Consider the following 72,089-nt stretch of genomic DNA (forward strand, 5'->3'; position numbering starts at 1 on the left):
GCTCATTAGGAGATGGGGTAGACGAGACAGCCAGAGAGACTCTGCCCATGGTCAAAGTTTGCTGCAGTCTCTTGTGGGCAGGTGCTTCACTTACCTCCATGCAGTCACTGGCAATTCTAGCTATCTACACCCTATGTATGTGTGGGGCTGGTGCAGTATCGTGGGGTGGGGAAAGATCCCACATTCTCTCATTTGCTCCTAGCAGTCTCTGGCAGCTTCCCCGAGGGATTACTGTTGTTCGATTCTTCCTTGGGGAGGATCCCTGGGGGAAGAGTCCCACATGGCCTCACCTGCCTCCAGTAGTCACTGAGAGCTCCTCTTTTCTTCTCTCCCTCCCACTACATGGGGTGGGTTGGACCTGGAATGTCTGCCTTGTGTGGATATGCGCTGTACTGTATACATGTGCATTTACATAAGTGAAACACACATGCACACATCTGTTATAAAGAAACGCCGTCTATGCAAACAATGAACTCATTCTCCTTTAGATATTTCTGATTGCTACTTGTCCAGCTAAGTTTGACTTGGCAGGAATAAAGATTTCAGCAGGGATGTAATCAGAGTACAAAGTCACAAATGGTAAATGCTATTGTTCATCAGCCAAGTACCTTAGCTAATTTTAATCTTTTGTAAGTACACATTACTTCACAACTCCTTATCTACCCAGATAGTTTTGCTATATCAGCCCTTCTTAAGAACATACACATCGCTATTTTAAAATATTGGGTTGCTCCTTTATCGCTTACCTCCCCTATTATAAAAACATTTACTAATGACCTGTAGGACAGGGTTTCCTTATGCAAAGAGCCTTCATGAAAATGTTATTTAGTAACTAGCTGCCAAACGTACCAATACATCTCCGTAGAGTGCCCCAGCACTACAGCTGTCTGGACCAGGGACTTCCAAACGGTCCATGGATTTCAGTGGCATGAAGATGGATGACAACAGGTGTGGCGAAAGCAGCACAAGCATTACACTGTACTTTGGGAGACTAGAGTGAAGGCAGCCTAAACTTGCATCAACATCTTTCCCCTTTTATTTCACATCTTATTGTCTCATAGCTCTAATGTACCTTTTATAGCAACTCCACCACCGCAGGTGCTCTAGGAAGCATTATGGAGAAACCTTCCACTGTAAGAAAGCACAGCTACTGGACCCCTGCCCTTTAAGAAAGTGCAGTGTAGCCTCCCTTCCATGACTGGTCAGCTCTGTTAGTTGATGCCATTGGGGCTATCTTACTCCCCCATTCCCTTTGAGAGTTGCTAGCACTGCTAACCTCCCGCAGTTATTTACTGAGCCAGAAAATGTGTCCAATGTCCAGCCCCCGTTTGGTGGGGAGATTCTTTGGGTGGCCCTCCCCTTTATGCTTCTGCATAAGGGGGTGGGCATGATTTGGCCCTGAATTTAGTGAAGATTTGTAAGCCATAGCAATCTGTATTTTATTTGTAGATGTAGGGAAGTCAATTATTCTACGCAAATCTCTTATGCTATTCTAGTCTATTCTTTAATCTTCAGGTTCTTATGCTGAGCCCATCTTTGTGGTATCTGAGCATGCTGGGGTACCAGCTAAAAGAGAAGTGGTTTGTCACATGACACTGATTTGTCACGTCCCTTGGACATGACAAGTAGAACAGGAAAAATTTACTCTCCTCTTTCACTGATTCATAGTGTGCTTAATATTGGACAACACCCCATTCTATTAAATGAGTCTTTTACAATTATATTATCTTTAAAAAAATTGGCATAATGTTTGCTGTAACAGCTCAATTACTGGGCGCAAGATTAAACACTAACAAATATTGAGTTAAGATACTCTATAAAATTTCATTTCTGAAATCTGCTTTGGCAAACCACTGACACCTGCAGCTGTATATAAGACAAATCTATATCTGACATCTGAGAAAACTTTGCAGCTATGTGAATACAAAATGCTTGTAATCCAATTTCTTGGTTATATGGCTTGGACCAATATTTGTAATTATGTCAGGGTTTGGAACTCCTTTGGATAAGCAAACCTCAATGTGAAATTAAAACCTAATTGTTTAAAGCCTTTTTGACTTGACCTCCTCCAGCCTATCATCAACAAGACTATAGCATAGTTATCAACCGTGCTTCATCTGCAGGGGTTTCACTTCCAACTTGTACAGTACTCAGTGAAAAATACTATATTGGAAGGTCTTTCACTCCTGATTTTAATATTAAATTACATATACGATTTCTCTGCTATTGTCATTAAAAAGTAGGCATTTTCCAATTACCATCTGAATTAAGGTTACCATTGTTTACCTATAAGAGGTCTCTATATAGTAACTGTCACTAATGGCCAGTTTTAAATGGGTGCTACTATACAGCACATATATATATATATATATATCTAGTAATGGCATCCAGTGCATTTCTCTCTGTTGACCTCCAAAGGGGCTGCTTTTCTTATTTCATTAGAATATCACATTAACAATTAAACATACTCCCAACTGAACACACTGAGAACATGGGCTACAGGAGATCTTGGTTCAAAACAACCATGGCAATTCCAGCTCTTTCAGGTGCCAGCATTGTCTTCAGCAGAAGGGCTGATTAGATTTGAATCATTCATAGCTCCTGTAAGCCTGCTAAGAGAGCAAAGGAATAGAGTAGGGAGTATACTTGGACAATATGGCAGCATCCCCTTCCCTCAAAATTTTACCAAATCTCCTAAGTCGTGGTCTGAGAAAGGGGACGGTCTCTTTGGAATGCTTTATTTTTCAGCATGGTGGGAAAAGGAGAACTCAGACTCAAATATCTGGGACAAAAACTAAATTAAGTGTAAGCCCTCTTACTACTTACAGAGAGTCATTCTCAACAATATCAGGTTTCATTACACAGTAATGGGTTTTTTAACTAATTTTAACAAATGTTCATTGTTCAGTAAAATAGATTTTCCATTTCAAAATGGTGCTATAATATAAATTATAATTTGTTTTATCCATAGTGTTGTTTTTTAATTACATTAATTTTAAGAGAGACATAGGATTGCCAAATGTAAGATTTATTATAGCGTTTTTATTAACAAACTTTCATTGGAAAGTTCTGGATGCGTTAACAGAGCAGGCACATTGGCTTCAATGTTTGGCATTTGACCGTCAACAGAATTGCACTTCACTGTTATAGTTCTGTTACAATATTGTGTATTTTCAGGGCAAGACTCATACCCAGCCTCTCTCACTGTATTGTTCAGTATGTGTTTCTGATCATTTTGGTCAGCCTTCAAAAGTTGTTCAGTTTGCGATGGATTCAGATCTATCTTGATTTCAGTTATCTTCTTCTGCTTTGATACTGAAGTTCTCTTGTCTTCATTCCCACTTACTTCTGTACCCCTTAAATCACACTTGTCTCTGATTTTACAGAGTCCCTTTTGGTTACTTGATACATTATTCTCAGCTTCAGAACAAGGTTTTATAAGAAAACCAGCACTTCTGCAGATAAATGGTGAGGAGCTTGTTACCTTTGGAAGAGTTCTTATGCTCTCCTCTGTATTCTGAAGACTAGGTGTATCTCTCCTGTTTATTCTTTCATGTGTTTGAAACTGCTGTACTGAATGCAGAAAAAAATTTCTAGGCAGAGAGTTCTGCATCATGGGTCTTTTCAGTCTCCCCTGAAGACAACTGCAATGGAGCACATGTTGGACTGGGGGAACATAGCTTTCAACAGCTTGCTGTAAAACATTTACAGGAGGCACAGAGTTTTGGATCTGCACAACATTACCAGATGACGGGGCACATTGGTAGCACAAAGTGTCACTTAACTGCCTATATGCATCTGGACAGCTGCACTGCCTGTTCTGAGAGGAGAGTGGGCACACGGTATGCTGGTCGACACATGGCTGTACCATGGTTGAGCCAGCTTCATTTCTGATGCTTTTATTCAATTCACTGTTATATGCTGAATGCACAGACATGCATGCATTTGGGGGTCTGCCATTGAAAAGTTCTGAGCAGATGTGGGTTTCTTCATAACTTACTTTCTCTGATGAATTACAATTACTGGTATGTGATGCCAGAGGCTCTAACTCATAATGCTCCTGCTCCATTTCTGGTTTTTGCCCTCCGGAATCCAACTGAAATGTGTTGACAGGATGTGCTTTGTTTTGTCCCCGGTCTCCTTGGCTTCCTGACAAAGCTTGGGAGAAGACATTGCATTGCAATTTTTTTGGCAGAGGAATCTGGCCACAAGTGCCTTGAGGTCCAAGGCAACGGCACATGCATTGGAAAAAGAAGGTTGCAAAAGCCCAACTAATGCACATTATAAGCATCATGAAAGTGCCAAGTTGGGTGTATGCTAAGACCGTGGAAGGCATCATCATTGCTCCAGCCACAAATGTGGTCAACGCAGCCATTGCAATTGCAGAGCCCATGCGGCTTAGAGAGAAGATGACTTTTCCTTCTCGGTCTGGATCAGGAGCTAAGCGATAAGCAACTCCGTAGTGAACAGCGAAGTCCACAGATAAGCCAACAGCTACAGAAATAGTGACAGACTCTAACACATTTAGCTCCCATCCAAGAAGAACCAGAGAGCCAACAGTGACAAATATAGTTCCAGCTATAGAAACTATTGCATAAAGGCTTATAATTATATTCCAAGTTGTAAGCAGCATTACGCTAAATGCAACAGCAACTGAAAGACCCATGGCAATCAGAGTACCATCAGAAAGACTGTCCTGCAGGTCATAGAACTCTAAATTACTCACAAACCATCCATTGCCAAGACCCTCAGGAGCAGAACTAAGCTCATTTGAAATCCATGAATCCACCTCTCTGTAAAACTGATGCATTTTCTCATAAGCCAGTGTGAAGAGATAGGTGCTTTGGAACTCCAGTACCACAGCCCTGATGGTATCGTTTATGTCAAAGCGAGGCCCTGGGGTTTTGCTGTACAAATGGTACCCAGTACTTCTTTCTAACTCCATGATGGCCCTCTTGATGCACAACTCAAAAACTTCTTGTTTGTATGGAAATCTCCAATGGCTGCAGCAGGGATAAAGAGCTGGCTCATCACAGTCCTGATTTTCCATCCACTGCTTAAATGTCTCAATAAAACAGCTTGCAAAGTCTTGTTCTTCAGTTTGGTAATAAAAAGTTTGATTTCTTAACTTCTGGCAAAAATGTAAAATCCAGACCTGTGAAGCTGGGCTTGCAATATTAAAACTGCTGTCTAGTTTCAGCTTTCCTTTACTTTTAGGATTTAGAGGATCTCCATTATCTTCAGGAGAGACGCCCCAGATTACTGTAATTGGCATGTGGAGCTCCTCTCCATGGTGGACACGTTCAAACATAAAAAGCTTTTTGTACTCTGCATCATAGCGTTCAAAAGGGTGAGAAGACCTAAACACCTGAAACTCAGAGAGCTCCAGTGATGGTAATTTCATTTTTGGATTAACACATACAATATATGCTCCACCTACAGTTAAAGCAAGGAACCAGAACAGCCAAATATATCGAAACTTGATAACGATGCATGGCAAGACTTTTTCAAAAAATATCCTGGATGCTTCTGAGACTGCAAAAATAATCTTGTGGCACACTTGGCACAATACTGTGCAGCAGCCTTTGTTGCTATATACCCTCTGCTGAGGTTTTTTGAAGCAAGTGAATATATTGAGAAGATACCGTTCATGTAACACAACTACTGCTGGTAACCATGTTACCATTAAAACATAATTCACCAATATGGCAGTGCCAGCGTAAACACCAAAGCATCGAATTGCTGTAATATTGCTGACATAATTAGCATAGAAGGCAGCCGCGGTGGTAAAACTGGTTACAAACATGGAAAGAGCAGCATGTTGCAAGGTGATGCTGACTGTCTCAGAAGTATCAGCGTGAGATTTATCAAATTTTGTGTAGTTCCAAACATCACACAGGACAAAAGCATCATCTGCGCCAATTCCAACAAGAATAATTAATGCAGTGAGGTTCATAAAAGGGAAAAACTCAAAATTAAATACTACCCGATAAAGAAAGTAAGATACAATCAAGGAACTAATTATTGCAAACATGGTCATCAGCGTGATAAACATGGACTTCGTGTACACACACATGACTAAGAGAACAATGACAATGGCTATGGCAGGATACACAGTATCCATTAATAGGTAATCTTGAAACAAACTATGTTTTATTCCGAACTCAATCCCTGTGATGGTCGTTATACCATCAGAAGAGTTCCAGTTCTCAAAATTATCCAGGTAAATGTTCATCATGCTTTCTCCTTTTTCTGTTGGAGAGAAGAGCATGCTGTACTTTAAAGCTGGCAAGACATAGTCAGCAGTCTTTGGGCTTAGAAAATCTTTGTCCACTAGATAGTGCAGAATCTGGTAAACAGCATTGTACTTTGTACATTTACGAGGCACATTTGTACATTTGAGCTGGTCCTTCCTTTTGGCTGCCACATCCCAGCAATCTGGCCCCAGGGTTCCGTTGTTGTAGTATTTGGCACATGTACGAAGCAGCTTTAGGGTGTGAGAAACATCTCGTTCTACAATTTTTTGACATGACGATCTGTTGTTTAGAATGGCAATATAGTTGCCCAGCGTCCAGCTGGGACAGCATGAAGCAGCAGTGGTCCTCTGGCAGAGATCATCAAATTGGGAATGAGATCTTATCTGTGTAGAGACAGACACAGAGTTATAACATTAGGGCAAGAGCCATTTAAACGGGGCGCTTTGCATTTAATTTTTAAATTTCAAATAATTCACAGACAGGTTCATCGAGGAGAGATGAAAGTGACACTCATGGAATTCAGTGCCAATACTTGTAATTCTTAAGCACACATACACACAGGCCCTGATCCTTCTCTCACATACATCAAGGTAAATCAGGAGACCCTCCACAGAAGTTCACAGAGTCCTAACCATGTAAAAACTAGTGTAAGTGATAGGACAATCAGGCCCATATGCTCAGAAATTTTAAGAATATTGTACATTAGCAACTACAGTCTAGTACATAAGAACACGGGACTGGAAGGAACCTTCTGGTTATTGAGTCCAGTCTCCTGCTATCACAGGCAACCCTGTCATATAATCCCATTCATAAATTCATCAAGCTCCATCTTAAAACCAATTAGGTTGCCGCCACTATTCCTATTGGAAGGCTGTTCCAGAACCTCACTCCTCTCATGATTAGAAGCCGCCTTCTACTTCTGCTTGAAGATGCAGCAACTGAGGTGCACTCTTTCCCTCTAATGCTCCCCAATGTTTATTTTTCTAATCAGTTGCCCAGAGGGTTGGTTGCGATTTGTTCCTCACCCCTCCTGAGACCACATAAAGATGATCCTAGAAGCTCTAGGGACTTCTCCTGGCAGCTCTAGCACAAGCGGATGGGATAGCTCCAGGACAAGGAGCTATGTAACCTAAGCTCCCTTCTACAGCCCACTTTGTACATGAGACATTTTTGTCTTTTTGCATCTGGCTGACTTTCCTCTGAATGACTCTAAAGCCTTGTCTACATATGAAAATTATACCCATTTAACTACTTAGATTGAGAAACTGATTTAGTAAAATCAGTTAAATTAGCTCCATCAGTGTAGAAACTCTTATTTCAGCATAAAAAGTGCCTAATACTGATTTAACTTAAACGGGTAAGGAACTGACTTAAGCTAAATCAATATGAAGCATTCTTCAACCAAAGTAAGAGTGTCCAAAAAGAGGGTTGTACTGATTTAACTACACCAGTTTCTTACCTAATATAGTTACATCAGTAAAATTTTCTCAAGTAGACAAAGCCTAAAGGCTAAATAAGGGCTCGAAGAATTTAAGACCCCCAGATTCCATGCACACACTGCGAGTCCAAACTCCTGGCTTGGAAAGAACAATGAATTGGAACCAATCTTGCAAACACTCCAGCATGGGCATAACTTCACTCACTTGAATGGTCCCAGTGAGTGAAGTTACACATGTGCCTAAGTGTTTACAGGAGTGAGCTCTGAAACCTTTATCCATGCAGATTTCAGATCAGCTAAATAAGTGACATATTCTTCTTATTTATACTGAAATTACACTGGGTTATCATCAGTGATCACTTGTAGCACAGACAAAACCCACAATTTGGACATTGTCATGATGGTTATAAAAGTTGTAATATGGACTTAATTTTGTCAAACAATTCCTGAACAAGAATGACCTGACATTCCATAAAAACAGGATAATTCACATTTGATTGTTTCCAGATAAATACACTCTCACATGCAAACTCAGGAAAAAATGAACAACCTAATAAATAAAAGGAAGCACTGGAATAGCATATCTGTATTTTTCATGGCACATCTCCAGATTTATCCTATGAGGATATAATATGCAAGCTCTGGGTCAGCCAAGCAAACTGGGAGGAAAGGATTGCATTGTCCTCTCTACACAGTCAAGTTCAAGATAGGACAATGAGGCTTATATGTTATTCTTCAATACTCGCAGCAAGCTATAAACATTTGCTGGTAAAGTAACTGTTGCCAAAGATCAAGTAACACAAGCGGGCAGCTGAAACTTGGAAAGAAAAAACAAAATTTAGTCTGGAATAACTTTTTAAAGCATTATGTAAAAACATTATTTACAAAACATTAGCATTGCAGGATTAGGCCCTACTTTGTTGACTGATCAAAAGATATTGCCAAGGTTAGTTGGTACTTGCCAGGTCAGCTGTGTCACTGGCAACATCTCCATTTGTTACTGGGATATCTAAAGAAGTGAAGGTGTGCATTCTGCATGTATGCTACCTACAAGGGCACGTCAGCTTGGCAAATGGATCTGCCTGGTGATGTAGGTTTGTGCTCCTATATTTGGAATCTTTGAAGTTTATGAAAAATAGAAGCATATGGCTAGTAAGGGAAGCTTCCTGTAATTGATGTGGGAAGGAAAGGACTTCTCTAATTCTAGGAATTTAAAAATTAGGGGCCTGATCCTGTAGCCAGTCTGCATGTGGAATTTCCATTGAAGATTATGGGAATGCCATGTGCTGAGCAGTTGCAGGACGGCGCCCTAAGAATTAGTAAACCAGATGGTTAAAGTTGTTATAATATACCCAAGATAGTTTCTGTGTTTAAATGCTAAGCAGCTGGAAATAAGATTTTAGAAATTCCTTCTTCTATTGATGTGCAGGAGATTTATACAGATAGCTCATATTATTGCAAATAATAGTTTGGCACAGAAATCCTACATATCAAGAGTAAAATATATGAAACCTTAAGTGTGCACTTCAACTTAACTTGCAAAATTCCAGAAAATGTACTGCCTAGTTTTGCTACCATTGAATTTAATGAAAGTTTTGCCACGGATTTCAGTGAAAGCAGAACTGGGGCCATTAATCAGGCATGAATTTAAGAAGTGAACTGTAGCCAACAGAAGAGAGAGTCTAACAAAGACTAAAGGTCAAAAAACACACCAATTTCTTGAGACTAGTTAGAGTGGACACTGACTTGTGCTGTAAGAGGTCAAATACCAGCAAAAGAACATAGTTGAAAGCAGGGCACATCTAAGCACCTCATGAGATCCAGGAGGTGCTTGAAAAGGAATTACATTTCTATATGGCTAAAGCAATAGCACGAGACATTTAGAAGCAATATTTTTTATGAAAACAAGTTTTCGTCCAGATTGTCTAAGCAACTGGCATCTAGTTTAACTAATTTTTAATTAAAAGTACTGTGCATATAGACAGGTAATAATTACGACATCCATTCTTATCAAGTTATAAATCCAACTAACTAGCTAGCCACACCACCACCTTGCTACATGCAATTGTGCTCTCCAAATTGTGCTTAACTACAAATCGAGGTTACAAGAAAAAGATCTCTTGTCCAAAATGTTTGGTCTGCTACAAATATCCTATATAAAATATCTACAGACACTGCTAAAGCTTCCATGATCCTAGTACTTAAGTGGTAGTTTGTTTGTTTTTTAAGGGAGAGACGTTTTCATGGCTTACTATATGGTGCTTTTTCTTCAAAGTAGCTTCCTCTTATTCTCCCTTGCAAAGGGTTCACTACTTTTTGGCAATCAGGACTTTTAAATAAGTTGTATTTGAGATAATAAATTCTGAAAGTTCAAGGTATATTTAGGATAAAAGGGTAAATTGTTCAGTAAAAATACAAGCTCCACAAAATTATCCTTCAGATGTAGCAAGCTGTCTTCATTTAGTTATCCAAAAATACGTTTCCTTTTTATTTATGACCCAAATATGCTGTGCCCTGGACTGATCAATGATGAGTGGCATTTATCTGAAACAGCTGTCTGCATGGACATTCACAGACTAACACTTCTTAGATAGCATTTAGACTTAGTCCTTTATATTTAAGTGTCACATACAAATAAAATATAACTTCAAAGTCACTGCCATGACTCCAGAAATCCTACAAAAATTGGGAGTGACTATAGGAAACCACTGTCGTCTTGTTTTGTTAAACTAAATTTCAGCAAGATTCATTTCTTGGCACCACTGGCTGTAACATATTTCACTGCTTATATTAGGAAACTCAGAATCCTAGGCAAGCAAATATCAGCTAAAAAAAGGGGGAGGAAATTGGCTGTGTTAAGGTGACTGCCTGACAACACTGAAATCAATTCTTGATCAAATATCACAATCTAAAAAAACATGTCTGGTTAAATGCCTATGTTTTGATTGTTAGGTTAATTGGTGATGGGAATTTTGTTTGGTGAGGGGGAAAGATAATGGGCCTCTACCCAGGAAATCAATTGATCATTACTAAGGCCATATATTTTTCATTTTATCTAAGTTGTTTTCTACACCAGGTCTCTGAGTTTAAAAAAAATTACAGTTGCATTGCAATTTAAAGCATTGTGTTTTCAGCGAGTGAGAAGCTTATACTTTTCAGATGTATTATTCAAATACATTATGCCTTTTAGTTCAGAATGGACTTGTAACTGTCAGTTAACGTCCATTATTAGTTGAAACCAGACATCAATCTCAACTATGTGCACAGTTAACTTCTAACACATGCAAGACCAACTATTAAATTCCCTAAGGCTAGCTGTTGCCTTTATCATTTTGACTCTTTACGGGATGAGAGCAAGGCCCTATCGATACCGACCATGGAAAAAATATCTACTAGTCCGGGTTGACAGGGACAAAGTGTCTTCTTTCATTCTCTCATGTTCTAAGGTAGAAGTAAATGTTTATTTCAGAACTATGCAATCTGGACTGGATTACTTTTGCTGTTTGCCTAGAAACTGTATTTATGTCCCTTTGATGTCTCTGATGCCAAGCTATTCTCTTTTGAGTTCATAGGGCTAAGTGACCCACTGACAGCAAGAGATGTATACAGAACAGAACAAAGATGCTGACAGACTGTCTTAAGGGAAATAAAAGTAAGGGGCAAAAATGAAATCCTTGCCTTCTTTGGGAAACAAAAAGGTTGGTGTATTATTATGAAAGGAAATACACTGCAAAAGAATAAAATGTACCCTTCAGTACAGAAAGTGTTGGAGTACGGAAATAGGCTTTATCTTGAGTGAAGATCACTTGAGGTGCAAAACCAGAAATTCTGAACTGTAATCTGGCAAAATTGTTTTTCAACTAGTGCCTGCCCGTGGATTGCTTACTCTGCAGCAAGAAAACAACTTGAAATGCTTTCATCTAGTGGTTAGATATAACGGACAAGGAGTTTCAAATATACATTTTCATCTGGATTAAGCAGAATAAAGATTTTCTTTACTTACCCTCAAATTATCTACATTGCACATTGATTTAATTGCATGCAAATTCCACAAGTTCTCTCCTTCTGTGGAAGTAAACACCACTCGTGAGTATCGATCACCTGGAAATATAGTAAGAGGGTTTATGAATTTCTCAGGTATGTCTGATATCAGAGACTAAAACAGACTCCCATCATTCAAAAAGTAGATAATTATTTTAACTGTACGTCTTCAGAACATCTGTCTGAAGGTGGGAAACTACCTTTTTCCAAGAGAGGAGATGGTCTCTTTATCTGAAAGACTTGAGTCCTATAAGAGCTTCAATCTCCCTCAACATCTTAAAGCTGAAAGAATTCTCTAAACTTCAGTCTCCTATCTTTTTCAGTTTTATACAGTTCAGAAATCCTAATAAATTTCTAGCCACGCTTATTGTCTGTCCTCTGAAATCTGACAAGAAAGAAGGAAAGGTCTCAGCCGCAAACTATTATAGGCCTATCTTAATTCACAGCATATTGGTAGTGGATACATGATATAATCAGAGGCTGCCTTAGTGAAACAATACACTTGGGGATATCATTAATAATTACAAGGACATTTATAAAATGATTTCTTTGCTTTAGGGGCTGGTGACTTCAGTTGAAGTTTCTGGGAAGTCCTTGGGGCCTTTTTTAAAACAATAAATAAATCTGTATTCTGGAAGTTATATAGGTCTAATGCACACAAATTCCACTGTAAAAGCAGCTTAATTTATCAGTTAAAAATATTAAGTTACTTTTATTTGAAACAGCTTTCAGTAACAGGGAGTAATGTCTTAGTGGCTACCAGAACTTTATACTTAGCTAACCAGGAATGCATATTACACACACACAAACCTTAAGTACCTTGGAGTACAATATGGTACTTTGGGCTTCATATTGCCTGATTTTGTGTAATTTAGGGACAGACATAGAAGAGGTCGAATAATTCACATATCTTGGAAGCACTGTAAGTACAACAGGTAGAACAGATGAAGATACTAAAGCCAGAACAGCGAAAGCCAGACATGCCTTTGTAACTCTAAAGCAGATCTCAAGAAACAAAAATCTTGTCTTCCAAACTAAAATTTGAATATTTAACATCTTTGTAAAGTCAGTCTTATTATATGGCGCTGAAACTTGTAGACTTAGTAAGGTCTTAATAACTAACCTCCAAGTTTTTCATAAACAAAATCCTCAGTATCAGATGGCAAAAAAAACAAAAAAACAAAAAAAACACCACATCACAAATGAACTCTGGAGGAGGATGCAACAGAAACCTACAGGACTGGAAATTATAGAACGAAAATGGAGATGACTAGAACATACATGGAGGAAAGACTCAAATAACACACCAAAGCTGGTATTTGACTGGAACTCCCACGGCAGGAGGCAATGAGGTAGGCCAAGGATAACATGGCAATGCACAACAGAAGCAGAACTGAAAGCTATCTAAATGACATGGGAAGAAGTTAAGAGCAAGAGATCATCAAAGATGGGAGGCAGTGGTGAAGGCCCTATGTTCCGCATAGTTTTGTAGTAGAACTTTAAAACATGCACTAATATGAAAAATTATTTCAATAGTCATCAGATTAAAAATCTTATTTTAACAAAAGAAAATAGCCAGATCTTCCCCTGCTGCCAATGAGTAGAGGAGGCAAAAAAAAACAGCATGAGGTGCACCATACAGAATTGTCACAGAAGATGGGACAGGCTTTTCTAAGGCCTGGTCTACACATGGGTAGTACTGTGTACACCAGGGGTAGGCAACCTATGGCATGTGTGCCAAAGGCGGCACGCGAGCTGATTTTCAGTGGCACTCATACTGCCTGGGTCCTGGCCACTGGTCGGGGGGGGCTCTGCATTTTAATTTAGTTTTAAATGAAGCTTCTTAAACATTTTAAAAACCTTATTTACTTTACATACAACTATAGAAAGTGCTTACTATCACAAAGATGAAATATGTGGTTGGTTAAATATGAAGAGGAATGTTTATTTGCTTTAAATAGCCTTCCTCCTGGATATTTTAAATTTCATGGAAATGTTTCCATTGGTCTTAGGTTTTATAAAGGCTTGATTTTATAAAACCTAAATTTTGGGCCAGATTTGACCTCACAGATGTCCTTTAAAAATAGTGTTGCAAGAAGAATATATAAGGAAAAGTGAATTTCTGTTTTTAGATTTAAGCTGAAGTACAGATAATGCATTACTAATGTCTTAATGTATATTAAGTGCTACTTCTGTACTAATGTATTTTAAGGTACTAACATTTAGGATTGTCAACAACTAAAACCAAAACCTTTTCAAGAAATGCTCAATAAGAAAAGATGAGGTGTAGTGCTCAGTGGGAACTGCTGATTGAGTTTAAAATGTGATTTAGTCTAAATTTCTCAGAGCCTTATGCAAAGAGGAAGAAGGTGCATATCATAAATATAGGGAGCAAGACCTCTTTTTTCTAATAGTGAGACATTTCCTGTGAATATTCAATATTCCCACAGTATTCAGATTTACTATTAACACCATTCCACTCACTTGGAATATCACAGAAAAAGCTGTCTTTGTGGAAATTCCAATCTGCTTGCCTTTTCTCTCTCTCATAGTGATCATCTGACCATCTGTCATCCTGATGACTAAAATGGAGGAAACATTTTTATCTTATTTGAACACAGAATATAAGATTCTTAAAAGGAGTTTCCTAACAACTTACACATTTTACTAACTTTGGCCAGAGAAAATAGATAAAGTGGTCATATGACTTCAACATTCAATAACTCAAATATTCATGGCACTTTTATCCCATTAAGGACCTTAAAGCATATTATCTTTATCTTAACACCGAACAATTCTTGTAGTTCAAAGTGAAAAACACAAGACATTTTAAATTGTTACACTATGTCATAGGGTAAGTTTTATCAAACCCTCTCTTCAGTCTAGTTCCATACACGAGGCCTAAGGAATATCTGGGGGGAGGACGGGGGTTTGTCTGATCCAATGTCCCTTCAAGTCCATGGGAGTGTACTCATTGACTTCAAGGGTGTTGGAGCAGGCTCTATTTCAGCAAGCTGAGTCAATAACATGATTTAAAAATTCTTACTTTTTAGCCTGTTCATCTGCATATTTAAAAGGATAATTTGCCAATGTTGCTTTGTACCCTGTGTTTTTCACCATATTATTCCACGTGACCAATCTCTGGCCTATTGCAGTCCCTCTTGGCTCGAAACCCTAAGGCAGAACATCACAGAATTTTATTAGTACATTTCATTCTGTTGCTTTAAAAGAAGAATGGAAAACATGATCATCAAAGTGACGGACAACTATAATTAGAAAGTTCAGTTACTCCAGACATCTAGTTTAGAGGTGGATTGCTTTATAACAGGATGTTTTGACACAATAATGACCAATTGCATACGTCTTACAGGTTATAAATTGGTTATAAATTCTGATTTATGTTACACACCTTCAGTCAGAAATAGTGATTGTCTATACTGCCTAGCCAATCAGTAAACTGGCTCTTGATATTTTCAGCAGATAAACGGTTTGAGCTAACTTATCTTAATTACAGAATATTTTGTAGCTTGAGTAATTATCTCTGTTGGTTATCTCTGCACGTCTCTGGTCTCTTCTCCATTCCCAGAAGAATAACTCAAAGCCTTAGAACCATTTAAAAGGAAAAAAAAATTCTTGACTAATGCAATTTAAAGGACTGCTAACTGTTTCTAGAAATACTAGTTTACTGAATTCCATTTTTTCTGTACAGTGGAATGGTATTATAGTATCAATTTAACAGTAACTTTGTAGTACTTTAGAGTAGTCAAGTAAAACTCTTTCCATGACAGTTCTAAATACATGATTGAGCTGGTTCACAACAAATAAGAACTGACCACAGTCTTTATCAGAATCAGATAAAGATTCCTTTCAGACCTTCAATATGGATAGGACTCCATTACTCAAAAGTTCTTAGGTTTCCTCTTCCTTTAATAGATCCTGGCACCCCACTCCGAAACCTAATTTAGAATGTATGATCTCCAGGACAGAGAACCTGTCTTCTGTGACTATGTTCTAATGCATGGAGTAAATTCACAACAATATTAAATGCATAGAAATTCGTTTGTGGAACATGTATAAGCTTTGGATAGTTGTCTGCTGGGTACTGGAATTCAAATCTAGTGCAAAACAGACTGATGTGCAACCACCTCTTTGTATCCCTCTTAACTCTTTTGGTTTCTTGATCTACTAGGACATTTGCATTAGAAGAAATACCAGGAACTCTACTATCTACTACTCTCTTCCATAGGATTTATTAGATAAGTCTCACTACATCTGTTAGCCTTGCTAATACAAGAACTTCTCTCTTAAATTATACTCAGAACAACCCAAATAGATTTATGTTGACAGAAAACTGTCATTTTTACCAACAAAATCTGAAAAATTCAGCAGCTCCTCAGCCCTTGTGAAAATATAGCTGGGTCTGGACTGCAAAGTTCATACCCAAATGTCCTAAAAGCTCAGGTGTGCTCAGATTTGGGGTTTTGGTTTGGGCACATCTGTATTGGAAAGCAATGTAACAAGTTCTCTAAACTCTACTTACATTACCTGTTTACCATTATTGTTGGGGGAAATAGTACAGCAGAGAAAATTATCTGACAATAAAGGAAACAGTTGCTAACTTACCAGCAAAGGATCAGAGAAGTCTGGAAGATCTGGAACTAATATGCCAACCAACGCACACACCACTATTAACACAGTACACATGCCTAGAACCACCACAGGCCAGTCAGCTATCAGGGCTGCATAACTATAAGGAAAGAAAAAAGAATATTTTAGCAAGGAAAGAGGAATTTGAAAACAAAAGAAGACAAGAACAGAATTATTTCACACCTCTCTCCTTACTGAATAAGACCCATCTAAAGCATGGTACTATTTTTTTATTACACCTAAATGGAGGCTTCAGACCTTTGCCAGGTATCTATGTGAGATCCAGTTTAATCTCATTTCCTTTTTTTTTTAAATTGAAGTGAGAAACAGACCAAAAAAAGATGATGTTAATCTCCAGCAAATCCCTCTCCTCTTGAAACTTCATTTGGGTTCTGGTTAAAAAAAAGTCCCTCTCACCAGTCCATTGGTATTTCTTTAAGATTGTTATAAAAATATAGATTTCAGTTTAGCATTTTTTGTGTGTGCTGCTGCTGCCTCTAAGATGATTATTTCTGACTTATTCAAAAATAGATTTCTTTGATTCACAGGTCAGGTAATGATAATTGCTACTTTTACTCAATCTATTCTGGCAACTATGGATAAAGCACAATTAACATCATTTTAAGTCAAATTGCATCATAAGACCAAGTATGCATTATTGATTTTTATACTACTTCCTCAACTTTATAGTTCTGGTTTGGTCAGAATGTTTTCCCTGATCCGTACTACACAAGAAAATAAGTGATTTGCATAAGCCAGAAGAACCATTTGCTTTGTAACTTAAATCTACAATTTAAAAAAAGTTATTCCGAGCCTATTATGATAGTCCACAGAATTTGCTGCAAGTTCAAGGATGAAAATAAACTGCAATACCCACCCACATACTCAGATTTCAGTATATATCATATCTTGCTAATAAATTCTTGGAGCAAAGAAGCTTTCACATACATAATTAAATATTTATCTCAATAAGAGGTTGTTGTTACATTGACAAAAAGTGTGCAATAAAAAAGAGCAAGAAAATGAAACCCAGAAGTACGAAGTTCACTATAATTAGTCTTACATCAGTCACTTGAAATCAAGGTCCTGGAGTTCCAAGGACAGCTTTACAGAAAGGTTATGCTGTCTAATCTTCAGAACAGAGGGGACAAAGTCCGGTGAGGTTTGTGATGCATTTTGAAAAAACATTTGAGTATGAATCATAGCATATTGATAGTAGTTGTACACATGTAAATATTAAATCAGGACAATTTATATTCTACTTCCTCCTCAATCTCCATGCAGACTAAAATAAAGGTTAGTTTATATTACAGCTCTCTCTACACCTACTTTCACTACCCCGAGAGACTGTTCTTTTGAAAAATCAGATCAGCACAACATCTGTATGTTCTTACCTGGACCCAGTTACCCTCTGTCCAGAGATTTTCTGTCCTATTGCTAAAACAAGATCTAATTCCCCTTTTTATCCCAAGGCAACAGGACAGCCACTCTGGCAGCAGTTTACCATTTCTCTATAATAAAACCAACAATGCTGTTACTGACTGCCCTGGGAGTCCTCTGCAGTGTGCCTCAACCTGAAAAATCTTCACTTCAGCAATGAGAAAGGGGTATGTTCTACAGGGTTCAGCACAGACTTGGGAAGATTCAAGTGCTAATGTGGCTTTGCTTCAGTTTCTCCATAGATAAATGTGGAATAATTTTTACCAATCTCACACAGGGATTCTCAAGCTTAATTAGTGAAAGTTTCTAAATCTGTTTGAAGTGCAATTTATTATTAAATAAACATAAATGGACAATTGCCCAAGTGTCCAACTGCGCAAAGTTTAAGGGAGAGGGAGTAGATGACTTAATAACATTTTTCTATTTACAGGATTCAATATTTCTATATACACGAGGTTCTACATTGACTAGTTAAATGTTTGTCGAGAGCTCTGAAGACTTGAAAGTTATTTTTCACCAGTGTGTTGCTACTGCAAGAATGATTCCTTTACCCTGTTGTGTGTATGATTCCATTCTCTGCTGAGCAGGTTGCTCTCATCTCAGTTGAGCAGAACTCTTCAATCAATAACTAACACTAAAGAAAGTTGTGGCCTACATGACCTGTTTAAAGACTTTAATAAACCTTATATAGGAAACATTACCAGGTCTTTACTCTTGTAAATTGTCCTATTTTTTTGTGTCACTGTAGTGGGAAGATCTGATGACCAGCAAGCCTAGTGGATAGCTCTTGGCCTTATGGTTTCTGCTGGCCTAGTCATCCCAGAGGGGGCCTCAGTTGTGGTCTCAATCACCCCCTTGTGCTCTGATTGGTCCCCCAGAGTCCAGTCAATACAGAGGAGCAGGAGAAAGGGTGCTAAGTAGGGGACCCGGACCCACCTACTTCACCGGGTCCCGAACCAGGGCCCTAGAGGTTATCCAAGTATCCAGCCCAGTTACTGAACTACCCCAAATTATGTGTTCTCTGAGGTCACTTCCTAACATCTGGAGTTCCTTAGTTTGGGGCATGATCATAGGCTAGGCAGACTTTCCTCAGTCTCTTAGTGTCCTGTTCAGTTTGTTAATCTCTCAGAGCTTTCAACTCCCAAAGAAAGGGGTGAATTCAAGTCCCTGATGCTAGAGCAGCCTTCACAGAGCTGTTGCTACTCTTGACACAGCTCTCAGCATCAGCCTGGCTTCCTGGTGTCACATGCACTCGTTTCTCCCTTCTCCTAGCAGTAATGTCCTTTTAAAACTGCTCCTGGACTGAGAACATGCTATGCAAGTTCAACTTGTTAAGGGGCGGGGCCTCCCTAGCCCAGCATTGCTCCAGTGTCGGTCCCATCACAGTCATACACTGGATATTTGTATCAGCAACGATCACTGCAGCCAGAATAGCAAAAGCATCCATTTGAACTATGTGACAACAACATTTGTTTCTACATAATTTGCAGTCCTTGTTGGTTTTCAACACTCTGTTGCACTTTGTTAATTAGCCTATGTGCTTTTTAGTACCTTGAGCATGCAAACAATTTCACAGCTCACTGAAAATGCAAAAAAAAAAAAAAATGGCATGAGTATGTGTATCAAGTAGATTCACAATAATTTTAAGTAGCCTCTGACAAATCTGGAAATATCTTTCCCTTTCCAGCCAGCGCACATTTTTGAGATACAGTAATGAATTCTCTTTTCTCAACTTCAAATTTTCAGATTTTGTCTGTCTGAGCTTCATTTGGCACCACTAATGACACTGGTGTAAAGCAAGAAATCTCGTCAAGTGATTTGTCCACAAACAACTGAGATCCTAAGTTGTTATTCAAAAGGAAAAGCTGGTCTCTCCACTTCTACTTATGTCGTAGCCATTGTGTGGGAGGTGGGAGTTTTAAAATTAAATTGTAGTTCTTCCCCTAAAAGGCAAGCTGTGGATTTGACCTGAATTTAAAAAATGTGGGTGCATTGACCTGAAGATGAAAGTGACTGGCCTCAGACCTCTGCCCCCAATTCAGAAAAGCAATTAAGCATCTGTTTAAATCCACCCCTATTCAAGAAAGAACTCAAATTTAAAAACGGCACGCTTTAAGTTAAATATGTGTTTAAGAGCTTTCCTGAATCAAGGCCTCAGTTTCCTGCCTTATACCAGCTGACTAAACCCACCAATACATTGGTGCAACTGGCTGAGAAGAGTCAGGGGACTGGGCCAGACTGGTAAGCATGTCATTTCTTCAGCCATTCAGTAGTCCGAATCAAGTGGAAGTTCCCACTAGCCACAAAATTCATAGCTGCCTGAAATTTATTTTATGCCAAAACATCTGCTGCATTCAGTCTAGTCTGTAGTACGTTAACATTTCCTACACTGCTTTGTGGTATGGTGCTACATTTTCCTAATCTACCCAATCCATATATTTGTGATTCTTTACTTGCCTCGCTGCACTTCTAATGAGCTGGGAAATCATGTTTGCATACTAAGCAATAAAATAATGCTTAGGAGTTCTCCTTTGTGAATCTGTATCTCTGTGTATAAGAAGAAAAACCTGGTTCATCACAATCTGGTTGTACACAAAAAGATGTATACAACTTTTCAAAATGTCTAGTTGGTGTATATTTAAGAGGTTTTCATTGTTTCATGTACAGTGGAAATGTATTTGATTGGATTTATATGCAGTATATTCACTGAACAGATCTATTATTTACTGAGGGCAATTCCTGCATGTGGATTATTCCTTTAACATGTGTTCATTTGAAATGGTATCTAATATTTCAGGTGCATGCACAATTTTGGGTAGGCCATTCTAACTTTCTTCCATTAAATGTACAGAGCCTGTAACCATGCTGAATTTTTGTTTAAGGGTAGGAAAGATTATTGCAATGCCCTCTCCTGAGCTTTTAAAATCAAGCTGTTTTATAATTATTGGTGTTGGATCAGAGAGTTTCTGGTGGTACACTCAGGAGCAGGACTGTGGTCAGCTGTGCGCACACACACACACACACACACAATTTGTAAAGAAAATAAAATTAAAAAAGAATCAGAAGACAACACGGGATATTTGTCCAAAATATCTGCTTTTAGAAGGAAACCTAGTCATATGCACAACAGCTAATTTTACAATACACTAACACCTGTGTATGAGACATGGTTTTCTTAACACATGAAAGAACATGCACAAGATTTGTAAGTGCTTATACGGTACCTTACCTTTTTGGTAATTTGAATGGTCTGGCTGGTCTGGGGAAAAAAAAAAAAAAAAAAAAGAATTATCAAACATAAACAAAATGCACTAATACTTATGCACTAATATTTTTTTCCTGTGCAGTTCCTGGGAAGAAAATATTTTAAATTGGCATATTCTATCCTGGCATTATCCAGAAAACTGGAACCCAAAAAGGTACCCAAATAAAACCTGTTTCAACTGCTAATGTTGTTGTTGCTTCTTTACTAGAAATCTAGCTCTACCAAAGTTATTCTGAATAGCAAGAGAGAACAGGCACAAATGTATTGGTTGCTAATACTTGCTCTTCTTCAAATGGATCTTAGTTCATGGAGTAATAATCTTCAGTATACACTTCATATTTTAAAAAATTGTAATTAAGATGACCAAAAAGCAGTCTCTGGGGGAAAACCATAAATCCACTTAAAGATTCAATATCTATGGATATGACAAACAGATGTTCCGAAGATGCAACTAAAACCACAGTTTCAGGTAAAGCATGAACTTGGTTTACTTTCAATAGTCATCTTTAATACTGTTTCTATATTCCGTAGATAGAAGACACTAACTAAGAGACCATTTTTCACAAAAAAAAAGTCACTTTATAGTACTAAATTCTCAGTTCTCTAAAAGAGTACAGATTTGCTAATTCCCACACCACTGCATTAATGGCTCAAAATTTATGAGGGCTTCTGAGATTGTTCCAGAAGCAACTAAAAAAAATCAATTTGTCTAAAAATAAGATACATTGTCCCTGCAAAAGATACTGAGTGAAATCCTGGCTCTGGGGAATTAACTGTACCATTATAAGCATCTTTTTACAGGTATAGCTGTGTCCACACTAGGGTGTTGTACTGCTTTAACTACATATGTTACTAAACCAATATAGTTATGGTGACAAAAACAAAGAAACAAAACCACCCGTGTATAAAAAGTTAGGACTGCCCCTAAAAAGTTAGGACTCATTTAGACAAAGCAGAAAGCACAATCTTATGTAGAATAACTTAACATACCACTTCACACATATGCTGACCAGCACAGCTGTGATAAGAAAGGAATAATCAAAAATATGTTTTTCAAGCAATACTCTAATTCAAAGCATAAAATAAGCTACATGTTAGCATACCTATTACTGGGCATCATCAATGACACACTCCTTACATCAGCTGTGAAGATGAAAGAACAGATAAAGCTAGACAAACTAAACCTAGTTTCTAATCCATCTTTTAAGCATCATGGCTAAGTGCTTGTGGTCTGTGTCAAATGATACAGAGAATAACTACAACTCTTAACTACTTAATTCCTGATAAATAGATAAATATAAAGATAAAGATAAATTAAAATGACATAGCATTTTGAATGTAACTGTACTTTAGAAATACAAAGGAATCACAAGAAAACAAACATTTTCATTTTAAAACCAAAATAGGATGAAAAGTCCTTAAAAAACAAAAACAAAACTAAACCTTGTAGACAGATATGTTTTACTGTAGGTTGTCCTCAGCTTTTAGAATATTAAATAAAGCATTTATTTTCCTACTGTTGTGCTATAGAAACTGATATTTTGATTAAACCCAAACTGACGACTTCAAGAAGTTGAACACATATTTGTAAATAATCATGGAACTCATCACTATTGATGGAGCAGGTGCTCGTAATTCCCAGAATTTATAGGGAAAATGGAAAGTCCCATTGCATTTAGTGCTGAACAAACTGGGAAACTTGAGGTAATGGAGGACTTGAAAAATCCATCTGCCACTGGAGGGTAAGCAGCTTTTCCTGACGCATAGAAGAACCTATGCCAACTTCTGCAGAATTTTAGTTTTCTTCCTTTGACTTAATTAAACAAAGAGTTTCTATCCCTTGCTGTTGCGAAGATTAAATGCATTTCACATTTGGACAGTTAACAATGCAGTGCTGTCTTGCTGGGTTTGGAGAGAGAGAGAGAGAGAGAGAGAGGACTGTAATACCCCTCTCTGCTGCTGCTGATCCTGCTCCTCAGAGTTCTCCTATGATTTAACAGAGTGAAAACAGACTTGATAGTAGTTAGTTTTTACTGCTGCAATTCTGAAAACTGTGGGCAACCATCAAACTGACATCCCATCAATTATACTACTGCTTGAGAAAGCTATGAGCAGCAGTGGAAACAGACATCAGAGCTATTAACTGGGATATAAATGGGGGGAATATAGATTAGCAAACATTGCTCTGTGTTAGCAGCCAGGAAGCTGGAGGGAAGTGGTAGAATGGCAGAATGCCCAGTGCCCAGCTACAACAGCCAGGAAGCTGAGGAGGCATTGTGGAGCCCCTTACCTATGCAGAAGATAGGAGGCTTTGGGATGGGAAGGAGAAGAGAGAGAATGCTCCTTCCCTCCAACAGCCAAAGGGGGCTGGTAACTGGCACATTTGAAACCTTCCTTTTAGCTGGAGGGTAATATGAAAGATGGAATCTCTTAAGTGGGATCTAGGAATCCCTAAGGAGGATCTAGTAGGAATCTCATCACCCTTCCCCATTTCTAGGAGTAGAGGGACTGGACTTCTCACCATGGTTCTACCTCTGGACAGTGGGGCCTTCCCATCTTTCACAATGGACTCTGGAAAATAGATTAAGTTCTCTGGCAAATAGGTGCCTGCAAAAAAATTTTAAGCCTTGATGTAACAACCTTGATCTAGATTCAAAACTCCCAGCCTATATGGTAAACTCTGTCAGGCAATCATTGGGCCTTTATTGTCTCTGAAAAGCACGACACGCTTATAAATCTCTATATAAATGTTAAAAGAAAAAAAAATCTCCATGGAAGAAGTTAAGATTAGGTGGAAAAATGATACCCTCATTACAGACCTACTTAGAACATCAATTTTATGTATAGGTTTCTCTCTCGTGTTCATCATCGTAGCAAGTAAGCATCACACAAACAGTAAACCTGCACTTATCTTCACAACATCAATAGGGAAGGGTTATAATTCCCTATTTACAGATCAGAAACTCAAACAGAGAGATTAAGGTCAAAATTACCACATGTCCACTAACTTTGGGTGTCCAGTGTGAGAAACTTAAAACAGAGATGCTGAAAAGTCTCAACTTCAGATGAGGTCAATGCAGTTACATCTGAAAAAACATCAAATTAGAAAGCCAAAATTTGTAGCATCCAAAACTAGTGGACTCTCTCAAAATGTTATGCCTAAGTGACTTGCCCAAGATCACACAGAAATTCTGTTGCAGAGTTAGGAACAGATCCCAGATCTACTCATTCCCAGTACAAGACCATCCTTCCTCTTTCAGCCCAATTGGCAGATAGCTGGTTTTTAGAAGTCAGTGTGGCTGAGTGCTCTAAATGTGGTAAGGACAAAGTTCTGCAGACCACTCTCAAGGTATCACCAATACATGGAGAGGTTTCTACCCAAAATTATTTGAATCAGATTTGAGTAGCAATAAGACCATGTATGAAAAGAAATGTTCACATAAACCAACAAGCTTCTGGATTACCTCAAAGCCAAAAGGCTTATAAACAAGAATAAACAAAGGGCAAATTAGCTAGAAAGCTATAATTAAATGCTCAAGAATTTTTCAGAATGACAGCCACTCTCAATTTAAGGTATCATTCCATGTACCTATACAAATTATGAACCTCTACCTTCATTCATGTAATAAAAAAGGTCAAAGCTCTGGTGGCATGATCAACTCTTTTGAGTAGAGGGCTAAGGGAAGAAAACGAAGGAAAGATTTTTGAAATCTGACTGTACACTCAGGTTGAAGTGCAAGAGAGAGGTGGATATCTACACTCTTATCTTTAGTACATTGACCCAATGACCAACCAATTTCTAGCCTTTAGAAATAAAAGATTTGCATTCCAATGCACGTTCTGTCACCTGTGAAAATGAATTTCATTCTCTAATGTGGACATTACTACAAATAACTGAACCACTACATTATTTGGCACACGTGGCAGCATGTAACCCAGAGAGATCGGTCTGGTACTGGAACGGTATGGGCTGTTGCAAGCAGATTTGTGATGTGTTGGCAGGGTTATGTAGAGAAGTTTGCCAAGCACATGCCTGACTCACATCAATTCCAATAGCCTTCACTCTAATCAGTAGATAATTAAACGATAAAAACGAAAGATTAAGTAAGTGGCTGCTCTATAGAGACAAATACTCTCCTCTCCACAAAACTGGCTTTCCACTGAGGTGCTCCAGAGACTAGAACACTCCCCTTTCCCCAACCACTCCACTCACCTCAGGCTGCAGAGCTGCTGCAGTAGTTTCCATGGCAGCTACCCCCTCTCTTCAACCTTTAACTGGTTCATCTGGGTACCATGGCCACACCTCTACCCCTGTCCCCAAAATACCCCCAGAAGGTGGTCTGGTTGGAACAATGTATTGCTGAAGTATGCTGTGACACCTTCCCAGCAGAACTGCAACAGCTGCTGCTGCCTGTTCAGTCAGACAAGGCTGGATAGGGAACTGTGTTCATTTTGCATCTGTCTCATAATTAGGGCTCACTGAACATTTCCATTAAAAGTCTATAATGAGGAGTCTTTGTACAAAATGTTGTTCCTAGGCAAAAATCTCGTTTTCTTTTATACGGGAAAAAAAACAAAAAACAACAAAAAAACTCCCAACTTTAATATCTTTGTGAAACCCCTCAAACGCACATTTCCCTTCTGTTTCCTCTCTGCACAAAGTATATTCAGTGCTGAACAAATGAGGATGATTAAGTCCTTCAAGTCTGGGAAGGTTGAAGGTCACACCTGCTATCAAATTGTTTTTTTTCCAAAAGGCATGCATAAAAAAAATTCTGTGTACACCAGAATGAATTCCAGCAGTGTAACCAATACCTTGCAGCTGTTATAATATCTTTATTACACTGGTCAGTAGGAAAACTTATCCCCACAAACTTCACTAAAAAATTCTTTCGTTATGCCCTAAAATACAGAAATGCATAGCAAAATGGATCTTTCCTTCTTAATTAATTAATCCTACTGTGTGTAGTTTTTAAAATACTGTACTTCTATTTAATTAATTTATATAAGTCTATTAAACTCTAAAGAAAGTTTTGGTGAAAAAAAGATTGTTCATCAATCTTCATGAGAAAGGAACTGTAGGTTTTGTAATAACTTCACTGAACACACTAACAGTGTACGTAAGTTACCCATATAAGAAAGCCTAGCTGGAGAGGATTCAAATTCAACTCAAAGCTAAAATACCTCTGTGCTTAGTACAACAGGGGTAATGCTGAAAAGTGATATGGCAAGGATTTAAGATGGGACAATGCAGGATTGAATTGCTGCATCACAGCACTAGTACAATTTCAGTAAATGCTATAGAAAAGACTGAAGAGGGGACCTTGTGGTGGACCTGAACTCAACCACAATTTACTCCACCATGGTAGTTGCAGCCCTCATACCCCATTCCATCCTTCCCTAATGGTTCATTCAGAGGCACAGAAGACCATACACAGAGCTGTTTTAGGCTGTGTGCAGCAAAAGCACAATGCATCAGTTCACATTAGAAAGATTCCTTCTGCAACCTCGACGAGCAATTTAGTTTTTATTTTAAACAGCAGGGAGCACGGTGTTCTGCCATGTTCTGTCTCCAATGCTCTACACTGGAGCCAAAGTATGTTCTTAGTAACACCCAGGTATTCCCATAGACATCAATGGAGTTGCACGGATGTAACAGAGGGGACAGTTTGGCCCCAAACTCTTATCCTTTGGATATAACAAAAGTATTATTAATTCACATCAGGTCTCTAACTTTCACCTGGACGTTTCCTTGCATAAAGCAATGTTGCATTAGCATGTGCCTCGCTACAGAATCATAAAAATGTAGGGCTGGCAGTGACCTCAAAAGGTCATCTAGTCCACGCCTTGTGCTGAAGCAGTATCAAGTATATCCAGACTATCCCTGACAGGTGCTGGTCAAAACTATTCTTAAAAACCTCCAATGGTGGAGATTCTCCAGCTGGACCCAGGACAGACCCCGGAAGCACCCCACTAGCTAGGCCCTCCCGGTTTGGCAGTGACCCATTGATAACAACTCCGAGTACTGTCAGACAGTTCTGCACCCACCTTATAGTAATTTCATCTAGACCACATTTGCCTAATTTGTTCATAAGAATGTCATTTGGGACTGTGTCAAAAGCCTTACTAAAAGCAAGATGGATCAATATGAAACTGTGCTAATTGAATTTAATGCTCATCAATAAAAGTTATGCATGGTCTGGTGCTTTTAGCAGTCTCTTTGGTTCTTTGACCTAAAGTGCGTTAGAGGAAAACAATTTGCAAGAAACCCAAACATGTTTAAGGACAAGTGGTGCTCTTTAAAATTACATAGAGCTTTTTTCTCAGCCCTCCCATTGCATTTCTAGGTTGGGAGAAACTCTCTTTACTCCACAGATAGGAACTAGATGCTCCAGGAGGTGCTAGAAATGCTACCGAAGGCCAGTATGGATTAACCAACCCACAAGGCCACGGGAAAACTAGCAAAATAAGCTGTGGTTTGAAACATGTTTAACCAACAAATTTTTCACTTTAAAAAGGGCTTTCCACAGTGTAGACAGTGCAAATTGTGTTTAAAAATGTGCTAGCTGGGTTGACAAATGACCGGTCAGCATTCTTTTTAAAGCATGACTTGCCTTTTCTAGGCTAATGTTTAAAAACCTTGTTGGTTAAAACCTGTTAGCTAAACACATTTCAAAACACAACCTACTATAGCCAGTTCCTTCCGAAACTTAAAAAAAAAAATTATATTATAACCATATACTTGTTACCCACATAAGTGTTCTCCAAATCCTGCTAAGTTCCTGACCTTTTCAAATGTTACCTTGTGATAATTAATTTAATTGAATGTCCCCTCATTAATGTATTATTAGAAAGAGTGAACAGAAGTTCCTGACCCACATTCTCTATACCATTCATTAATTTGTATGCTTTTATTAGATTCTCTCTCAACTGTCTACTCTTCAAGATAAACAGTTCCAGTTTATTCTATTTCTCTTCAAGAGATTTTTTCCATGACTAACTATTCTTGTCACTCGTTTCTGAACCTCCTCTATTTCTGCTATATCCTTTTTGAGATGGGATGACAAGAAATTAACCCAGTATTCCAAAAGGGGAGATATTGATTTATATAACATTTTATTTTAGCACTATTCTTAATCATATTCCTTATATCCTAACATTTTGTTTGCCCTCCCTTTTCTTTTCTTTATGGCTGCCCCACAGCCACCCAAGGAGTTCATTAAGCTCTTCGCTGTGATGGTCAGGTCTTTTTATCCAAGTTGTTACAGCTAACTTGGAACTCAGTAAGGTACATGAGTAATTCACCGTATTCCTTTATATGCGCATTGCTTTGCATTTGTCAGCATTTACTTTAACTACAGTCATGTTTCTCATTTAGCTAGCATGGTTAGGTCTCTCTGAAGGTCCCCCAGTCTTGATTACTCTAAACAGCTGTATGTCATCTGCTAATTTTGACACTTCATTCTTCAACCCTTTCCCCGATCATTAAACACCAGCCTTAGTATGGAATCTTGTGGCACCCCACCATTATCCTTTCACCGGGAGAACTGACCATTTAAGCTTGTTTTCTCTCTCTTAGCCAGTTTATGATCCAGTCCATTATTTTGCCTCTCACTCTTAGTTTCCTACAATGACGCTTCAAAAAAGGTGCTAAAACAATACTTCTTTATACTTTTGCCATAGAAGTCACAGAGAACTGGCATCTAGTTATTCCTGGCAGATCTTATAGATAGTGGGACAAGAATATGGGCTCTGTTCTATTTGTGTACAGACCCTTAGTACAATAGGGGTCTGTCCCATGATTAGGACTCCTATGTACTACTGCACAAAAAATAAACAAACAATTAAAGGAATTTACATACCCAAAAAGGCTTAGTATACAAAATTAGCCTCAAAGTAATTTTAGCTACTAACAAAGAAATGTCAAGAGCCCTTCTGTTTCCATACCACATAACTAAGGTAAAACAATTGTTTAAACTGTTGTTCAAGCTGTGCAGAGCACATATCTGTCTATCTAGGATCCCAAAAATGCCCCCCATCATTGAAATACCTTAAGCATCTCCCAAACATTTATGGATTTCTCCTTAACATATTTGTTAAACCAGAAAGTGTTAGTTCTATTTTACAATGGGGAACTCAGACAGAGACAAGTAAAGTGATTCACCCAAGTTCATACAAGAAGACTACGGGAGAGTAAGGAATGGAATCCCCTTTCCTTCCTAACATGAAACTCAAATAAATCTTTATTTATGCAGGCCTAATAGTAAACAATTGGATTCTAAGCACCTCATCACTTGAGACACAAAGTAAATCTAGACAAAACACTAGATATCATATTGAACGGGACAATCCTGTACTGGCAGGATAATGGCTAGACCAATGGCTTCCAATCTGTAGTTCACAGAGAGTTGGCTGCTCAAAGTGCTGGCTGTTCTCCTTGGCTTCAGCTACTAAGTTACACTAAAAGTTGAAAATACATTAAATATTTTCCACATAAACAATTGCTGCAATTGCAATAAGGATATTAAGTTATCACCAGTAAGATGGTCCACCTGATAACAAATAGCCGAGAAGGTGGTTCATGAGAATCACTCTAATGAGATGTAGTCCACTGTCAGAGACAGTTTAAGAACTCAGAAGTCAGACAATTTAATAGGTCTTCTCCAGCTCCAATTTCTGTGATTAAGTTCAAAGACCATTTATACTTTACTGAACGAGTCCCTCACCTCCATCTTCCTACTGCAACAACTTGCATCACTACATTTCACTTTGCTCTGAAGTTCACTCTTAAGAGAGTCAAAATATTAAGTTACAAATAGCTATACTTACTGAAAGACTTATCAATAGAAAGACCTCTGTTCAAGGATTATGAAGTAGTTAACACTGGCATTTTATTTTGCCCAAGGGAAGTTCTCCCCTTTGTTGGTAGATCTGGTTACAAGTAGTGATAAACATAGCTTTTTATCATCTACTACACTGAGGGATAAGCTAAAACCCTGCAAGACAGAACTAGATCTGCATCACATTGTACATCTTCCATCAGAATTTACAACAGAAGCTAAATCCCAACCAGGAAAATAACTATGCTTTCAGCATACTGTTCACCATCAGAACCACTTCAATCATTTTAAATGGTTCTTTAGTAATTAAATTGGAAACAACATCTGATCATTTAAACTATCAGTTTAAGAGGCTGAGCAACAACTCAACCAACAAATCCAGATGATTAGATCAAGTTACCCTAAAACGTTTAACAAACCATACTGATTTAATTTTCTGTTATGTTGTATGACACCTTTCCTTGATTCTAATCACAGACTGGCTCTTGAAACAGTTTAACCACGTGGTGTTTGCACCCTTGGGCCTTGGCTACACTTGCGAGTTACAGCACAATAAAGCCTCTTACAGCGTTGTACCTCACTCCCCGTCCACACTGGCAAGGCACGTACAGCGCTGTGTCTCCACAGCTACAGCACTGCTGGTACTCCACCTCCCCGAGTGGAATAAAGTTTATTGCGCCGCCGCTGCTGCGCTGCGGCGCCAGTGTGGCCGCCCAATTCACTCTGATTGGCCTCCAGAAGTATTCGGCAGTATCCCACAATGCCTGTTCTAGCCACTCTGGTCATCAGTTCAAACTCTACTGCCCTGGCCTCAGGTGACCAACCATCAGACCCGCCCTTTATATTCCCTGGCAATTTTAAAAATCCCCTTCCTGTTTGCTCAGCCAGGCGTGGAGTGCTATCAGCGAATCTTTCCAATGGCGAGTTGCTGGAACTCATCAGTGTTTGGGGGGAGGAAGCTGTCCAGTCCCAGCTGCACTCCAGCCATAGGAATTACGATACCTTCGGGCAGATATCAAGGGACATGATGGAAAGGGGCCATGACCGGGATGCACTGCAGTGCAGGATTAAAGTGAAAGAGCTGAGAAGTGCCTACCGCAAAGCCCACAAGGCAAACGGCCGCTCGGGTGCTCCCCCTGCGACCTGCCAATTCTACAAAGAGCTGGACGCGATACTTGGGGGGTGACCCCACCTCCACTCCTAGCACCACCATGGACATTTCAGAGCGGGAGGAGGAAGAGGAAAGTGGGAGTGAGGGTGCTGGGGTGGGGGGAGACACCCTGGAATCCCTGGAAGCATGCAGCCAGGAGCTCATCTCGAGCCAGGAGGAAGGCATCCAGTTGCAGTGGCTGGTACTCAGTGGAGGACAAACAGAAGAGCAGGTTCCCGGTAAGCGGCTTTTTTTTCGGGAAGGAATTTTTTCGGTGCGGGCTCTTTGGGAGAGGAGGGTTAGGGCTGCATGCATGCCTAGATGCGGAATAGCGCATTGATGTGGTCTATCACATTGTGGTAATCGGCCTTGGTAATCTCTTCGAAAGTCTCATCCAGAATGTGGGCAATGCGCTTGCGCAGGTTTCTTGGGAGAGCCACCGTGGTCCTTGTCCCAGTCAGGCTAACGTGTCCGCGCCCCTGTGCTGCGAGGGGCAGGGGGACCATTGCTGCACACAGGCAAGCTGCATATAGGTCAGGGCAGAAGCCGCATTGCAGTAGAAGACCCTCCCTTGCTTCCCAGGTCACCCTCAGCAGCGAGGTATCGTCCAGGACGAACTCCTGTGGAAAATGTTGGGACAGTGTTCAGTGTAGGTGCCCCCTGCAACTGTTGGCTCTCCCCAAGGCACAGAAACCCAGAGGACAGTACAGCTGTGAAACAATCAGTCCCCCTTACTCACCATTTTGGGGCTCCTGTGGGTTATGTGCGCGCTCTTTGGGACGGGAAAATTATGCTATTGTGTAGACTGTGTGTGCCCTACTTAAGTGCGGGGAATCATTACTCTGTCTGATATAAACAATGCTGCCTCTGTTAAGTGTTGCATTTTGCCTTTACAGATGAAAACTTGAGATCTCAGCCGTCCATGTTATCACCGGCTGAGAGACTGCAAAGATTCAGGAAGAGGCCGCGAAAAAGCAAAGAAGACATGCTGCAAGAAGTGATGAAGCAATCGCTTAAAGAGAATCAAAAAGCGCAGGAGTGGAGGGAGAGCAAAGGCAGGATCCGCCAGGAAAATGCAGCGCACCAGTGGCAAAGCACGGAGCACCGGCAGCAAAGCACGGATCGGCTGATAAGCATCATGGAGTGCCAAGCAGACTCTATCTAGGCGCTCGTAGCCATGCAGGCGGAGCACTACCGGGCACGCCCCTCCCCGCAGCCCTTGTCCCAAAACTCTTTCCCTTGTGCCCCCATGTCACCTCGAACCCACTTTCCCCAACATCTGGGTTCTTACCGCCACCAGCTGCCTCCAACACCTGTATCTTCACCACCCAGCCCTGAAAACTACGACCCTTACCCTCTGCACTCAACTCCCATCACCATGCAGTATAGCCATCCTGAAGAGCAGCATTCATTGCACAGCAGTCCAGAAAGGACATACACAAATATGCGATTGTACCGTTCCCCACCCCACACCCTTGCCCTTTCTGATTCCCAAGCGGTTGTGTTTCTTTTCAATAAATGAATTTTCTTTTCAATAAATGGATTTTTTGGCTTTGAAAACATTCTTTATTATTGCATAAAGTAAAAGATACCTTAGCCCAGGAAAGAAACATGCACTGCAAGTCAGCTTAGCAAACACAGATTCCTACTAACCATTGCACTTCACTCCCATGTAGGGCACCAGACATTACTGCTGGTTTTCAGCCTCAAATTGCTCCCTCAAGGCATCCCTAATCCTTGCACTCCCACGCTGGGCCCCTCTAATAGCCCTGCTCTCTGGCTGTGCAAATTCAGCCTCCAGGTCCATGCCTGAGTGAATCTTTCACCTTTCCCTTCACAAATATTATGGAGGGTACAGCACACGGATTTAACCGCGGGGATGCTGTGTTCGGACAGGTCCAGCTTCCCATACAGAGATCGCCAGCGGCCCTTTAAATGGCCAAAAGCACACTCCACAGTCATTTGGCACTGGCTCAGCCTGTAGTTGAACCGTTCCATGCTGCTGTCAAGGCTCCCTGTGTAGGGTTTCATGAGCCATAGCATTAATGGGTAAGCGGGGTCTCCAAGGATCACTATGGGCATTTCGACTTCCCCTACTGTGATCTTCCGCTCTGGGGAAAAAAGTTCCGGCCTGCAGCTTCCTGAACACAGCAGTGTTCCGAAAGATGTGTGCGTCATGTACCTTTCCGGGCCTTCCTGCTTCTCCACGTGGGCACCAATGATACTGCCAAGAATGACCTTGAGCAGATCACTGCAGACTACGTGGCTCTGGGAAGAAGGATAAAGGAGTTTGAGGCGCAAGTGGTGTTCTCATCCATCCTCCCTGTGCAAGGAAAAGGCCTGGGTAGAGACCGTTGAATCGTGGAAGTCAACGAATGGCTACGCAGGTGGTGTCGGAGAGAAGGCTTTGGATTCTTCGACCATGGGATGGTGTTCCAAGAAGGAGGAGTGCTAGGCAGAGACGGGCTCCACCTAACGAAGAGAGGGAAGAGCATCTTGGCCAGCAGGCTGGCTAACCTAGTGAGGAGAGCTTTAAACTAGGTTCACCGGGGGAAGGAGACCAAAGCCCTGAGGTAAGTGGGGAAATGGGATCCTGGGAGGAAGCACAAGCAGGAGAGCGCAAGAGGGGAGGACTCCTGTCTCATACTGAGAAAGAGGGACGATCGATGAGTTATCTTAAGTGCCTATACACAAATGCAAGAAGCCTGGGAAACAAGCAGGGAGAACTGGAAGTCCTGACACAGTCAGGGAACTATGATGCGATTGGAATAACAGAGACTTGGTGGGATAACTCACATGACTGGAGTACTGTCATGGATGGATATAAACTGTTCAGGAAGGACAGGCAGGGCAGAAAAGGTGGAGGAGTTGCGTTGTATGTAAGAGAGGAGTATGACTGCTCAGAGCTCCAGTATGAAACCACAGAAAAACCTGAGAGTCTCTGGATAAAGTTGAGAAGTGTGAGCAACAAGGGTGATGTCGTGGTCGGAGTCTGCTATAGACCACCAGACCAGGGGGATGAGGTGGACGAGGCTTTCTTCTGGCAACTAGCAGAAGTTGCTAGATCGCAGGCCCTGGTTCTCATGGGAGACTTTAATCATCCTGATATCTGCTGGGAGAGCAATACAGCGGTGCACAGACAATCCAGGAAGTTTTTGGAAAGTGTAGGGGACAATTTCCTGGTGCAAGTGCTGGAGGAACCAACTAGGGGCAGAGCTTTTCTTGACCTGCTGCTCACAAACAGGGAAGAATTAGTAGGGGAAGCAAAAGTGGATGGGAACCTGGGAGGCAGTGACCATGAGATGGTCGAGTTCAGGATCCTGACACAAGGAAGAAAGGAGAGCAGCAGAATACGGACCCTGGACTTCAGAAAAGCAGACTTTGACTCCCTCAGGGAACAGATGGGCAGGATCCCCTGGGAGAATAACATGAGAGGGAAAGGGGTCCAGGAGAGCTGGCTGTATTTTAAAGAATCCTTATTGCGGTTGCAGGAACAAACCATCCCAATGTGTAGAAAGAATAGTAAATATGGTAGGCGACCAGCTTGGCTAAACAGTGAAATCCTTGCTGATCTTAAACGCAAAAAAGAAGCTTACAAGAAGTGGAAGATTGGACAAATGACGAGGGAGGAGTATAAAAATATTGCTCAGGCATGCAGGAGTGAAATCAGGAAGGCCAAATCACACTTGGATTGCAGCTAGCAAGAGATGTTAAGAGTAACAAGAAGGGTTTCTTCAGGTATGTTAGCAACAAGAAGAAAGTCAAGGAAAGTGTGGGCCCCTTACTGAATGAGGGAGGCAACCTAGTGACCGAGGATGTGGAAAAAGCTAATGTACTCAATGATTTTTTTGCCTCTGTCTTCACGAACAAGGTCAGCTCCCAGACTGCTGCACTGGGCAGCACAGTATGGGGAGAAGGTGACCAGCCCTCTGTGGAGAAAGAAGTGGTTCGGGACTATTTAGAAAAACTGGACGTGCACAAGTCCATGGGGCCGGATGCGCTGCATCCGAGGGTGCTAAAGGAGTTGGCGGATGAGATTGCAGAGCCATTAGCCTTTATTTTTGAAAACTCATGGTGATCAGGGGAGGTCCCGGATGACTGGAAAAAGGCTAATGTAGTGCCCATCTTTAAAAAAAGGGAAGGAGGAGGATCCGGGGAACTACAGGCCAGTCAGCCTCACCTCAGTCCCTGGAAAAATCATGGAGCAGGTCCTCAAGGAATCAATTATGAAACACTTAGAGGAGAGGAAAGTGATCAGGAACAGTCAGCATGGATTCACCAAGGGGAAGTCGTGCCTGACTAACCTAATTGCCTTCTATGAGGAGATAACTGGCTCTGTGGATGAGGGGAAAGCAGTGGATGTGTTATTCCTTGACTTTAGCAAAGCTTTTGATACGGTCTCCCACAGTATTCTTGCCGCCAAGTTAAAGAAGTATGGGCTGGATGAATGGACTGTAAGGTGGATAGAAAGCTGGCTAGATCATCGGGCTCAACGGGTAGTGATCAATGGCTCCATGTCTAGTTGGCGGCGGGTTTCAAGCGGAGTGCCCCAAGGGTCGGTCCTGGGGCCGGTTTTGTTTAATATTTTTATTAATGATCTGGAGGATGGTGTGGACTGCACTCTCAGCAAGTTTACAGATGACACTAAACTGGGAGGCGTGGTAGATACACTAGAGGGTAAGGATCGGATACAGAGGGACCTAGACAAATTAGAGGATTGGGCCAAAAAAAACCTGATGAGGTTCAACAAGGACAAGTGCAGAGTCCTGCACTTGGGACGGAAGAATCCCATGCACTGCTACAGACTGGGGACCGAATGGCTAGGTAGCAGTTCTGCAGAAAAGGACCTAGGGGTCACAGTGGACGAGAAGGTGGATATGAGTCAACAGTGTGCTCTTGTTGCCAAGAAGGCTAACGGCCTTTTGGGCTGTATAAGTAGGGGCATTGCCAGCAGATCGAGGGACGTGATCGTTCCCCTTTATTCGACATTGGTGAGGCCTCATCTGGAGTACTGTGTCCAGTTTTGGGCCCCACACTACAAGAAGGATGTGGAAAAATTGGAAAGAGTCCAGCGGAGGGCAACAAAAATGATTAGGGGTCTGGAGCACATGACTTATGAGGAGAGGCTGAGGGAACTGGGATTGTTTAGTCTGCAGAAGAGAAGAATGAGGGGGGATTTGATAGCTGCTTTCAACTACCTGAAGGGGGGTTCCAAAGAGGATGGAGCTCGGCTGTTCTCAGTGGTGGCAGATGACAGAACAAGGAGCAATGGTCTCAAGTTGCAGTGGGGGAGGTCTAGGTTGGATATTAGGAAACACTATTTCACTAGGAGGGTGGTGAAGCACTGGAATGCGTTACCTAGGGAGGTGGTGGAGTCTCCTTCCTTGGAGGTTTTTAAGGCCCGGCTTGACAAAGCCCTGGCTGGGATGATTTAGTTGGGAATTGGTCCTGCTTTGAGCAGGGGGTTGGACTAGATGACCTCCTGAGGTCCCTTCCAACCCTGATATTCTATGATTCTATGAACCCATGGCGCCAGAATGGGAAGAGGTGCTCTGTGGGATAGCTGCCCATAATGCACCGCTCCCAATGCTGCTGCAAGTGCCGCAAATGTGGCTACGACAGTGCGCTGGCAGCTGTCAGTGTGGACAGACTGCAGCGCTTTCCCTACTCAGCTGTACGAAGGCAGGTTTAACTCGCAGCGCTGTACATCTGCAAGTGTAGTCATGGCCTTTATTTGTGCTTAGCTTTGCTTATTTAGACCCAGAAAACTGGGAGTCTTAGACAACACACAGCAGAACATTGCACCAATGTTGTATAAGTTCTGAAGATGCTGAATTCTTCATCTGATAACTGCTTTTGTTTTCCCCTTAGCGGAAAGCAGTAAGAAAGGTGCAGAAAAACTTCTGGTCAACTTAAATGTACATTTACAAGCAGTAATCCAGAATGCTTTTGTTTCCCTCTCTCTCATGTTGTTAGGATGATATGGGTCTTAAAATAATACTAACTAAAGGTTCATCATATCACAGTCTAAGGCAGTGATCTTGCAAAGACTTACACATGTGCTAACCCTTATGCATATGAATTATTACTTCAATGAGATAGTTCACATGCATTAAGTGATGCATGGATGCAAGTCTTTGCAGCACGGAGGCCAAAAATCAAATTTCATTACAACTGTGACTAAAATATACATAGCATGTCATATTTTTACAACCGAGACATCCAGACTTAAGGGATCTCATGTTTTGCTTGTATTCTATCTCGCTCCTCGTGGGACATCTTGCCCTACGCTCACAGTAAACGCGAGCAACTAAAATTGCCTGTTTCTGCAAGGGAAGGAAGTGGAATTAAGAGAATCAACAAAAAAGCTACACTCTCTAAATGCTGCTTGTTACCACTGATGACTTTGCCAAGGAAACTTCTGCTCTGGTGAGTTAGTGTAGCAAACATAATGCGAGAAATCCTGGCCCTACTGAAGTCCATGGCAAAACTCCACCAATGTCTTTCTGGTAGTAAACCTACATTAAATCCATTTGGCAGTTTACTGACCCACTTTTGAAAAAGCAAAACCACTTTAGACATCTACTGATCATGAGCTTTCAGTTGATGGCATGACATGCAGATTGGTTCAGCAGGAAAATAGCTTTCCGATGGGCAATAGATGTGTGAAGAGTTGAATAAAAGGATATACCAGTTTTGTAGATACTTAATTTGAGTTGGATATTTTTATTTTGATATTTAATGTCAGAGTATAATTATATACTACACCTCTACCCCGATATAACACTGTCCCCAGGAGCCAAAAAATCTTAACGCGTTATAGGTGAAACCGTGTTATATCGAACTTGCTTTGATCCGCCGGAGTGCGCAGCCCCCCCCCGGAGCACTGCTTTACCGCGTTATATCTGAATTCGTGTTATATCAGGTCGCGTTATATCAGGGTAGAGGTGTATTTTAAAAATTAAAGCTTATATAATGTTCAGAAATATATACCCCATAGATGACTTTTAAATCTAATTCTCACATAAATGCTCCAAACTTTCTTTCATGCTGCCCCATATGGACGGAACATCCTTCCTGAATTTATTTGTAAGGCCTCCGACTCTGTATTTAAGCTCCTCAAGGAGACTCATTTTTGCCATTTTGACATCTGATTTATACTGAGATCCCTAAACAAATTAACCTTTCCACACTTCCATGTTCCCTAAGAATAGACCAAGTATCACCTCATCCATTCTGTTTACTGGTTGTGCCCCTTCCCCTAGTTTATAGTCTGTTTGCCTGCCTTTAGATGGTGAGCGTGTTGGGACAGAAACCATGCCTTTTCTGTCTGGAGGCCACCCAGCACATTATGGGTGCTAATACACAAAACCCTACACACTAAGGATTTTATTTTCCCTCCATCTCCCTTTCACTATAGAACCTAGCTCTCTCAAGTTATATTCTGAGATAATAGTATATCACATTAAATGTACTCCAAACAGCTGCTCTCCAAACAGGGCAACCACTTTTAAGGACAATTCTTATATACACAACAAATAAGAACATTGCCAACAACACGCTTAAAATGTCTCATCACAGTTAACCATATCTGTAGTAATATTCTCAATGACAGAATTTATAAATTTAGTGCAAAGTAATTTCTTCTTCCTAAGACCTAAATGAAGTTTATATATTCTTTTCAAATGGCACTAAAAGCAAAGCTACACAATGCTTTGCAAGTTAAACAAAAGTTTTGAACTATTCAGGAAGACAATAAAAAGGCTTTTTATAATACCACCATGAATCACTATTTGAAAACAAGCCAATAACTAATTTGGAGCAGACTAATATTATTTCAAGATCCTTCATAAGTCAGAAGACATTTGTCTTATTTCCTTTCTTTATAATTACAGTGAAATTAACAGATCTGTTTTGGGACGTAAATGATTACTGGAGTAGTTTTCAGCAGCTTTTTTGGCACAAAGTTACTTCCTTACAAAATGTTATTTATATAAATATACATATTAAAAAACTAAGCTGTTGTTATACTTCCCAGTTTAATGTAGCAATGCAAGGTCATGCTCCTATCTTGTAGGTCTCTGATGGACAGGAAATGAACAGGACCTAACAAAACACGATATACGTATGTGCAAAAAAAATAAAAAAAAAATCAAAAAAATCTATCAAATGACACCAGAGAGGACAAAACAGATGTATGTGAGCACATATTTTAATAGATGTGTTTCTAAATAGAAGGTTTTGCACTATTTTGTTACAAGCCAAACTAACTCAAATGAAGCATGTACAAGTTTGACTCTGGAACCAGAAGGCTACCGATTTTCCATGTACTGTATTAGCACTTCAGCTGGTACACGCTTCCGTCTTCCTTCCTGTGCAGATGCAAGGACTTGTGAATGTAAGTTGCCCAAGGGGTCCCCTTCTACTTATTGCACAGCCCTGCAGATGTGGTAAACTTTGATCCAAGTCTTTTTGAAGATCGGCAACAATCTATTAGAGTTACTTCCAAAGCGCTACGTCGTCTAGACACACTATGGGGATGGGAAACATTACCTGTCTGGATCATTAAATCTTCTTTAAAAACACTCTGGCTTGACTTCGACAATTTTGTCCCCAGTTTAACAAAGTGCTCTGCTTAATAAGAATGGACTTAAGCATGTGCTTTAATGTTTTGCCAAATCAGGGCCTTTAAGGCCACACTCTGACCTAAATACATGAGCATAGCTCCCATTGAAGTCTATCGTATTTACATGCGAGTATTTGAGGGTAAAATGTCACCTTATGGACTTTATAGTCCTATGTATATGTCTACTCATGAGACTAGGCACTGAAGGCAAACTCATACCAGTCTGCCCAGGAAGCCATCTTGCACTCAAAATTACTCACATGAGCAATATTAGCTACAATGCAAATGTAACCCACCCTTTGTGCTGGATCCAGAGTATGATAATCAATTAGAGACCAACTACAGAGCCTAGATTTTTATCTCAAGCTGTTGAAACTTGTGCTTTTTAAGCAGAGAAGTTCTCTGGTTCAATCCCTACTGTCAGTCAAAATGGTGGTTATGAACATTTGCATGAGCATTTACATATAAATTCACATCCATTTAATGAAAATAAATCTTTGAAAGCAATTTTGGATTCTCCACAATATAAAATGAGTTTGAGATATAGTCATGTAACTATTAATATGTAAATGTGCATGCAGACAATTTGTACAGGAAGTCAATAATGCAGCGGACAGTTAACCTAACTAAACTGCATTTCTACTTAGGATTTTCCACAGTCATACCACAGAGCTATTCTGATATTAGAATTTTTAGAGCCACAATTACATTAATTTTTTTTAAAAATAGCAGCATATAACAATGCATATTCAACAGCAGTACAAAAACATTAAAGTGACTTAATATACCCATTATTTTATTTAAAAAAAAAAAAAAAAGGCTTCTCTAATCCATTGCTGACTTTGCCTATTAAATTCACTCATCTTGTTCAGACATCATCTACTTTATTTTCTGAGAAGAAATTCATTATTTGAATCTGGTTTACTTATTAAGAAGCAAGTGAGAAAAAATTCAGGACTTGGTGAAAACTTCAGTGGTTCAGTATTTTATTTATGGAAAAAAATAAAAACAGTGCTAGATTACTGGATAAATTAAAGAAAACGGGATTAATGTAATCAGTGTTTGTCAGCATAAAAAAAGTTAGAAGAAGAATAAAAAGTCAGCATAAAACCATCCGTCAATGGAATCAACTAGATACACAATGAACTTTTAAATTATAACATAAGAATTCTGCAGAAGTATTTTCCTAGGGGATGTGACAGTGAATACTGGAAATGTGAGAAAAAAATAATTTGATCATTGTGTCTAATGATCCTTTTCTCAACATTCATGAAATCTTTGCAGTTTTCTTAAAAGGCAAACACAAGCCTGCAGATTCCAATCACACATAACTCAAATTAGATTCCATGGTCTAGTCACCAAAATTTTGTTTTCCAGTCTGCAAAATTCCATAATGCCGCTAAGAGTTGGCATTCACTAAATCACTATTCTGTGGTCTGCTAGTTAGTATATGGGACTGGGAGTAGGGAAAACCAGGTTCTGTTCACAGCTCTGTTACTGATTTGCTATGTAAAATTGGGGAATTAATTCAGGACAGATCATGATATCCTTACTCACAGTGAATAGTACCTTACACTAGGAGTAGTCTCACTGGAGTCAATAGGAATACTTGAGAAGGTACTGAACATGGAGTAGAGGTTTCACAATCTAGCCCTCAGTCTCGGATCTCCAAAGGTATTCAGGCTCCTAGCTTCCACTGAAATCATTGGAAGTTCGCAGCCTAAACACCATTCAGGATCTGTGTCTTAGTGCCTCAAGTTTACTTATCTTAATGTTTACAGGTAGGTAATTACCTAGACAGGTGTGCTGTAAGATGTAAACTGTTTGGAAAGAGCTTTGAGGTCCTACAGTAAAAGTCACTACAGATTTTTATTATTGTCCCTCGAACTTTTCCAGTTTGCGATCCTTTTATAGTTCTGCTAATAACTACCATTTTCCCAGGGCAAAAATAGGTCTTAAAATTGTTTGCATATTTTTCATTTTTCTTTAATCATAGATGCCTGAGACAGAGAATTGCTTGTATGATAGCTGTGAGGAAGGCAGACAAACTGTGCAATAAAACAGGCACCACAGTGGAAAAACTATGCTGCAGATTAAAAGGATTCTATATTTTTAGATTTTCCAAGGTTTTCACACTGAAAGAACCAAAGACTGAAAAACTGCTTACATGAGGAACAATCAACAGTTTCTTCCTTTAGATGATACAAGGATGAAAAGAGTGAGCATTCATAGTATAAGCGACCAGATAGCTATGTCTCAAATTAATGTCAAAACTTTTGTCATCTCACTTAATTGTTGTAATGAGCAACTTATTAGAATTCCCATATAATGCCTACAATTTGTTAACACACATTGCACCTCCAAATTAGAAACAAAATAAAGTTCAGTTTCCAGTATAATTCATATTTGTAAATACTCAGTTAAGTAAATCATGTCATGCGTGCTCTCAAAAAAATGTTTCAACCACTCAATATATAGTACATGCTTTTATATAACGGTACAGTCACCTCCTCTCATTTACACAAGAGCAATGGCAATACTATTTTCAAAACTAGTTTTATTTCTGTAGAGTATGTTTAAATACATTCTATAATGTCAATGAATGATTACTAAGATTCCAGTAAACCCAGGATTTCTACATGTAAAATCATGTATATTGTTCCACTAGTACAACTGGACAACTTGTAGAATGAACATCAATGCAATATTGATAAAGATTTATTTATTTAGCCAGGGTGGTGGGTAGTAAACTGATATTGCTGTTATTGTTGTAACAAAATTAATGTCAATTACACTCAGGAGGCTCACACTTTGGTCTGGGTCTACACCTCAAATCTGGGTTGCCATAACAATGTCGTACAATGTGTGAAAAATCCACATCCCTGACCAATTTAGCTATGCCAACCTAACATCAGTGTAGACGCAACTAGGTTGACAGAAGAATGCTTCCCTCAAACTAGCTACCATTGATCGGGGAGATGGAGTTCCTATACTGACGGAAAAACCCTTCCATCCACATAGGCTGCATTCTACACTATGGGATTATGGTGGCACAACTACAGTGCTGTAGCTATGCTGGTACAATCTCTGTAGTGTAGAAATGGTCATGCTGTTTTCTCTCACATACACACTTTTATTCCCCCTTCTCTGTTCAAGTACATTTGCTTCACTGAGAAATGTGTGTGTCAACTATTAAATTACTTGCTCCTAGATGAAGGCGGAATTATGAAATGCTGTCACAGAGGAGGAAGGACAGATTGTAGGAAGGGGCTAGATATAGAGAATTGTGGTTATTTACAAGCTGCTTTTTGAAGCCCATCTTCTTCATCCCCCACATAGAAAAAAGCCTCAGAATACTAGGAATATACACACCCCCTACTTACAGCTTCTCCACGAGAATACTGAAAAGCAGAGAGACAGCCTTGTTGAGTCTAGTTTCTCCCTCCATCCCCAAAATGTCTAGTGTTGTCTTGTTTTGAAACTGAACCTTGTTACTAGCCTACTATAAAATGTCTGGAGAATGAAAACAGACAATATATTTCGGGGGGGGGGGGGGGGGAAATCCCACCACATTTCTTTTAAAACTGCCGTGTTTTCTTGCTCTGCGTCTACTTTTTAAGGCTTTCACAAACAAGCTTTATGTAATTTATGCAAATTTTAAAAGTTGTCCCAACCACAAAACCAGACCATCCTATTAAAGGGGAGCACAGTTGATGCTATTTTTCCAGCCAATTTAGTAAACAAGGAAGAACTTGTTATGTTGTTTGCCACTCCTCTTATATTATCTGTTAATTTCTCTCTTCTGAAGACTACAGTTCAAAGGCCTAGCAGATCACTAGTTAAGTACTAACTATTCTGTTGTTCACGGAAAGGTGAGGGATCCAGGGCATGGGAAATTCATTTTCAAACACACTTGGTCTCTGCCACTTATAAGCACCAGGTTCTAAAGGTCAAAAGACTGTAAGACTCTGGTACTCTGGAGCACACAGACCAAAGCAGGAATTTTAGAAGTTCTTTTTGCTATTGCATAGACACTTAGCTCAAAGCAATCTGAAGTCTAGACAGATAGCAGTGCTTAATTAGTATGATTAAAAAGCTTGAAAAAGTCATTAGATTGCTTAATGAATAAATTGTTTAAGACCATTTAGTTCTGACCTGCACAGACTATTTTAATTTTGTCAAGCATTTAATTATGAACTGCCTTTTTTTTTTTTTTTTTTGCACTATGGTCTCTGCATGTTATCCCATTGCCTGAAGCTCTGTGCAAGTGTCTAATGAAAAATACAGAATATTGTTTTCATAAGCAACTTATGTACAATAGTCATCATCATGGGATCTAAGAATACTTATTAATTAAGCCAGAACAAGCCTATTAAATTAAGGCGGAGTATGACTAATTTATATAAAAGGGAAGTCGGACTGAAGACTAAAAACCGAGGCTGACAAACTGACACTCGAAGATCAGTCAGTTTGGGGGAAGAAAATTTCAGTCAGAGGGACAGTTCTTTCCCTTCACTTGCACAAGAGGACAGAACCCAGATTTGGCAAACCTGGCTGATGTCACAAAAGGGATGTATCAGTTTGCTTCGCTATCCCTTCCCTTCCCTGGCCCATGGAAGTCCCCATGATAGGTATCCCATGGAGCAATGTGTTTCGTGGGTAGGGAAAGGAGCTGGCTAAATTGGGGCCCCTGCTCTCCCTAGCATTGTACTTCCAGCCGCCATGGGAACTCAGAGTAAAATAATTCCACAAGAGTGTGTGAAGCAAACCTTCGCCCCCCTCTCCCCCCATGAGAATAAAGAGATGGATGGGATTGGGAATGTTTTATTGTTATCATGTAGATTACTACCACGCAGCAATTACTGGCACATACTGTGGAATTTTAGTGCGTTTATGGGTGGACATCAATCCACTAGGTACTAACTAGAAGCAAAGTAACTGAACAACAGAAACTACCATTTAGCTGTTTGAATGTTGATAAAACAGATCAGAACCACCCCCGCAGGGGTGATCTGAATAAGTGATTACTTTTGGAAACGTGTATTATTTTAGTTTTCTAACAAGGTTTATTGAGATAAGTCTCTGTCTTACAGATGTTTATTATGGTTTATGCACATACACTGTACACAAAAAGTTATTTATACCTCAACCTAAAAATTAAAACAAAGGAGCCTTGAAATTTAACCTTTAAATGTGTGAAATACATTGTAAACTAAATATGTTTATATTGAAAAGTGTTTGGAAGTATGCAAAATCTTTTATTTTTAAATGAGATTCAGTATAGAAGTATTTTTAGAACAGTTTTTAAATATTGCTGAAGTGAGAAATAACCTCCTAAAATGTTAAAGTCAGTAATTTCTTCTTAAATATAATGTACAGCAGCTCTGCAAGCACTTGAGGAATGTACTAGATAACAAATATCCTTTTCCTGGAATTGAGGAGGGAGCTGTTTCATAACAAAGTCATGTTATTACGACTTGGTATTTGGCAAACCTTTCCACGCTTTTTAAAAAGGCTTTTTAAAAACAAGAGCTTTTTATTTCTTTCTGGTTCTCAGCTGTCTGCCAAGTAACTAGCAGCAAACTGTAAAATGGATAGGAGGCAGCTAAAAAAAATTCCATCCCCAGTTCACAACTTTTCAGCCACTCATTTTTATAAAACACTTTTTTTTTTAAAGGCACTCATTAAAAGGACAACTGTATTAAAGCATTTGGAAAATGCAGTTTAGACAAGTGTGTGCGACACCAAACTCTGAGATATAGCAGACCCTAGAATCCCAGAACTCAAGATATAAATTAGTGACCTCACAATAGTTTTTTTAAAAGTGGACTTAAATCGACTGAACGTTACCTTTGTAACAGAAGATGAATGATAGGTCTGAAAACATGAGCGCTTTGTTAGCACTTTATGTATCTACGTAAAGTAGTGTATTTTAGTCTTACTTAAAATGTGAACAGTTTTGCCACTGATGTGCTACGTCTGCACTGTTGCTGAATTCTGCAGTTTTATCTCCTCTCATAAAATGTGATGTTCTTATTTAAGTTTCAGCTCCTGGAATCATGTGATAAGATGAGAAGCTCAGCTTTAATTTAAAAAGTAAATTTTTAGCACTCATGGTTGCTGAGAAAAAGATTTAAAGCTAAAGGCTAAAAAAACAAGGAAAATAAAGAAATTTATTATTTTTAGAAGTATCAATTTTAAGTCAATATAAAGATTTATTTTGTGGTTTGACTCATTTTTGAATGCTTCATGTTGACAACACTGTAGCGTGACTTTAGAGCAGTGGTGGGTAACCTGCGGCCCACTAGGGTAATCTGCTGGCGGGCCACGAGACAGTGTTTTACATTGACCATACACAGGCATGGCCGCCCGCAGCTCCCAGTGACCATAGTTTGCCATTCCCTGCCAATGGGAGCTGTGGGAAGCGGCGCGGGCCGCAGGGACATGCTGCCGCTGCTTCCCACAGCTCCCATTTGCCGGGAACGATGAACCGCAGCCACTGAGAGCTGTGGGGGGCTGTGCCCGCGGACAGTCAATGTAAACACTGTCTCGCGGCCCGCCAGCGGATTACCCTGACGGGCCCCAGGTTGCCCACCACTGCCTTAGAGAAACCACCACCTACTTGTGTCAGTTTCCCAATCTGTAAAATGGGGATACCACCTTCTTTGTTTGCAGGGAGTTGTAAGGCTCAATCGTTTGTATAGTATTTTGTATATGTGAAACACCATGAATTAGTATTGTACTTTTATCAAGAATCGTGAATTAGTTTCCTTAACATACTGATATTTGTGTCACCTCACACAGAACATTTTACTTGTTTATCAGCTGCAGTCAATAGTTTCTGCAACTTCACCTCAAAACGTAAGTGATTTGGGAAGATATTGAGCCTCTCTCTACTTTGGAGATGTGCGAAGAACATTGGTGTCCCATTTGTGGACCCAATCCTATAGGTGTGTAAGTGCTGTATTAACAGGAGATTAAGTGGAATGGTTCACTTGCCTCCAGTATGACCACCTCCCCTTTGCCTCTATCAGTCCATATTTGAATATATAGGTTTAAGTTCTCTAGGCTGAATCACACAAAAGAGATTATTCTAAAAGACTCAACATCAGGGTATCAAGGACGGCATTCAGTATTTTGACTATAGCTGTCTATTTTTTAAAAAGGCACATGAATCTGAGAAAAAACAGTGCAACTCTGCTTGAAAAGAAACAGCATACAGCAGGGTTATCATGCTTTCCATACTTCAGACTACATTTTAAGAAATGTAATCTTTGCAGTTACCATCACTTTCCATTTCTATTGCTTATCAGCCCTATGTGAATAACTGAAATGGGAAAGTATCAAGAAAGCATTAAAAGTATTTTTAATTTTATTTAATGCAGTGTTTTGTTCCATTTGAAAAATTAATCACATTGTCTTTTGTTCTTCCTCTCTCCCCCTATATGCTGGGCTGCATAGTCTCCATCTTCCCTGGCAGCTCCAGTCCCACCAGTGCCTCTGGTTGCAAGGGTGGGTCATAATACTTCTCCTCCTCCTTTTGGAGGACAGGAGACTCTAACAACAGTTTTGCTGATTCCTCCCACCTTGTCTCCATCTGCTTCTTTGTGGTGAGTACCCTGGTTGGCTATAGAAGCAGCTGAAAACAAAGGTACAGCAAGAATAAGACCAATGTGACCTGCCAGTGTTCTAAGCACTACAGTTTGAGAATTGCCAATATGCCCAAGCTCCGCCTCTCTCAGCCTCAGTGAGGGTCATTGGGATGTGGGGGCATTTGAAAAGGAGGAGGAGGTAGAAAGCCCTCCAAAAACTAACTAAAAATAAACCACAACGCTCTCTATGAAAAATAAAGTTCAGAAAACATTGGTTTGAAAGCAAAATTTAATGTCTGGGTAATTTAATTCTATAGTTTGGGCAGACAGCTGGGATTTCACAGATGCTAAACCATTTTACAGTGAGATATTCTGCTCATGGCAAGAGAGTTAATTCAACTGTTTTCTTAACCATGTATCAAGTGTTAAGTTAATTCAGGACATTTGCAATCTCTTACCCAAGATTTTCAAATCTCAGAGGTTTGATTTATTAAAAGGCCATGGTCAGTGTTATTAGGCCCAACATTTGATCTATTTTATCTACTTTTATATGCATGGACTTTGCAAACAATTCTTCTATGTACTATACCCACCACCACAAAACTCAGCCCACTCCTAACATGTTACAACATTTCCCCCATCCCCATTGTAAAATAAAATAGCAACAGCTCAGGTTCCCCCCCCCCCCCCCCCCCGAGCAATCTTTCATACACAGGTAACTAGTTCTTCCCACGTAAACACAAATATTTAGTGAATGAAAGAGATTTAAATCTTAAAGCTGTAAAAGGTTATAAAAACTGAGTAAAATGAGATTTTAAAAGTTATTCAAAAATATATTAATTTGACGGTATTCATTTGAACAGTTCTTGTTAGATGTAGATATTTTATTGCAAATGTAGTCAAACTACAAAATTTCAAGTTGAACACATTATAAACCCTGCAATCCAGCTCAGTTTAAAAGGCGAGCACAAATGTGCAATTCTTCAGTCTCTCTTCTTTATACTCTTTAATCCACAGGGATATACCAGCCCTTAATTCTTTTAAGATTAGGTCACTGACAAATGTTATGCTTTAGGCTTGACACAACCAGCCATGCTGAAATAATTGGTTACTTTCCTATAAGCTTTAAATTTTAGGGAAAAGATTTGTGCAAAGTTTCTTTCCATATAATGTACCTTCTTCTCCAACTCCGCAATTATAACCAATACCTGAATATATATTTATACACTTGAAGAATAGCAATGAAAGCTAGCTTGATTATACACTAAAGTTAACTAAATTTCGGAAAACTTGCATTTAAAAATACTTTTGTCAAAACACACAAATGATTTCCAAATTAGTGTATGTATGAAGAAACATCTCTGGAAAAGGAAACTAATCAGTCTAATTTCTGAGGTTTAAAGTATAGTTAAGTGAGTATGTAAAAATGGCACTAACTCAACAGATCCATTCCTTTTGTGTATTCAATGTTATCTGATTTATTTAGCAACAAAAATATGGTTTTACTGTTTTATACTCTTTTTAACACTGCAAAGCCCACAAACAGTAAATTGGAGAACTGTCCTCCCCTTCAACCCCCTTCACAAGCAAGGTCACAGGGATCAATCCCCACTCTTCAATAGCTATGAGACCATTTGTAGTGGAGGTAGTGAAACACTGGTTCTTTTGCCAAAAGCATAATTGAGGACACTCTGTTGTACACTTTTTTCCGTGAATGCAACCATCCCCATCACGTCACAATACATATAAGAGATCAACACCTAGATCAGGGATTGGCAACCTTTGGCACCTAGCCTGGCAGGGTAAGCCCCTGGCGGGCCGGTTTGTTTGCTGCAGTGTCCGCAGGTCCGGCCGATCGCGGCTCCCACTGGCTGCGGTTCGCCGCTCCAGACCAATGGGGGCTGCGGGAAGTGGCATGGGCCAAGGGATGTGCTGGCTGCCCTTCCCGCAGCCCCCATTGGCCTGGAACGGTGAACCGCGGCCAGTGGGAACTGTGATCGGCCGAACCTGCGGACGCTGCAGGTAAACAAACCGGCCCAGCCTGCCAGGGGCTTACCCTGATGGGCCGGGTGCCAAAGGTTGCCGATCCCTGACCTAGATGTACAGCAGCTAACTCAACCCAAGCAAAACCAAAATGACCCTGATCAGAAGGGTATGGGGGTGTTGTACTTCAAATTATGATGAGAGCATACTCTCCTCACATATAAGGTATCTCCCCTCAGTTCTCAGCATGGCACCCAGCCTCAGAGTCCTGGTCACCTCATTAAACCTAAATGACAAGGTGAAGATTATCAAAGACATTTGGCTAGGGGAATGAGCTATCAGAAGAAGCCAGACAAATTCAGAGTCTGACCACCTATTAACAATGCTGCAAAATCTCCTCTGAGAAAACCTGCTCACTATAAAAGGAATGAAACGTGGGGGGGGGAAATGTCCTGAATATTTTCATATAATGATGGATAGAGAACCCCAACACCGATAGTTAATAGTAGCAGATGCTACATAAAGTTCTAATTGCAGGGTCAAATTCTGTCCTTATTTGCAGCAATGCAACCATATTGCTGGCACAGGGATTACATAGGTGTAGCAATTTACTCCGAAATTTACCCCAAATAGTGATGAGGTGCAATGAGGAAAAAATGCAGCTTGCCTCAAGATCCCTGAGGTAGCCATTAGAAAAAGACATCTTTTTATTTTTAAATTGAGCAAATTTGACTTGAAAATCAATGCATCACAATATATATGGAAACTTGTGACGCCCATTTCAGACAGTAAGTTCTCTTTGGCAGCATTCAACTGCCTGACCCATGAGACCATCTTTTCTCTTCCTGCAGATCCCTCCCTTGTTATCCTACAGACAACAGCCTCCTTCACTGCACAAACCTGATTCATTCCCTGAACAGCATCCATCCTGTGCACTAAGACTGTATCATACAAACACATAAAGAGGACAAATCAAGGTTGAACAGGCTACCTTAATTTTGGTATTTCTTAGACGTGCAGTGGTTGAATTTGAACCTTAACATTAAAATAATGTAGGAGGTTTTTTTGTATGAGATTTTGTAAGCTTAAAAAAAAAAACCCAGAAAACAAATTCATTAGGTGGAATTATACTGGCTGTCACTTGGGTCATCAGCAAATTTGGGCCCACTGACTTCTACCAGTTGAGCTAACAGAAGTAAGTGGTAAAGCAGGTGAAAAACTCATTATTTTATGCAAGAAATTTTGAAAAAAATGGTTTTTTCCTCTTAGAAATTGATCACAAAATTGATGAAAAACCATATCAATTTGGGTTTTGAAAATCATTTTTTATTTTAAAAAGTTTATTTTCAAAAACCCAAAACATTTTCACTAAAAATAAATATTTTTACTGCCAAAATTTTGGTTCCTGGTTTTTCCTTTAGATTAAACATAAATTTTCCACCAAAATGTGTGTTTTGGTTGAAAAACTAAGGACATTTATTTTGACAAATATTTTGAACAGCTCTACTAATTGGGAGTATCAATGGGCTGTTATCCTTTTATATTGATCAGCTGTGGAGGGGGGACTACCCAGACACTCTGCCAGTGCATAACTGTTTGCTAGACAGTAGAGTACTATTGGGACTCAGAAATCCTGGGTTCTGTTCTGGAGAGGGAATGTTCTGCCCCGGTCTCCACACCCCTTCCACTCCACCAGAAACTTCCTCCTGGCTTTCTACATCTGGGCTCCAACAAGGGCTAACATTGAGAGCACAAGAAAGATGGTCTCCTTGCTGTCAGTTTTGATGCCCAGTGACAGTGGACCCCGGCAACTGGGAGGAGCAATTGCAAGGGAAGTCCTTTTTAGCCGTGCAACAAGATCACCCACAATCCAGATGGAATCCACTAAAAATCTAGTTTCCAGACTCTAACAAGCCTCTACTGAGCATGGACACATGGTAATTCCTCTCCCCCCCCAACCCCGAAGTATTAGAGCTGAGCCAAATTGAGTGGCTTTTCACAGGGACAAGAAAAGCCACCTCTCTGACCCTAGGGTGAACCCATCTGGTAAATTGCAAGTGCCTCCTCTAAAGCATGGAGATGCTTGTCAAATAGTTGTAAGAATTTAATGTTAGTGAAACATTTTCTTCCCAAACCTCACTGGCAGAAATGGCTGAACCATTTTTGTTGAAATTTCTCAAAAACAAAAAACAAACAAACAAACAAAAATTCAGCCTGAGGCAGACACCAAACATTGAGAATTTCAAGCTGAATAGTCTGACAATGTTATTAAAAAATTGAAAATAGGGTCTTATAATGGAAACTATTAGGTAACTTTAACTATTGAAGTCTTTGCCAGGTCTGCCTATAATAAATGTAATAAGTTTCACTGCTGGAGCTATTTATATTTGCAAAGTTTTCTTCACATCCAGGAAGGCTGGATAGTTTTCCACCACCCCAAGAAAACAGCTTTTAATCAAGGTTGGGAACCACTGATCTACAGTGAGATTCAGGAAATTAAAGTGATAAACTGGGTTCCCTAAATCCTGTAGTCTTCACCCAATTCAGCAATCTTTCATCTGTGTCTGTGGCGCTCTATAGCTATGAAGGAACGAATACGATTTGCTCCAAAATGTGTGATTCTACTCTGAAAACAGGCGTCTATCCCTCACTCTACAAAGTTCCTCTGTGATGATTTGCAAGTCACTTAACATGTGAAAAGTTTGGCTTTTCCTCATTTTCAGGGTGCCCAATTTGAGACAGGTGGAGCCTGAGTCACAAAACTGCTGATTACTGACAGTTGCAACTGACAGCAGCAGGAGCTGTGCTTTGAAGAAAAAGAGTCCTGAAGAAACTGCTGTAATTTTAATAGCCGCTATCTAGATCAGTGGTTCCCAAACTTTAATAACCTGTGAACCCCTTTCACTAAAATGTCAAGTCTCGCAAACCCCCTCCTAAAAATGACTATTTCCAGGGATTTTCTCCTTTACCTGGGTATAAATTATAAAAGCAGTGATCTTGGAAATATAAAATTTGTTTTATGACATGTTTATTACACACTATTTATTATTACTTATTTATCATTACAGTATTTTTATTACATTATGAAAATGGCAAGATCTCACTTTCGTAGCTTGTATCACTTTGAATAAGCCTGTTATAAGACAAGGCTCCTATGTTTCATCAAGGAGTATCAGATGTGAAAGAATGAAGGTATTTAAGAAACCAACTCAAAGAGTTCCTCCTACACAAGCATTCAGGTCTTGAGCAGTCCAGGCAAACAATGCACGTTACAACAAAGCTTAAACCTGTTCTTCATAATAATTTTAAAAACAATACTAGCTACCTATTTAATTTTAAAAACAGCAAAAAATATCCACCTCCCTTTCCATTTCTTATAAGGACTCTTGAAGTTTAAATCTCCTCAGTGTGATAAATATGCTTGCTTTGATCTGCTTAGCTCTTGGAAGTCCAGGGGCTCCGGGCTGCTGGCCCCAGGCTGCCCAGGGTCCCTAGAGACAGCTCTTTCTGCCATTAGGGAATTTTTTCCCCTGAGAACCCCCTGTAACATTTCGCGAACCCCCAGGGGTTCACGAACCCCAGTTTGGGAACCACTGATCTAGATAAAGTGTAACAAACCTCGAATTGATTGAATTAGGAGGCTTAGGGCTTGTCTACACTGGCAAGTTTTGTTGCCAAAAACTGCCTTTTGGCGACAAAACAGTAAGAGCATACACACTACAATGGGACTTTTGTTGCAAAAAACGCCCAGTTTTGGTGACAAAAAACTTCCACCCCTATGAGCAGGGCTGGCTTTAGCAAGTGCGGGGCCCGATTCCTGGGGCGGCACTTCGGATTGCCGGCTGGGGGGCCGCGCGTCTTGCCGCGCTCCGGTCGGCGCTCCGGCCGGGGTCGCTGGGCTGTGGGTCTGCCCGGGGCCCGGCCGGCGCTCCGGCCGGGGTCGCGGGGCTGGTCGGCGCTCCGGCCGGGGTCGCGGGGCCCCCCGAAGACGACCGCCGCTGGGGTGAGTGCGGGGCCCGATTCCGGGGAATCGGGCCAATCGGCCTAAAGTCGGCCCTGCCTATGAGAGACTTTTTTCTTTTCACCTCCCTTTATTGTCGACAAAGAGCCAGTGTAGACACTGCTGTTTGTTTTGTGGACAGAACTGGCTTCCACCAGTATCCCACAATGCTTGCCCTGATTGCTCTGCTCAGTGTTTTGATCTTTTCTGCCCTGCAGGCATGCACCCCTCCCCTTTCCAAGCTCCGGGAAAGAATCTGTGTGCTGCTCCGTTTGGGGAACAAAGAGCAAATCATTGGAATGCCTGTTCTGCCCTGCACTAGGAACACAGCAGCAGGCAGACTGCTGCTGCAGGGGGAGGGGGACAGACTGCTGTGCTGCTTTGCCATTGCTCAGCACGGAGAGCTCACAGAGCTACTCATGATGCTGCTCTCGGCAGCTGAGGGGGCTGTGGGAGAACTCGGAGAGAATCCCAAAATGAGCAGCGATCAGCTCTTCCTTCCCACAACACTGCACTGTGGGATACATACCCACGGTGCATTGCTCACCCTGTCAATGATGGTGTCCTCAATGTGGACATGATCTGTCGACAGAGGGAGCAAGTGTGAACACCCTTCGTCGATTTTTGTTTTGTCAACTTTTGGGTGTCGACATAAGTTTTGTCAGCAAAACTTGGTAGTGTAGACAACCCCTAACTGTCTGGTAGATGAATGAGTCTCACTTTGGGATCCAAAAAATCAGATAATTACAGAAATACTGAATGAAAGATTCCAGCCCATTTGCTATCTGTGATCTTCTCAGCTGGTTGCATAATTCTCACAATTCAGCTAAAACTATCACTATTTGCTCTCCTAGAAGCCGAAGAGCTGACTAGCAATGAGAAAAGAACAGGAGTACTTGTGGCACCTTAGAGACTAACAAATTTATATTTAGATATATATCTCTCAATATATGTTCCATTCTATATGCATCCGAAGAAGTGGGCTGTAGCCCACAAAAGCTTATGCTCTAATAAATTTGTTAGTCTCTAAGGTGCCACAAGCACTCCTGTTCTTTTTGCGGATACAGACTAACACGGCTGCTACTCTGAAATCTAGCAATGAGAAGTAGCTTTTATCATGGAGTTTTGAAAGCTGTAAGTGACAGCTAATTAACAGGAAGAACTGCATGACTTCCAGATGACCCAAACAACTCCAAGGAGGATATGTCTTTGTGGGAAGAAAAAAGGGAAGCTTTCCTACACTACATACATGTTCTTGACATGAATTAGTTCCCCCTGAACAGTAAACCCTCAAATTCAAATAGTGAAATTATTAAGATAAAGTATATCGTCCTCACAGTTTGCATGCATTTAAGTGGGGGTACGCCTCAGATTTTATTATTGTCTGCAAAACAATATGTATAAAAGATTTAACTCACTCTTCTTTTTGACCTTTTCTTATTTTTGTAAAAAGTAAAATGGAATACATGTAGAATTAGTTGCATATTGAACACCATTGAAAATTCATTCCACTCACCTTACACTGGTTACATGTTGTTGAACAGACTGATGTTGAAAATGGTCAGGCCATGGATGATGAAGGCAGAATGATGGGGAGTGTTGAAGGCAGCAGGTGGTCTGATACATAGGTGTATGTTTTTGGCAGATAGATGTTGAATATTCAGTATGTGGCTGCAGGCAGCAGGAAGTCATAGGAGATGGTGCTGTGCTCCCAGCCAGTGAATGACATTCTTGCTGTTTATTATGGCTACTTAAAGGATGATGGTATGGGCAAGGGTGGCAGCATTGTGTCAACATCTGTTGAGTTCTTTGGTTGTCTAAAGGCAGAAAGGATGGTTTGATTGTACCATTAAGTTGCAGGCATCCATTTGGACTCACTTTTGCTCTTGGTGCTTCCTTGGAGGGGAGATGTTGGGCTGCAATGCCTCCATCAGTAGCTGAAAGGATGCTGGGACTGGTAGCACTGGAGAGGATGCTGCCATTACTCAGGACCACAAAATCATTATTGCCATTGTTCATAGCCATACTCCGACTGTTCGATGGATCTGCAGTATTCCTAGAGAAAATTAAATAAACCAAATTTAGCAGGTGGCATAATTTTTTCCAGTGTTCAAAAATTCAAAACAGTTTACATTGAAAATGGTAAGACCCTAGTCCTGAACCTAGATCTCCATATAGGCCCCAATCCATACAACTAGATCCAAGAGTAGGTGGACCCTTGCCTACATTAAACAGCATGGGCTTTCTGCAGGCATAAGGGTCCGTCAGTGGATCTAACTGTATTGTTGAGGCCTAAAGCACCGAGTTAGCAAAGTACTTCAGTACATGCTTTTGTTTCTCCATGCAGAGTACATCATTGCTGTACATTTCTTCAATGGCAAAATAAGCTTCTCTCCAAGAATCAAGGACAACCTCTTTGAAAAGGAGATCTTATATTTTAAAAAAACTGATTATTACATCAGTGGAAATGATTAAGCTGGGCAACAGAATAAATGAGACAAAAAGTTAAAGCCTGATAATAAGATTACAATAAATACCACATAAGAGACGGGGTCTAAAGTTGATTTTATCCAACTTCCACTCTTGACTAAATAAGAAAACAACTGTCTTCAAAGTGGTATGTAGCAACCACAGGCACAAAGCCTCAGGCAATTCAGCAGGAAACAGCTCAAACCATCAGCCTCTTAGCTGGGAGCCAGGAGGTTAAAGTTTTCTAAAGCAAAAGGTGAAGATTGAATCCTTTTTGCAAGTGGGCTCTTAGGGATGTTGTAGTCTCTACGGCCGGCTTCATGGAAGGCCACGGTCTGTGGATCTGTGCAGTCTTCTTACTGCCAGCCCCAACATGCCTTCCAAATATCCCTGCAGATGAGTGCACAGATAGTCCTTCAAGAGCTGGACTCTGGGCTCCCCAAATCCTGCCTCCCATTCAGGGAGCTACATTGCATACAGACAACAGGCAGAGAGCAGGATGAGCTCTCTCTAAAAAAAAGGGCATCAGCAGGAAGGGAATGGAAGTGAGCCATAGGCAGCTGTGTGTCTGTTTCAAAGGCCTTTTACTCGTTCAACCAAAACCCAAAGTTAAAAGTGACACCAGACCAAAATGTATAATTCAAACGAACACACACTGTTGGCTGCCTCTGGTTTACAGCCAGCTTGTGGTTGAGAAGCAGTGGTGCACCCTAGAGCTGGCTGGAAAAAGTTCACTTCGGTCAGTATAAAGACTAACTGAAAAAGTACTATTTATAAAAACAGACTTCAATGTAAACTAAAAGTAACCATCAAAAGCGTCCACTGCAGTTTGCTGACACCTTTTTAACAGTTAGTGAGAGAGACAGGGCTGCACGGCAGCCAGCATTTAGCAGTAATCAACGTGGTGGTTACAGTTTCTGCCCTCCCCTCACATCAACCACTAGCCATTGAAAACCAAGCTTATAAATATTTTGAAGAGATTCTTTTTAAAGGTTATTTAAAGAAATCAAAACACTTTAGTTTGCCACCTAGAAGTCTCTGTAGATATTTGAGATAATGCATAATAGCAGCACAAACCGTACGGTTAGACTAGGAATATCTAGCACACTCAACATGCTTTCCAAAACTTCAATTTTAAGAAATTAAAGTATGACAAAATCCCAGGCTTAAGTTATTTTCCACTGAGCCAATTGAGGAACTCACCCTTCTTAGCAGCAGCAATCCTGAAGACAATTAGAATGTGCACTGTGGTGGAAGCATTAGCTTAAACAGTGAAGAAAGGTACTAAAGACAAAGGTTTTCTTACAGATGATTTTGTGCTGTACACACACCGTAAATAGGTCATAGTTACGTACACTGGAGCGGCGATTGAGAGAGGGTGGCTGAAAGCCAATGAGAGTCTAAGGTGCCAGCAACAGCTAATCTGCCTCTCTCTTTTTAACTATAATTTTGTTTTAAGATTTGAAAGAAGGCATGAGAAGATTATTTGGATAATTTTAAAAAACAAAACAAAAAGGTCTTCAAATACCACACCTAGCCAGGATAGGACTTTGTTTCACAAGTTACCTTTGTAGATTCGTGTGTGTGTGTGTGTGTGTGTGTGTGTGTGTGTGTTTGTGTGTGTGTGTAAGAAGGGTGAGAATAAAATACTGTTAAGAATAATTCCCTCATACTTTTAAAAATAAGATAAATCAGGTCATTAAAACCATGTTAGCATTGATTAAATGCAACATTAAAATGTAAGATTAATAGTCTGACAGGTGTTAAGTGCGAGTAGTAACTTACTGGTCTGAGGCCATGTCTCCACTACCACTCATGTCGGTTTAATTATGTCGACAGGCATGGGAGGCCGGTGAAATGGCCGTTGGGGGAGGCTAGTCCCCAGCCCCTCTCCTTCTGCCCGAGGCCCTGTCCCTCTCCTTCCTCTTCTACCCTCTTCCCACGCAGGAGCCCAGAGCACCCCACGGCAGCCCCCAGTCTTAGCCCTGGACGGCGTGGCCACAGCACCCCCAGCGCCAGGTGGCACGGTCCAAGCCTCTCTGAGTCCCAGCAGCAGGCAGACCAGCCCACCCCAGCCCCAGCCAGCCTGGGCCACAGAAGAGCACTGGGATCTGCAGGAGGGCATTTGGGGGTGGAGCGTGGGCGGGGTCATGCCAGGCTGTTTGGGGAGGCACAGCCTCCCCGAGCCTATGATACCCCCTGCCCATGTTGATGGGAGAGCTGTTTCCCGTTGGCACAGAGTGACTTACAGATCTTACAGAGGTGTAGCTGCATGGTACAGCTGTGCCGCTCTAAGGTCTCTAGTGTAGACATAGCCTTAGACTTTGCAGGAAGACATAACAATGAAAGATAAGCAAGCAAGTTTAACTTGTTTTCTTCTCCTATACTGCCACTGAGCATTTAGAGTGCTAAGAATGTTCAGCCAGCTGAGCTATTCAATGGGTTTAACAACTAATATCAAGCAGAAAGTGCTTTTGCACAATGGAATGCTGCCCATGGCAACCCCTGGTGCTGTGTCTCAGATGTTATCCTTCCCAATCCTCAACTTCTAAAACTAAAGGAAAATGTAACCTCTGATAATGCACCCAATGCTATTTGTTAGAGATCATATGCAGAGCCAGATTCTTTGTGACGTTAACTCTAAATAGTAACTAGTCAGAATATGACAACCAACACATTTGCTAAATAGGAGTATTTTCTCAAAGGTCCAATTCCTCAAATTCTTTCTGAATATTCCCTCCCCTGCTCCGAACAAGTCAAGCCTTTTAAAAAACTTTTCACCAAGCATAGAAGAGTAAATTCAAGTGGCTGCTAAAGCTTGTCTCAGTGTGAAAAGACATTAGTTATATGAAACACTGCTGTGTTTAAACAGCCTGGTTTTCTCCCGAGCTGCATGGTAGCTTCAAAAAGAGGCTGCTAAAGGGGACATAGCTCAACATCCAGAAAAAGAAAGCTCTTATTGAGTTGTCTGGCCGCATTTTAGGAATTTTTGTCTGCTTATATTTGCTCATTCATGGATAGGATTGATATGCTGCAGGATGACATTAATAATTAGTTCTGAACAGGAAATTACAGTGCATGAGTATCATTGTATGAGGAAATTGTACCTTTGATTGGCTTACAGGAGTTCTAAAGTATTTACTAGTGCTATCAATAATACAACGAGGTGTGCAAGAATACCAGATGCCCATACACTTCAGCAGGATGAGAGCGGTTGGTTTTTGGTCTTAAAGTGCAACACATTTGTAGCATATACCAATGAATGTAACAACACTTCTTTGAGAACTGTGATTTTGTGTGGTACATTTTGTAGCAGTTAAGTACCACAACATCTATAATCATACTGGATAACCAGTTCATGTAGAATCTTTGTCAGCATCATGGTCATTTTAAATCAAGTCTGAAAAGATGAAGAAATAAGTCTTTATGTGATGTCACTAATAACTATTCCAGATGAATGGCTATGAAAATACATTCAAAGTGGTTTGGAAGTTGGTCTCTATAGGAAATATTACATAATGGCTGCTCTATATTATTGAGGAAGTATCACATTGTTTAAAAGCATGTAAATCCCATGGATTCAGTACAGAACTGGAATTCAAGAGACCTAAGATAATTTCTTCTACTGATTCACTGTGCACCCTTGGGCAAGCCATTTGAGCTTTGTGACTCAGTTTCCCTATTTGTAGAAAAATTGGGATGATGTTTACTTGATTGTAAAGCAATTTGAAATATACAGATAAAAAGCACCATGCAAGTGCTTAAATATTTACTAAAATTATAGTATTTTAATAAATCATATTTCAAAATGATTTAAGAAGAAACTGTTAAATGTACATACACAACGCTTACTGATAAATGGAGTGGCTACTGTATATACAGTAGTCCATACATGGTCTTGGAAATTAGGTCCTCTTATTAGTGTTAAGGGAACACCAGCTTTGGACATCACATTTATCCACTACTTCTACTACTGGGCAATGCCCTGGGAATCTTCAGCCTCCACTAAAAACACGCAAAGGGGCATCAGTTTAACATCTTCTGTGAAGACCAGATGAAATGGTATTCTAAATAGATGCTGTCTCTGCTTGAATGTTAGAAATCTCTTCATGTGGAAATTCAGAGACAATCTTCAGAAAGAGTTGTTTAGAAGCTGTTTGATTTGGGTCAGGTCACATCACATTATAGACTGCCATCTTCCACAAGGTGGTATATAAGATTTGATGCAGCTCAGTATTTGTTCAAGCACCTCTCTTGGAGACCAGACTACTTGTGAACTATTTCAAGAGATGAGGATTCTGACAGATGAAGCTGATGTATTCTTTCCTTTAAGGCACCAGAAACTTTAGTTTTGTCAGTTTTCATGGAGTCTTCCAGCAATGCAGTTAAGCACCTGTTTATCTTGAAGCATATTAGCCTCATTCAAGTAAATGGGACTGACTACCTCACAAGCCTAAGTGCTTTGCTGGATCAGAACTGGAGAGAGGTCAATGTAATATAAGGGTCATAAAACAAAATAAGAGTTGGGTTTGTTTCTATTCATTAGGTTTGATGATGTATCTTGTGCTTTTATATAAACTAAAAAGCACTTGTCAAGAGAGTACCAACAAGAAGTTTGAATTTTGTTTCAATTAGCTTATTATACAGAGTCTAATTGAAAACTTCACTGAACTATTCTGTTCTTTATTCAAAATTCATTAGGTTTTTAAAAGGTACAGGAAGTTACATAGCAAGTAGAAGGTAAGAATAACGTATTACAGTATCCTAATTCCATTGTGTCAGACTCTAGTGCATACACAGATTGATATTAAAAGGCAATGAGTCAAATTCTTTTCAAGATTTTGGTATCCTACGGGCTTAAAAAGTGAAAAATTGAGAATTATGATTAAGACTAAAAATAAGATTCAGTAAAATCTTTCAGAATATTCAACAGTTAATGACTCATTTCACTGCTGCATATCACCAGAATTTAGTTTTATTCAGATTTACAAATGAAAGTTTTGAAGTGATGGATGGAAACTCTAGACAGATATTGAGGCTATGGCTACTGCAGGTCACATATACCCAGCTCTAGTTACTCTTAAAGACTGCTTGTAACTTTAGTCTTATCTGAATATTTAATACAGCACACACATAAATCCATCCACTTGTCTGGCTGGCTGAATGGCCAGCATTTTGAAGGCTAATGTCCATCTAGAAATGACGCCAGTTGGATTACCACCAAAAGGAAGCTAGAATTGCCTTTAACTATTGTATACTTGACAATGGAAATTGCTGAGAGAAGGTACTTCAGTGATGCAGTCAAGGCCAATAGTTTGGAGCATTGTCATATCTGGAAGCTACTACACAATATAAAGGCAATGTTATATAATGACAGTTTTATGAGTGATCCCTCTATGATTTGGAGAGTTAACACTGAACACTGCTTTACCCAGCAGACCTCTCTGCTGTCTAGGTTGCAAAGCCTTCAGGAAGTACCTAATACCTAAAGATGTTAAAAACGTAGGATTTGGTGTTCCTTAACTTCCATGTTCTTTTAAAGCTTGGATTTTCACCTGTTACTTTGGCTGCAATTGAAAGAATTTTCATTGCTTTAAAGTTTGTTAAAAAAAACACATAGGCTTAAAAAAAACATTAGTTCAAGAAATACCATCTGGGCTAATAATGCTTGCAGCTGAGAATGACAGAAGTGCAAATTCAAATGCGAATGACGTAGTGGAAATTTGGTAGAAGCAGCTATATAGCACAAATAATTTATGGATCTTTAAAAGAAGTTAAGAACATAAGAACAGCCATATTGGGCCAGACCAATGGTCCATCTAGCCCAGTATCCTTTCTTCTGACAGTGGCTGGGGCCAGATTCTTCAGAGGGAATGAATAGCAGCGAGCAGCGGCCCCCAGGAGCCGGCCAACAGGGCTGCTAACAGGGGAGTTTAAGTGGGAGTTTACAGGGGGAGGTGGAAGGGGAGGCAGGTGGGCCCGGTGGTCGGTGTGCTTTGTTCCCTCAGAGGCTGCAGGCAGAGACCACAGCAGCCATGAGCCAGGCAGCAGGGGACACAATGCAGATGAAAGCATGTAGCAGCTGCGGTATGTATATAGTCCTAGCAGGTGCACCTGATCAGAGGTATGTCTGTATGAAATGCCGCCTACTTGCCCTGTTAGAGGAAAAGGTTCGGGGGTTGGAGATGCAAGTAGAGACCCTGGTAGAGTTTAGAAGGGGGTTTGAGCAGCTAATGGAGCAAAGGCAAGGGGTGGCTGAAGGGGCATGCTCAGGGGTGCAGATGGAAGCGGGGGCTATGGTCTGTGAGGGGGGAATGTCGGGGGGAGAACAAGAGCAGTGGAAGCATGTGACCGTGAGAAGCAGGCCAAGGAAAAGGAGGGCTAGTGAGGGGGAAATAGAACTCAGGAACAGGTTTGGGTGTTTGGCTAACGAGGAGGGGACGCAGCAGGTGGTACCTGATGGTGGGAGGCAGAGGAAGAAAAGAAGGGCAGCTAGTCCAATACACAGGGGGGAGGAGTTGATGGAAGTAGCATCAACACTTGGCCCCGGGAGGATACAGGATGGCAATAGGGGGACTATAAGGGAAAATAGAGACAGACAGGAGTTACGGCCGCAGGGAACAGGGGATAGATTGGTAGATTGCGCTGCCCCCAGGCAAAGGCAGGTTTATGTGATTGGGGACTCCTTACTGAGGAGGTTAGACAGGCCTGTGACCAGGGCGGACCCGGAAAACAGAAGGGTGTGCTGTCTGCCGGGCGCTAAGATACGGGATGTGGACCTGCGGTTGAAAAGGATCCTAAAAGGAGCGGGTAAGAACCCCTTGATCATCCTTCATGTAGGAACGAATGACACGGCTAGGTTCTCGCTAGAGAGAATCAAGGGAGATTATGCCAGGCTGGGGAAGACGCTTAAGGAAGTCGAGGCTCAGATTATCTTCAGTGGGATTCTGCCTGTTCCTAGAGAAGGACAGCAAAGGGCAGACAGGATTGTGAGGATAAATAGCTGGCTAAGGGAGTGGTGCTATAATGAGGGCTTTGGGATGTATGGCCACTGGGAGGCTTTCGGGGACAGACAGCTGTTCTCGCAGGATGGACTTCACCTGAGTAGGGAAGGAAATAGACTTCTGGGAGGGAGGCTGGCTCATCTCATCAAAAGGGCTTTAAACTAGGAACTTGGGGGAGACGGTTGGGAGATGTCCAGTTGATCTCCACGCCAGATTCCAACACTGAAAAAGAGGGCGAGGAGAAAAGCACAGATATAGGTAGGGGTAGGGAATTGGACATAAGAAGGAGGGGGCAGATGGACACTACTGGGTCCGTACCAAAGTGCATAACTAATGGGAGAAAGGATAGACAGCATATGGTAAGATGTTTATACACCAATGCGAGAAGCCTAGGTAACAAAATGGAGGAATTGGAGCTCCTGGTCCAAGAAATGAAACCTGATATCGTAGGAATAACCGAAACGTGGTGGAATGGTAGTCATGACTGGAGTACAGGTATGGAAGGGTATGTGCTGTTTAGGAATGACCGGAAAAAAGGTAAAGGTGGGGGTGTGGCATTGTATGTCAATAATGAGCTAAAATGTAAAGAAATAATAAGTGATGGAATGGATAAGACGGAGTCTGTCTGGGCAACAATTACACTGGGTAAAAGAACTACTAGAGCCTCCCCTGAGATACTGCTTGGGGTGTGCTATAGACCGCCGGGATCTAGCCTGGATGCGGACAGAGAACTATTTAATGTTTTTAAGGAAGTAAAAACTAATAAGAGCTGTGTGATCATGGGGGACTTTAACTTCCCAGACATAGATTGGGGAACAAATGCTAGTAACAATAATAGGGCTCAGATGTTTCTAGACGTGCTAGCAGATGAATTCCTTCATCAAGTAGTAGCTGAACCGACGAGGGGGGATGCCATTTTAGATTTGGTGCTGGTGAGTAGTGAGGACCTCGTTGAGGAAATGGTTGTAGGGGACAACCTTGGCTCGAGTGACCATGAGCTAATTTGGTTTAAACTAAATGGAAGGGTTAACAGAAATAAAACTATGACTGTGACTAAGGTTTACGATTTCAAAAAGGCCAACTTTAATAAATTAAGGCAACTACTTAGGGAAGTGGATTGGGCTAACATACTTAGAGAGCTAAAGGCAGATGAGGCCTGGGATTATTTCAAGCTGAAGTTGCACGAGCTGTCCGAGGCCTGTATCCCGAGAAAGGGGAAACGGTCAGTAGGCAGGGGAATTAGACCCAGCTGGATGAGCGGGCGTCTCAAAGGGGCGATTAAGAAAAAACAGAAAGCGTACAAAGAATGGAAGAGAGGAGAGATCGGCAAAGAAACCTACCTTATTGAGGTCAGAGCATGTAGGGATGCGGTGAGAAAGGCCAAAAGCCGTGTAGAGTTGGACCTCGCGAGGGGAATTAAATCCAATAGTAAGAGGTTTTATAGCCATATAAATAGGAAGAAAACAAAGAAAGAGGAAGTGGGGCCACTGAAGCTTGCAGATGGAGTGGAGATTAAGGACAATCTAAGCATGGCATTCATATCTAAATGAATATTTTGCATCGGTGTCTAATAAGGCTAATGAAGGGCTTAGGAATAGAGGGAGCGGGACAGAGGGGAATAAAGGAGGGGCAATTGACATTAAAGTATCAGAGGTGGAAGCCAAACTTGACCAGCTAAATGGGACTAAATCGGGTGGACCGGATGATCTTCATCCTAGAATATTGAAGGAGCTGGCGCGAGAAATTGCAAGCCCCTTGGCGATAATTTTTAATAAATCTGTAAACTCGGGGGAGGTACCGATGGACTGGAAAATAGCTAATGTGGTTCCTATTTTCAAGAAGGGGATAAAAAGTGACCCGGGTAACTACAGGCCTGTTAGTTTAACTTCTGTAGTATGCAAGGTCTTGGAAAAAATTTTGAAGGAAAAAGTAGTTAAGGACCTTGAGGTGAATGGCAATTGGGACAAATTACAACATGGGTTTACGAAAGGAAGATCGTGCCAAACCAACTTGATCTCCTTTTTTGAGAAAGTAACAGACCTTCTAGATAAAGGAAATGCGGTGGATCTAATTTACCTAGATTTTAGTAAAGCGTTTGATACTGTGCCGCACGAGGAATTACTGGTTAAATTAGAAAAGATGGGGATCGATATGAAAATCCAGAGGTGGATAAAGAACTGGTTAAAGGGGAGACTGCAGCGGGTAGTACTGAAAGGGGAACTGTCGGGTTGGAGGGAGGTCACCAGTGGGGTTCCTCAAGGTTCGGTTTTGGGTCCGATTTTATTTAATCTATTCGTTACTGACCTCGGAACCGAATGTAGGAGTGGGCTGATAAAGTTTGCGGATGACACAAAGTTGGGAGGTATTGCCAATTCGGAGAAGGATCGGGATATTTTGCAGGGAGACTTGGATGACCTTGTAAATTGGAGTAACAATAATAGGATGAGATTTAATAGTGGGAAGTGTAAGGTGATGCATTTAGGGATGACTAACAAGAATTTTAGTTATAAGTTAGGGACGCATAGGTTGGAAGTGACGGAGGAGGAGAAGGACCTCGGAGTCCTGGTTGATCGCAGGATGACTATGAGTCGGCAATGTGACGTGGCTGTGAAAAAAGCTAATGCGATCTTGGGATGCGTTAGGCGAGGTATTTCTAGTAGGGACAGGGAGGTGCTGCTTCCGTTATACAAGGCGCTGGTGAGACCTCATTTGGAGTACTGTGTGCAGTTCTGGTCTCCTATGTTTAAAAAGGATGAACTCAAACTGGAACGGGTACAGAGAAGGGCCACTAGGATGATCCGAGGAATGGAAAACCTTTCCTATGAAAGGAGACTCGAGGAGCTCGGTTTGTTTAGCCTAACCAAAAGAAGGCTGAGGGGGGATATGATTGCTCTCTTTAAATATATCAAAGGGATTAATACCAAGGAGGGAGAGGAATTATTTCAGCTTAGTAGTAATGTGGATACGAGAACGAATGGATATAAACTGGCCGTGGGGAAGTTTAGGCTTGAAATTAGACGAAGGTTTCTAACCGTCAGAGGGGTAAAATTTTGGAACAGCCTTCCGAGGGAAACGGTGGGGGCAAAGGACCTCTCTGGCTTCAAGATTAGGCTTGATAAGTTTATGGAGGGAATGGTTTGATGGGATAATGTGATTTTAGTCAAATAGGCATTAACGGGCCATCGCGGGTAAAATGAGGGTCCGGCTGTAGAATCTTGCCTGTATGCTCGGGGTTCTGCTGATCACCATATTTGGGGTCGGGAAGGAATTTTCCTCCAGGGTAGATTGGCAGAGGCCCTGGAGGTTTTTCGCCTTCCTCCGCAGCATAGGGCAGGGGTCGCAGGTTGGAAGATTCTGTTGTGGGTGAGTCAGCTTTTGTGGCCTGCATCATGCGGGAGGTCAGACTAGATGACCATATTGGTCCCTTCTGACCTTAAAGTCTATGAGTCTATGAGTCTATAATAGAACAGGACAAGTATCAAGTGACCCATCCCCTATCACCTAGTCCCAGCTTCTGGCAGTCAGGATTTTAGGGACATCCAGAGCATGGGGTCGCATCCCTATCTTGGCTAATAGCCATTGATGGACCTATCCTCCATGAATTTATTTAATTCTTTTTTGAACCGAACCCAGTCATACTTTTGGCCTTCATAACACTCCCTGGCAACAAGTTTCAAGGGTTGACTGCATGAAGGAGTACTTCCTTATGTTTGTTTTAAACCTACTGCCTATTAATTTCATTGGGTGACCCCTGGTTCTTCTGTTATGGGAAGGGGTAACTTCCTTATTCACTTATAGACTTCTATCAGATTCCCCTTTAGTCTCCTCTTTTCTAAAATTAGCAATCCCAGTCTTTTTAATCTCTCCTCACAGGGAAACTGTTCCATATCCCTAACAATTTTTGTTGCCCTTCTCTGTACCTGTTCCAATTCCAGTATATCTTTTTTGAGATGGGGCAACCAGAACTGCACGCGGTATTCAAGGTGTGGGCGTACCATGGATTTATATGGTATTATGATATTTTCCGTCGTCTTATCTATCCCTTTCCTAATGGTTCCTAACATTCTGTTAGCTTTTTTGACTGCTGCGGCACATTGAGAAGATGTTTTCAGAGAACTATCCACAATGACTCCAAGAACTCTTTCTTGAGTGGTAACAGCTAATTTAGAACCCATCATTTTGGATGTATAGTTGGGATTATGTTTTCCAACGTTCATTACTTTGCACTTATCAACATTGAATTTCATCTACCATTTTGTTGCCCAGTCACCCAGTTTTGAGAGATCCCTTTACAACTCTTCTCAGGCAGCTTTGGACTTCACTGTCTTGAGTGATTTTGTAACGTCTGCAAACTTTGCTACCTTTGTTACATCTTTTCCCAGATGATTTATGAATATATTGAACAGCACTAGTCCCAGGACAGATTCTTGGGGGACCCTGCTATTTACCTGGTACTGAAGTTAGGCTTACTGGCCTGTAATTGCCAGGATTGCCTCTGGAGCCTTGATAAAAAATTGGCGCTACGTTAGCTGTCCTCCAGTCATGTGGTACAGAGACTGATTTACGTGATAGTTAGGAAACAGCTAATTAGTTTATTTAACCATTTAAGAAAATGTATATCTCAAATCTGTGTCTTGCACCAAAATACAACCCCCAAACTGGTTTATAATAGTTTGCTCCTTTTAAATTTAGAGCAGGATACAGCTCAGACTGCATTTTAAAGTATCTAAAACATTCCAGTTCAGGAGCTGCAGACATCCTCCAGACAAACAGCCTATTAAAACTGTTTGTATTTTTTTGTTTTTTTTAAGAGAACATGATAGTCCTGATAATAAGCATGATACTTGATGAAAATATCTCCCCATGCCAAAAGTTTGTCTGAAACAATTTAATCCTAAATGTTGCAAGAAGTGACACATTCTTAAACTGAGCAATATTTAACAATCTTAGCTTAGTCTCCTTCCAGAAGAAACAGTATAATGGATTCAAGTCCCATAACACTACAGATTTTTTTAGTACACAAGTGTGTACCTTGTTCTCAGTTCTATAAACTCAGATAAATCCTTCCAAGACTCCATTTACTATACCATTAATTCAATGCACAACCATTCTGACGAGGCCTTTCTCCCCTTTCACTTCACCAAAATTATTTTTGCCATTGCTTTCCCCCCCAACGTTCACAAAAGTAACAGGTGGCGCCTAGTCTTTGATACTGGCTTTCATGGGAGAGCCTAATTCTCTATCAAGACAGTATTTGTTCAGAAGTCAAGAAACTTTTAAATGCTTTATGATTGTTGATCTCTGTTTTTGGCTCTCAGATGGACATTCTTAAAATTCTCTAGCATCTAATTTTTATGTGTTCACAATATGTGGGAGTTGGTTTCTCTCAATTTCCTGATTCTTGCTTTTTATTTTGGTTGTAAACCGCTAGTTCGTCCTTGAAAAGCTTTCATTATTTAGTTAAGGAAAACTACCAGAAGATAACAAAAAGCAAAGGTCTGTCCTCTCCACATATAAAACACTTTTCATTTACTTAGTTTATGTCTACTTTAAAATTTATCATCTGTGTAAGAAAAGACATCTTTTCAGTTTTTATTCAGTAGCAATTGTTTATAAGAAATTCTCAGCAACATTTAAAACACTAACTTTTAAACATGTTACAGTCTTTTTAACATGTTGAGTATACCAGTGTTAAATATTTATGAATGCTAACACTACATTTTGGATGTTTGATGGTACTGAACTTATATATTTCCTATTTGTCTGGGATTTTTGCATTTTTTTCACTGTACAGGAACTAGGTGGACCATAATCATAATAATCTCACTTTTGAATATATTCATGCCTTTCTTTGCTGATAAATAGCTTTTCAATAATCTAAATATCTGTGACATGAAGTAATGATTAGGGTACAATCATAATAAAGCATGTAGTTGTTGCTACCTACCCAAGCCATACGAAAGAAGAAGAAAGCATCAAATTTACAGAATAAAAAATTATTCTCCTTCTCTTGCCACATTCAGTATCTATATTAAGCTGTTTTTCCTCCATCCCCTTCAACAGCTTGATATGCTAACAAGCTGGCCTGTCTTAAACCTGGGACACCATGATTTCATTTCCTGCTTTGCAGGCTGGGTCAGGAATTGCAATTCATGTGACAGGGAGTTTCCAGATGTCACCAAGCCAGGATTGTAGATCATGCTGCAAATGGGCACCTAGTGAATTGATTTCACTCAGCTGGCAAACAAAGTAACCCATCAACAGCTAGGAGGTGAAGGAGTGGGGATTGGGGAAAAGAGCCAAGGGTGGGGAAGACAATATTTTTAAGACCTTCATAAATATCTTATTAACCAGAAGTTAACTTGTTTAGCACAAGCTATGAAAAACAGATTATTATTGGAACTGTCTGTGGTGCTTTGACAAGCTCTTTTTTCTGAAGTGTGTGTATATATATATATATAAAGATAATTTGATAATTTTATATGTATATAAGTGTGTGTGTGTGTGTGTATATATATATATATATACACACACACACACACACACACACACACTTATATACATATAAAATTATCAAATTATCTTTATATATATATATGCTCATACAAAAACTACCTGAAGAGGATTTACCAGTTTACTGCAGTTTATTTTTAATACCATCACATTTGTTGTTTAACAAAAAACTAAATGCACAGAGAAGAAAAAAGGAATTATAACAGGTCACTGCAAGAATTACTGTTTTGAAAAAAGGCATATAGCTAGAGACAAGCGTGATCACTACAAAATGTTTTATTTATATCTATTTATCTCAGTGTATTAGTAGAAATAGCTCAGCAAAATTTAAGAGCATGGAAAGCAGTAAAAACTCATTGCCTGCAACGGAAGTACTGTCCTTACACTTAGTCTTATTTATAGTTTGGTGACTTTCTATTACCATATAAAGGGTACTTAAGTTTTCATAATCACTAATACTCTTATTATCCAAAATAACCCTACTCCATGTACACTCAAAAATCAGAATCTCTCTCTTTTTTGGGTGTGTAAAAGGAGTTACTTGTACTAAAAGATTCACAGGGATTTAGTAAATTGTATAATGGGGTTACCATATAAATATACCTGCAGAATGTCACCAAAAAGAACCCCCCTGCTATGGTACAATTACTGCTATAACAAACCACCACAACGCCAATTTGAAAGGTATGTTATGTAACAGATTAAAAACCTGTATATTTTACAGATTCATTACACAGCAGTGTGTTGCACTAAAACTCTCTGTACCTAAAAAAATTCTGTTTATCTCTTGATTATACCATGCCCACTGATTTGTAATTATGATATAAACTGGTAAATGTTATGCTGAAATTTTTTGTAGACATCCAAATTTCAAAATAAAATTATATTTGGAGATCCTTAAAAAATGCATTACTAATTATTTTCTCTTAAAATGAGAAAAATACTGTGTATTAAATATGCAACCAAAGTGATAAACATGCATGTCAATGCACATCAAGCAGAGATATTATAGCCACTATATCAGTTTACTTGCTAATAAAAATAAAATGCATGATCCATAAGTAGTTGCAGATACTTTACCAAAGCCACTGTATGTGCAAAAACAGATTTAAAAAAAAAAAACCCAAAAAACCCATTCATCTCACTTCAGCAATATTTTTCTTATTAAGCTAGACATGCTAATAATAATTTTTTGCAATACACTTCTCAATGTACTTCATCCCTGCATTAAATTAAAAAACAGCAATTTAATCTCACATTAGTTAATTTAGACTCTGAAAAACAAGTGAGAAACTACATATAATAATGCTATAACAAAAGATCAAAACTACCTACTATAGTAACAATGGATATTTGTATTAGCACTGTTCTGTTCCAGGCGCTCAAATGTTTCTGAACAGCTGTAACCTTTTACAAGAAAGGAGTCTACTTGTTACAGTCAGGGTAACATTTTAGTGCAAATAAACCGAACATACATCAAAGTCTTAAATCTACATTTGTAATAATTTCTGAAATATCAAATAGTTTAATCTCTAGCCTAAAATTTACTACAGAAAAAATGGTTGGATTTTAAATACATTTCCATGTAAAATACTTTCCATGCTTCCTAAACACAAATAAAACAGATTAGCAGTTATAGAAATAAATGCTACCTTGAAATTGATTAACAGTATCTCCAAGGTACGACAATCGTCTTTTATGAAATCGTCTTGAAGCAGAGTGTGATTTGTGAACTGCTCAAACAGCAGCAACACAACAGAAACAAACAAGCTGGTTGGAGCTGCCCTACAATACTGCAGAGACAAGCCTGAATGACAAGCATACGCAGATTGCCTTGAATTGGGCATGTTAGGGGCTGGAACTTTCAGAGTTTGCTCTCCTATAGACAGCTGAGTTTCTCTCCTACTTAACCCTTGGGGGCAAGATCTTAATGGTTACAGCTGGTATGGTGAGGGCTTGATCTCAACACAAGGTCAGGAAGCCAGGATATGAAGGTGACATGTAATTTCTAGCTTTTTCCTGCTTCTACAGGAGTATTCCACCAAATGCTGCTATTAGTTATAACTTTCTTTGATCTTTTTGATTTAGGTTAGTAGATTAAAGCCTGTTGGATGGTGTTATTTGATGCTTAGACTTATTTTAAATTTTAGAGATTAGCTTTCTAGCACATCGGTTTTATCACTTAAGTTTATATGACCAGTTATTAAATCTGTGTATATTTCTATGTATTTTGCAGACCAAACTCTCTCTTACCTTTACATTCTAAGGGGGAAATATAAATGGATGCAAGTTGCTCCAAAAACAAGTTATTTATTTATTTATTTTTGACAGGAGAATAATTTATGGAAAACAGGATACCAAAGATAGAACTGGTTACAATATGCTCCTTTCAAATTCACTCTGGTCCTTTCTTATCTCCTGTACCACAACTCTCAAAAAGCCCAACAAATCTGACAAACCATGCAGAACAAGTGTGTTGTTTACAGATGACACAGGAAACTACTGTACCTCACCTTTCCTAAACAAGTAAAATCTAAAAACTCCAACACCTTAAAAATCAAAAAGTAAAATTCTTCCAGAAAAACTGTAGTCGACTAATAATTGAAAAATGTTGTCTCTAAAGTGAAAGCAATTGTGGGTGGGGCAGATAGAGATTCTCATGCGTATAAGCCATATCAGTGCTTTGCCTTGTGCTGCTTTTTAAATTTGTGAAACTTTTTTTTGTTACAGGACTATAAAAAACAAGGATGATCAACCAGCTAAGTTATCAGACTTGGTACCACTATCATTTTCAAAACTCCATAGGTCTTATTCATAACCATTT

General features: G+C 40.2%; 1 protein-coding gene across 1 annotated transcript; it reads right to left on the reverse strand.

Moving 5' to 3' along the window:
- Window positions 1-3,031: 3,031 nt before the first annotated feature.
- DISP1 (dispatched RND transporter family member 1) lies at window positions 3,032-55,335 on the reverse strand. Its single transcript, XM_065401592.1, has 9 exons — window positions 54,796-55,335; window positions 47,291-47,343; window positions 22,192-22,231; window positions 21,053-21,082; window positions 16,360-16,483; window positions 14,783-14,910; window positions 14,221-14,318; window positions 11,699-11,796; window positions 3,032-6,640 (listed from the first exon to the last, which is right to left on the reverse strand). Exons 1-9 carry the CDS (start codon window positions 55,302-55,304, stop codon window positions 3,032-3,034), a joined length of 4,689 nt encoding a protein of 1,562 aa, XP_065257664.1. The 5' UTR covers window positions 55,305-55,335.
- Window positions 55,336-72,089: the final 16,754 nt, after the last annotated feature.

This window comes from Emys orbicularis, chromosome 3 (assembly GCF_028017835.1).
Source record: "Emys orbicularis isolate rEmyOrb1 chromosome 3, rEmyOrb1.hap1, whole genome shotgun sequence".
Lineage (NCBI taxonomy): Eukaryota > Metazoa > Chordata > Testudines > Emydidae > Emys > Emys orbicularis.

What these genes read in the sequence shown, in the direction of transcription:
- DISP1 (XM_065401592.1), bottom strand. Translation starts at nt 55,304, where the DNA reads ATGGCTATGAACAATGGCAATAATGATTTTGTGGTCCTGAGTAATGGC. An exon ending in CCATTCAAATTACCAAAAAG is followed by an intron (nt 16,484 to 21,052) that starts GTAAGGTACCGT and finishes CTTTCCTTATAG; the next exon opens with TTATGCAGCCCTGATAGCTG. An exon ending in GCAGATGAACAGGCTAAAAA is followed by an intron (nt 14,319 to 14,782) that starts GTAAGAATTTTT and finishes CCTCCATTTTAG; the next exon opens with TCATCAGGATGACAGATGGT.